This window comes from Colossoma macropomum, unplaced genomic scaffold, assembly GCF_904425465.1.
Source record: "Colossoma macropomum unplaced genomic scaffold, Colossoma_macropomum, whole genome shotgun sequence".
NCBI classification, from domain to species: Eukaryota; Metazoa; Chordata; class Actinopteri; order Characiformes; family Serrasalmidae; genus Colossoma; species Colossoma macropomum.
The window spans coordinates 21,934,472-22,000,977 of NW_023494785.1; the positions used below are offsets into that span (position 1 = coordinate 21,934,472).

General features: G+C 39.3%; 2 protein-coding genes across 6 annotated transcripts; both read left to right on the forward strand.

Annotated features, from left to right (window-relative positions):
* Positions 1-11,410: 11,410 nt before the first annotated feature.
* phactr4b (phosphatase and actin regulator 4b) lies at positions 11,411-51,681 on the forward strand. 5 transcript variants are annotated; one of them, XM_036587118.1, is made up of 16 exons: positions 11,411-11,546; positions 21,569-21,675; positions 23,234-23,278; positions 36,341-36,511; positions 37,317-37,397; positions 38,103-38,549; positions 40,954-41,364; positions 43,657-43,782; positions 45,274-45,790; positions 46,576-46,910; positions 48,371-48,551; positions 48,684-48,739; positions 49,359-49,420; positions 49,763-49,900; positions 50,005-50,081; positions 50,175-51,681. In XM_036587118.1, exons 3-16 carry the CDS (start codon positions 23,266-23,268, stop codon positions 50,188-50,190), a joined length of 2,631 nt encoding a protein of 876 aa, XP_036443011.1. In that variant the 5' UTR covers positions 11,411-11,546; positions 21,569-21,675; positions 23,234-23,265; the 3' UTR covers positions 50,191-51,681. The 5 variants fall into 5 exon arrangements, with proteins under 5 accessions (XP_036443011.1, XP_036442987.1, XP_036442996.1 ...); XM_036587094.1 differs by lacking the exons at positions 11,411-11,546; positions 21,569-21,675; positions 23,234-23,278 and adding an exon at positions 27,222-27,522; XM_036587103.1 differs by lacking the exons at positions 11,411-11,546; positions 21,569-21,675; positions 23,234-23,278 and adding an exon at positions 27,222-27,522 and having other exon boundaries at positions 38,106-38,549.
* Positions 51,682-52,926: 1,245 nt separating this feature from the next.
* On the forward strand, positions 52,927-59,607 carry rcc1 (regulator of chromosome condensation 1). The gene is made up of 10 exons (XM_036587138.1): positions 52,927-53,069; positions 55,645-55,734; positions 55,940-56,127; positions 56,601-56,780; positions 57,019-57,115; positions 57,205-57,327; positions 57,458-57,604; positions 57,905-58,024; positions 58,148-58,300; positions 58,819-59,607. Exons 2-10 carry the CDS (start codon positions 55,659-55,661, stop codon positions 58,992-58,994), a joined length of 1,260 nt encoding a protein of 419 aa, XP_036443031.1. The 5' UTR covers positions 52,927-53,069; positions 55,645-55,658; the 3' UTR covers positions 58,995-59,607.
* Positions 59,608-66,506: the final 6,899 nt, after the last annotated feature.

Here is a 66,506-nt window from a genome sequence, read left to right on the forward strand (position 1 = left end):
ACTTTATTGAGATAGCCCACGGAATGAAGCTCTAGTTAGTGAAACCAGAGTAAAATCAATGAGGAGAATGATTCCAGAGACAAAAAAAAAATCTTGATGAATCATATAAATCCAATTCCAAAAAAGTTAGGATAATATGTGAAAAGCAAATGAAAACAGAATACAGTGATTTGAGTAGATATTCTGTGAGGGTTATCGCTGCATTGGCTCAGGAATACTTTGATAATCCATTGTCAATGAACATTGTTCATCACTGTTCATCCACAATTGCAAGTTCTCTGGGCATGAGCTGGGCATGATGCTTGAGTATAAAGGGAAATTTCCAGGAGAGGCCTAGTCTTTTATGAGCAAGAATGGTTTGTGGTCTGATGAGTCAACGTTTCATATAGGAAATAAAGGGCATTGTGTTCTGTGGGCCAGTGATGTAAAGGAACATCCAGATTGTTACCAGTTCAAAAGCCTCCATGCTTATTTCAACATGATGAGCCAAGCCATATTCTGTATATCTTACAGCAGCATGGCTGGGTAATCAGAGAATGCGGGTGCAAGACTAGTCTGCCTGTCTCCTATGGAAAATGTTTGCCGCATTATAATGTGCAAAATAAGCCAATGAAGGCCCTGTACAGTTGTGCAGCTGAATACTTGTCTAACTAAAAAATGGCAAAAAAATGCTTTCAAAACTGCATCAATTGGTGTCTTCAGTCCCCAAATGATTATTAAGTGCTGTTAAAAGAAAGGTGATGTAACTGCTTTCTGTTTTTACTGCCATTTCACATACTGTCCCAACATTTTTGGAATTGGGTGTGTAGTTGAAGAATTGCAGATATCAATTGCATCTTGGGGTCAGAACATCTCCAGATCCATAAATTGACTTTTGTGCCAACAAGCTGTTGGCAAGGTGTGCCATAAGAAAGACCAGAGCATAAGCACAAGCCTTTAGAATTTATTAAATGTCATTGGACTACATTTGACTTTTACTCATATTCATTGACCATTTTATCAGTTACAATTACCACACAGGTGTCCTCTATATGTTTATAATTACTGACAGTACTCCATCTGCTAATCTGCCCCCTTTATCCCATCCATTCTTAGAAAGGGAGCACCACAGGACCACTGCTAACAAGATATTTTGTGGGTGGAGGACCATTTTCAGCACAGCATTAACACTGACATTAACACTGGTAGTATGAGTGGATCACATGCATCAGTGTTGCTTTCATTTTTACACACCTCAATGTCACTGCTAGGGTAAGAGTGGTCCACCAACCAAAAATATTCACAAAACAGTGATCTTGTAGAATGAAATCTTCATTAGATCTTCTCTAATGAAAGGATAGAGGATGACTGGCACAAATTTTGCATGGAACAAAATGAGCAGTGCAACACATGCTAACATGCCATGATCATGTCACTGTCACTGCTGTGCTGACACTGATCCACCACCCAAATAATACCTGCCAGTGGTGTGGTCCCTACCCATTGGTAGATAGAGTACTGAGGGGCTGATAAAGTGTGCAGCAAGAGGTGGGCAAGAGTCAGTAATTGTAAATCTGTACAATGCACGGGTCTAGGTAGTAGGCATACCAGATAAAATGGTCAATGTGTATGAATATAAAATGGAGCGTTTCAGATATTTTTTTCCACCCCTTGATGTGTTCTCTCTCTAATCATTAAGCATGATGACTTAGTGCTGTTAACTTGTAGGAGTAGGAAGCTAAATTCATTACTAAAGTGTTACATTCAGAGGGGAGAATAACTGTCACAATTTCGTCCAACGGCAATGGCAATACAATTATATAGTTTTCTTATCACATGGAGGATTAAAAGCATTTAATAATCAATAGTCAAATGTATATCTAGCATTTCTTCTTCATATTTATTGAAAGTGGCGAAGATTCTGGTGCAATTGTGTATTCATCTATGATTCTGACCACATTTAACTGGGAATTAAATAATTCATAAAAATTTTAAATTTGATTTATTAGGATCAAACCCTGTAACTCATTATACAAAAATATTTGTAGTCAATTTAAATGTAAATTGATCAAATCATTGTCTTTCTCACCTATTATATCACATCCATATGTAATTTACTGCTACAGTGCTGCTACAATGGTTGTAAAGGTGCTGGATGCAGCTGAGTCCCCTCCACTACTTTATGTGCTACCCTTTGTGTGCACCCTGTGACTTGCATTCAAGCATAGAATGGCTGTCCTTGACAATGCAGCGGAAGCAGTACTGCATGTTATTCATTTACAAGGCTTTATTACAAACCTTTCTCCTTTCTTTTGTCAGTTATGAAGTCATGAAGACTTTAAAAAAAATGTTCAAATGAGATTAAAAAGCTTCTCAAAAATGCCTTGAATCACAGCGATTCAATGCAGCAGAGTAATGATGTGTTTTTGGGTGTTTTATATAAATTACATATCATCAAAACCTCATATCTCCAACAAAGTAACATAAACGTACATAGAAAAAAATAATGTAAATTAATGTAACAAGTTTTATCAATACAACTTACAATAATAATCTCTTTTAAAATAATTCAGTCCAGCTTTATAAAGCACGGTTGAATTGCAAAATATACATTACAGTTTGTAATTAAATTGCAGTCTGTGAGATGCTGATGGACTGTCCTTAAGCTTATTTTGGCTAAAGGAATAACAGCATGATTGGCAATGAAATTGTGTATGCATGTTTATTTTAACAAATTGGAGAATTTTATAAAATATTTTTCTCAGATTAGCTCAAATTGCTGTGGGTATTATTGGTGTCTGTGTCTCTGAGCAGGTGTGTAAGTGTGGATGTCCATGGAGAGTGTGTGGGTGGTTGTGCATGTGTGTTTGTCAGATGGTGTTTTTCAGCCTGGAATACAGATATATTTTCCTGCTAACATGGTCAAGTAGCAGATGCAGTGCATGCGATGTTTGTTTGCTACATGATGACAAACTGTTTATGCTAAAAGTGATGCATTAAATTTACTTGATTTAAAAATATGTGTCATTTCCACATGAATAAAATATATTTTATATATACACTTTTGACAGCAATTGTTTTGACTGGATAAATATTTTATTCATCCAGAAATAATGCAAGCATTTGATTTAAATGAATATAAAGGCCCCATATTCAGCATTTTTCCCCTGAGGTCCACTTCTAATGTTTGTGTGGTTTTATGAGCCGAAAACAGTAGTAACTGTTTTTACACCATGATTCTCCAACCTCTCTTTTAGGGTTAAACATGCTGTTTTTGTTACTGCGCCTTTAAGAATGATATATGTAAATGAGCCCTTTTAATCGGCTGATCTGTTTTGTGCCTCATTCAAATATCAGGCTGAAACACTCCTTATAACGTCATTGTTAAAGGACAAAGTAAAACTGCTGTAAGCTGAATAGGCAGAACTGTGTAGATGCATTGGTTTTTGTGACATCATAAAAACAATTCATTTAAAATGGGCTATTTTTGCAGTTTAATTTCCATGCATGGATTATGGACTGGAGAGGGAGCAGTATATTCTGAAACTTTAACAGTACTTACATACTTTGTCAAAATCTTTTATTTAGAAAAAATGAGAAAGATTCAGTTTAACATGATATGGGCCCTTCAATGCATTATCTTTCGATGTAGTGTTGTTCACATGTGCTATTACAAAAATAATATTTAATCCTAGTGCTTTTGTTTGTAAATGCAATTAACTTGATGATTTCAATTAAATTCTTGCAAAAACTTTTGCTTCAGAGTCAGCGCAAAAGATGTTCTTGTTTCTGCTGTTACACGCTGTAAAAAATGGCTCGTCAGATCAACCTAAAATACTTTATGTGGTAATAAGTAAATTAACTGTTATTCAATCTAAATAAATACTTTAAACAAACGGTTATTTGAATCAATGTAATTTTTGAGTTGAATAAAACTGGTACAGTTGCTTGTTACTACATGTATTTTTAGGCCATATGACAAGCCATTTTTACAGTGTAGGTTGAAGTAAAGTAGTTTTTTAGGTTAAACTGTTGAATCATTTTTTACAGTGCAGGAACTCATAAAATCACCATTCTCAGTATCATTACAAGCTCCAAGTTGGGAAAATTTCTTAGTTTTTAATTTCTTCATTGCTGTGGCTTATAGCATATACAAAATTGAAGTTTTGCATTAGAGCAGAGGTTGTGCAGCAGGTTCTGTGGGATGACACGCTACACCCTCCAGCAGCTGTCCACTAAACACTGATATTCCAGCACATTCTGTGTGCTGCACAATCCTTCACTGCCTATTACTGAGCTATTATTAGAGCTGTGCTGTGGAGGAGGTTGCCCAGGAAGTATTCGCTTACATGGCACTGTACACACTGGCAATCTCATACAACATTATGAAATCAGAAATAGAAAATTATATAGGTCTCTGCGTTGAGTACCTGCATAAACCACTGTATACACTGTATTTGTTTATAGCAACAACATATTCAAGTTCTCAGCCTAAGCAGGGCATAGTGTCTAACACATTTTCTAATGTATTTTTACACTCACACACACCCTGTTCACCTCCTCTGCCCTGAATAATACAGGCAACACTTCCCTAAGTTTATTTAAAAACTAAAATAAATAGTTTCAAGAGACTAAAGTGCAGCGTCTTTTAGCAGCATGCTGCCAATGCAACCTGAATGACTTTATAACACTCTAAATATACTTTACAATATCTAAAGCAATTATATTTCCAAATTGGACATCACATTCTAGATCACAATGCAAGGTCTCTGAGTTGTAAAAATAAAAACAAAACATAAAATGTCATCTGTATCCATGACTGACACATGTAAATGAATCTTTTGTAATCAAATTATCAAATAATGCTTTCACCAGGTGACAGCAGCAATAGTGTCTGCTTTTAAGAAATTCACAGTTTGTCCTGACTGGAGGAACTGACTGGAGATTCATCACTGAAAATAAGTTGTCATTACATCAGTCATGCAAAGGTTAACAGATATAGTATACACATTCTGTGAAGATGAAACAACTACTGTGGATTCAACTACTGTGAAACTAATAATTAAGTTGCATAGATATATGAGTGATAAATGAAAGTGTGGGTTCACATACATCCGTTTTTGGTTTAATAAGTTAAGCACTGTTATGAACAATTAAAAGGCCCATATCATCACTGAAAAAACCTGAAAAAGTAAGTAACGTCGCTACTTTAAAATTGGTAGTTCCCCAACTCAAACAGATTCGCTAAACCTGGCAATTAACACATGAGTTTAATCAGGTGTGCCTGAGCAAGAAAATCACCAAAGTGTGCTGGACATCACAGCCCTCTAGGACTGGAGTTGGGCAACCCTGAGTTGACAGAATGTAACACACATCATAACTGTTCTGTTAACTTACCATATGATGGTCAATGAGCTTGAAATTTTAAAACAGGAAGTTTACTTACCTTTATAAGTTAAACTAATTATTGTTTTTAGAGAGATGTCCTCACTTTCTTTAAATAAAAGAGATTTATGCAGATTTTATTATTGTTACATTATCAAATCTGTGTATTCAGCAGCTTGCCCACCTGTTTACACTGAAGTAGGAGTGTTTTGGACTGCTTTTTTAACAATACAGGGCAACCAATTAGAACAGAGGTCATTTACATATATTAGATTTAAAGGCACAGAAATAAAAACAGCTTGTTGAATTCTATGTTTGTAGGATATGGGCCCATGAGAGGACATGGCCTAAAGCATCATACCTCAGTAATACAAAAGCCTTGGGGTCTCTATAGCATAGCATTACATCCTCTCAACCAGATCTTTAGAGCTGCTCATCATGCCAACTAATTGCAATCTTTTCTTCCAGAGGTGTTACAGCTTGCTTCTGACACAAATAAAACAGCCTTTTATGCTTGTTAAGGGTGGAGAGGACCACCCTTTTTTTAGGTTTGTCATTCTTGTGACATGTCCCTCTTCAGGTCACTTATCAGGTACTCATCATGACTGCACCAGCTGCACAGGGCCTGGTGAACCTCCAACAACTTCTTGTATAATTTCTCTCTGTTGCAGTTGGAGCACATGTCTCAATTTAAGTACCAACCAGCAATTGCTGAAATAGAACTAAACTAAGAATGAGATTGTAAACAGAGAGCATAGTAATCACATATACAGTTTAGTTTTCTTTCAGTACCAACTAAAAGCAGAGATGGCAAAAGCACATAAGTCTCTTACTTAAGTAAAAATACTAGTAATCCAGTACATACTCAAGTAAAACATGAAGTATGACTTAGATTTTCGCTCAAGTGGAAGTAAAAAAATACATGCTTATTCATGTACTTAGATAAATAAATAAAACTATTTATTAATTAAATAAAAGTATTTTTTTAATCATCTTTAATTAAATTTTTTAAACAGGGATTTAGAGGTACACATCATCAAACTAAGTGTAATGGTTACACTAGAAATGCATGCATCATCCACTAAAATTCACACATCTAGAGCACCCAAACACATTTATTTGTTTGATTTCCTTTACAAGAATTACAGATGGAAATTGTTGGAATCTCTACAAAAACAAAAATCCTAGTTTTTACTTCAGCAGTCAATACTGAACACCAGATCAAAGAAATCCTTTAAGTAAGGTCAGGACTGGAGTGGGACTTGTCTCCAGACCTGGAGTTACACACACACACACATGTCCTGCAATATCATGACATCCGGCTATAGGCTGTTCCTAATAGCAGTGCAGTCATCGCCCTGTATGTTCCAATACTTGACACAAAACAATAGCAACCAATCAGAAAGGTGGATTCATACAAACAACCACCACTGTGGCACCTTCACTATAAAGCAAGCATTTTCTTTTTTTTCAGTTTCCCACTCAGGTCACACTCCAGGACTTAGCCATTAGGCACTTCCTGTTTGAGTGGATTATTGATGACCTAGTCGTTTTCTTCCCATTTCTTTTGTGGGACTTAGTTTTGAGGCAATAGTTCAATTGTTCATTTCAGACAGTTTAACATGAATGTATTCTCTAAATACAACATTAAAAAGGCTGTTTTTGTTGAGCTTTTCCAGTCAGCACAGGAGGAATCAGCAGAAATGATTTTTATTCAACCCCAAAGCACACAATAGGGTTATACAGTAACTTCAGAACAATGGCCTCACCCAAAGCTCCTCTCCTCTAGTTAATAACTTACCATATATACATGCACTTCCATGACTTTCATTTTACATATCAACCACAGCAACTATCTGTCTAAAAACACCCATACACATTATTATGTTACTCCCATTTCTTATACTGAACAACTGCAATGCTGGATTGGCACTGGGAGCCCAGATTGGAACTGCTGTTCATCAATGTCCATTTCAACTACTCATGTTTGGGGAAAAAGAATGTGCTCTGCATGTGACACTGCAGAAATACTGCACAGTTGTGAGGGTACTGCAAACAGTCAGCTTCATGTGATTATAGTTCATATTTTTTGTAAAAATAACAGCAGATAAACAGCTAACTATAAACTACAACTAAATTTAGTATGTCGGTTATACTTTGGATGACCATCTAACAGCACCCTTTTGAATGTATATAATTACATGTAATTTTCATAATTTTATTGGCAATTAAATTTGGATTTTCCATTCTTTTGTTAAAAGGTTGGTAGTTTCATGTGACCAAAAGACTAAATTTAATATAAGTACAAACCTCAATTCCAATAAAAGTTGGGAGAGTATTTTAAAGGCAAGGAAAAATAGAAAGCATTGATTTGTAAATCCATTTTGACTGCTATTTAAACAAAAACAGTACAATGACAAGATATTTAAGGTTTTATCTTATAAACTTCATTGTTTTTTGTAAATCGATGCTTATTGTAAAATTGATGTCTGCAACACATTAAAAAAAGCTACAGGGCAATTTAGGACTACTATTATTGTGAAATTTTCAAAAAACATTGTAAACAGGTGATGCAATCATGCTTGGCTATAAAAAGCGCTTCCACGAAAGGCTTAAAATAAGGACTGGGTCGAGGCTCGCACTTTCCCCAAAAAAAAATCAACAGTGTGAGAACAATATTGCTCAATGAGTGATTACAAAGATTTTATGTATTTCACCCTCTATAGTGCATAATATCAGCAAAAGGAATCTGGAGGAATATCTGTCTGTATATAAATGCAAGACTGAAAACCACAACTGAATGCCCATAACCCTTGATCCCTTGACCCCTCAGACAACACTGCATTAAAAACTGGCATGCTTCTACGATGGATGAAATCACATGGGCTCAGAAATACTTTTACAAACCATTGTCAAAATTTTCACTAGAGCATCAGTCATTGTTGCATCCACAAATGCAAGTTAAGACTGTACAATGCTGAGTGGAAGCCATATGTCAAGAAACACCATCGACTTTGCTGGGCCCAAGCTCATCTGAAATAGACTGATGCGCAGTGAAAACATGTACTGTGGTCTGATGAGTCAGTCTTTCCGATTATTTATGGAAATAATGAATATTGTGTTCTCCAGGCTGAAGAAGAAAAGGACCATCCAGACTGTTATCCATGTAAAGCTCAAAAGCTGGTATGGGGGTATATTAGTACCCATGGCGTGGGTAACTTGCACATCTGTGAAGTCACCATTATTACTTAAAGGTACACATAAACGTGTCACAATCATTACATGATTACCTGTTTATTTGCGCTGACCCCAGTTATTTAAGTTGAAAGCTGACAGAATCATTTAAACATTCATGCAATATTGCAAGATCTACAACAAATGCCTATAGTTTGCTCTTGTAGATTTGGCATAATTTGAATAAACAATGGTCAGTTCATGTCATAACAAAATGAAATAAAAACACAAGCATTCTCCAGCCAACTGATTTATTGATGTTTTTTAATATGGCCCTTTTAGTGGTTGTGTTTGATACACCTGCTTTAGACTTATCAGATGTTCTGTGACATTTTTTTGTATCATACTAAATTTGGAGGTTGGACATAATTTATTTGTTGATTTATCAGAATAATGTATTAATACAGGTGTAATTTTCTCTGTTTTTTTACAACTTTTGTATTTACATTTTATTATGCACAGATATGTGATACTGGTGCTTAACAAATGAAATACATCAGCTGTCAGATCTGTCAGCTTTTATAAATTGTGTTCCCTCAGATTTTTTTTAATGTATTGCTCATTTATCTATCATATGATTTTCTAAGTTCATTTTAATCAAAGTGTAGAAGAAACTGTTTTGTTCTCCCCTGATATTCCACTGGATGGCAGTGTTGCATTCAAATACAGTGCCTACATTTTATATATGCCCACTTCTGAGCAAAGCTATCATGGCTGTTAGGATACATCTTAAAAGTTCCCTAAAAGAGAATGATATTCTTAGATGCCTATTTTTAGGATACAGTACTGTGCAAAGCCACTTAGTACATTTATTTTGCCAATAACTGAGTCGGTGCTTGTAACAACATGTTATGTCATTAGAATAAAAACAAATAAATATAGTAAAAAGTAACAAGAATTTCATGTTTTCAAAAAGGTAGACAATATCTTGTGAGTTAGTTTAAAGAACAAAGCCCAGTTCCAGATTTCTCCTGGATGCCATGAGCAGTGTCCAAAACCGCATACTACCGTACTACACATGGTCAACGAATGAATGGACTTCTAATGGTGGTGTACTAGATTTTTTACAGAATATTTAGCATGTTAGTATGCGGTTTTGGAAACAGCCATGGATTTTCTAAAAATCCATCAGCAGCACACCTGATTTAATTTAATGAAGTACTGATTAACTAAAACAGGTGTTAAATGATGACTACAAATTGTACCGGGCTGCCATGAGGAGAAGTTTATTAAATGGTTAAACAAACACATGAACAGAAAATCACTTCTTACTGCATTTCTGTTATTTATATGTATTCTAATATTAGTGTTTTATATAGGTAAATGCTTACTGCCCAGCGTTTTTTTCCTCAGGTGCCTAAAACGTTTGCACAGTACTGTAGTTAATTAGCAGTTCAGATTCTATTATTTATATTTTCCATTTAAAAAACAGTGTATACTATGAAGCTAATTAATTGTGAATTGCAAAATGGCTCCAATGCACCTGAAGCATTTCTGTATTGTCATAATAATAATGATAATGATAATAATAATAATAATAATAATAATAATAATAATATTCACACAAAGAACACAGAACATGAACACAAGAACATCTGATACATTAACATGTATTCATGCATTACACAACAGAACATCTACAGTTGTGCTTATTTACATGTTGCATCTTTTTGTGATATCATAGAAATCAGTAGTACAGTAATTCAAAAGGAATTGTATGACCAGTTTCTAATGTAGACAAGTATGAATTCCATGTGCACAAAAAAAGTTTTTCTTGAGTTCTTGCTGTTCTTGTCTACTTTTTTCACGTGAAGCTTAAGCTTCCACAAATGCCAGACAGCCCAAAAGAAGAACAGATAATTCCTAATTTGATTTCTAGAAAGATTCCCAAAGTATCACATTCTAAAAGAGAACTGTGAAGATTAGCTCTTATTTTCTGTTTTACCTGCCTTAGACCCGATTCAGCGAGCCCATTGGTAAGTAAGGTTACAGTGTACACTCCTATTTCTTATTTCAGAAAATATCAGATGAAGTGTTACACTTTTTTTTTAAAAGATTCACATATGAAATAACATAATAGCACAGAGGTTTTAATAGATGTAGAGAAAATCAGTGTTGACTGTTCAAATGTGTCACTAGTATATAAGTAAGTGATATCAAAATCACATTACAACATCATTTTAATATCAAATCACAATGAGAATATCAAAAATCACAGGGTAGATCTGGGCACAAATGACCAAAGAACAGCACGATGTCCCCATAATTGGGATCTGAGATCCAGTGGGCTACAGGCAGATAAACAGAGTCTAATTAATCAGATAAACATGACCCGAACCCTGCACTGATATTGTTATTGAATACATAAAATATTAAATCAGCGTGTGTTAGCTTTAAATCTGCTCATATACAATAGTTTAAAAGCTTTAACCATCACTGCTGTGCAGAATTAAAACTCAGTTATGAGCTCTTCACAACTTTGCTGAAACTCGCTGCAGTGGTGCAACCTAATGTACTTATAGCAACCTGTGTTTCGCTCAAATGGTTATAGTTTTCGTTAAAGACGTATCATTATATGCTTTTTATCTATTTTCCGAGGTAAATAAAGTGAACGCTGCCCTCCTGTTTGTGTAAAGCCCAAAACAGCTTTTTAACACTGCGCGGGGGTTCGCTTCCTTCGCAGATACTTATGGGTATTGTAGTTAACTGCGTCGACTCAGCCAATGTGATCGACGCGTCTTCTTTCACTCTTTGGACTACAACTACCAGGCTGCATGTCGCGTGGTTTCCGGCGCCGTTGTGAAAAAAAGAGAGAAGTTTGAGCAGTGGGTGTTGAGTGAGAGAGGAGGAGAGGCGGCCGTGTCTGCGGAGACTGTAAACTAGTGAGATAAAGAGGAGAGCAGCGCTGAACGCAGACAGAGAGAAAGAGAGAGAGAGCGCAGAGGAAGGTAAGAAACGCAGCAAAATAACCACAAAAGAGACCGAGCAGTTCGTCGATACGGGAGAAAACGAGAGGAGAAAGAAAAGTCTGGGCAGAGAAAGAATGGGAATGATCCTCTGCATCCCGCTTCTCTTACAATGAAACTTGTAGAGCGTGATTTAGGAGAAAAAAATGCTTAGAAAGGCGGTTTGCAGTCCGAGCAAAAGTGAAAAAGTGGACCAGTCGAGATTTCTCACCGCGATGGGGAGAAAATCCGCAGCACGGTTTGTTCTTGTGTTTGCACTGGTAACGTTAGTTCTCTGGCAGCAAACTTACAAAGGCTCTGCGCTCTGAATGAATGACACAATATGGAGCAGCAGCGATGCTTCTCCGCTTCTCTGCGTGCATCAAACAACAGCAGCGCTGTTTTGAGCCGTCGTGCAGTCCATCCCTCCATCCCTCTCTCCATCCATCCCTCTCTCTGTCCATCCATGCAGTCATTCCTAGACCGACAACCACCGCGGCTTTAAATTCGCTCCTTTCTCTCCGAGTGCGGTGGTGCTGTAGAACAGACACAGGAGGAGGAGGGATGACTGAAGGGATCGCCGGCAGCGATCACAGAGCATCACTGGCCAAGCAACATTTCAGGGCTTAAACCCGGTATAATCATGAAATGCACAAGTGCAGGTGTGTATGCTGAGTGTGTAGTCGCGTGAACACAGCCGGGTTTTACACTGCCTCGGTGTGACTGAAATCCTCTCCTCTGGCTACTCTCGTTGCTGAGCACGCTTCAGAGGTGTACATTACTGGGGGTCTTCCGTGTAGCTCCCTTTGCATCTTCAAAGATGGCAGTTTCTGTTAAATACAGAATAGATCGATAGTCAGTGTAGCCGGTGAAACGCCGGGCGAATGAGCCTGATGGATCCGTCCTGTCACTGAGTTAATGTTAGGAAGCGTCTCTGTCTCCTGAGTGTGTGAACGGACCGGGTGGATCGTCGTTTTCGTCGGCGGATCCGTGTGAGCGCCTCGTCAGCTGTCTTGTTCACTCTGAATGTGTGAGCTTCGCCTCAGTACTACACCGTCCAACGCCTGTCAGGAGCGCCGCACGTGCGAGATGGCAAGATTTGAAATGCACTGCCTGTTTCAAGGTAGGATGAAGGGCAGTGTTTAATTCTGACAGAAACTTGAACGCTCAGACATTGTTACCAAATATGACATTATTTCCTCTCAGGCATTGACGTTGACTGTCTCGTTCTGTGTACATTTTGGACTATTTCACAATTAAGCGTTTTCATTAAAGAAACAGTTCACTGAAATCCCTCTTACATCAAATGTAGTGTAGCTGTGAGGCTAATATAATGAAAGTCCATGTCACCAAAAAGAATTTGGGTGCTATAGACTTCCATTACCTGTTAGCTACATTAGCTTCATAGCTCCAATGCAAAACCAAAACAACAAACATATCTTTGCCTAATATATATGCTATATTGGGCCTAAGGAAAAAAAATTAGTGTGAAATAGATTTTTTGGTGACCAGTTCCTTTAAGAATGGACTCAGTCAGTTCACAAATAGATATCAGTTAACTTACATGATCACTCTTTTTGTTTTCTGTTAACAGTGTTTCTTCTAAATAGTGTGTTTTATGTGATCTGGTGATTATTTAGTGTGATGTGTTCAGATAGAGTATGAAGTTCACTGTAATCTTGTGAAACTGAATTGAGCTTTTTCAGACCGATAGACTTGTATCTTTTGTCTGTGGAAACTACCTATATTAGTGTGGTTTGTACTCAGAACTCACAGTAATCTGACACCTTTTTTAAGGACAGTGTCAGCTCTGATCAAATAACACGACTGTCAGCAAATTACTAACAGATAAATGGTCAGTCAGTTGATTCCAACTACATCAGTACCATGTTAGTTAAAAATAGGATACCTTATATGCATACAGTGGTTGAATCCACCTATCTCAAACAACATGCTAGCTAGTTAAGTTTTACTTCTAAGGTTAAAGGTTCATCAGTTAGAAAACATAAAGAATCACCAGATGCAAGAAGGAATGTAATCTGTCCAAACTGTTGAGCAGGGCCCAGTTACTTATCAGGATATAGGTGGTAAAAAATAAACTGTACAAATTCTACAGCCAAATGATGTCAAATAAAGTGCAATCTCCAGAAGATCTTGACTGAGCCCCTTTCCTTGACTCGATAGTAGGCATCAGGGTAGAAGTGGGCCACAGGCAGGGAGAAGGCATGCAGTTCTGCCAAAGACTGTAAATGGTGGTATAAAAATGATGACCCTGGCACACTTTGAGTAATTTAGATGTGGGCCGGTGTGTATGCAGATTGAAGATGGTGTAGTATTGCTGTCAGTTGCCCGTACACTGTGGCTGTTTGAAATTTGGGTTATTCATTTATAGCCACTTTAGCTGTTTTATGGTAACCAAGTCTGACTGAATTTGTTGGTGACCATCTCAAGCACCTCACAGTGCACTCAGACAGCTGTCAGGCTGTGCTTTTTTCTAAACCATTTACTGGAAACAGTTCTACATGACCAGCCCTGTTAATGCAATTCCACTTTAGAGGAAACAATGGGTAGTGGATGTTGAAGATGTGTCATCCTGACTTGTTTCACTGTGACTTCTAGATGGTTTCCATGTCTGCTATGTCATGCAGTGTTGTTCTCTGCTGTACTGATGATAGCAGTGCATGGTGTTTTCCAGCTGGTCTGTGGTGTTAGACCCTCTTTTAGGCCTGAGTGCCTCTAGTTTTGAAGAGTCAGCTACAGGGTATTGTAGGTGAAATGACTGGAGGACTGAAGTTTAGAGAGGACAGAGGAGAGCAGCGTTTTGGGCTCCTTGTAAAATGGGCCATGGGTCCCTGTGGTGAGCATAGCTTTTCTGGGACAGGCGTGGCTATGACGTACAAACGGGCCGGAATGGGAACGAACACTGCCTTCCGCTCATTCTAGAGGGGGCCAGGGATGTGGAGGTGATCTGTGATCAGATCTGCGTGGAGGAGGCAGGCTGCAGGTTTCACTTCACAGCCCCCACACAGACGCACATCCAACCGGATAGAAGTTCTTCCCATAGATATAAGCCTGCATCTGGAGCAGCTTCTGTAAGTATAAGCGCATTGGGTCAGCTTTCTGAACGGTACTCCGCTCCACATATCTTCTCCCCCGTATTTGGCAGCAGAATGCGAAACTGTAGCTCACTGTTGGCCTTGAATGTGAATAGATACCAATTTTTCTCAACATTATTTCTGTTTTTTTCTGCCTAAATCTAAACTTGTGACCAAGGTGCTACATCACAAGGTGGGATGCTATTTAAAGATCACACAAGTGAGCCACATTCTCTCATTTCCATTGTGCATTCATATGACTACGTTTGATGGAAGATACAACTACTGGTTGCAAAAGTGTCATTTGTTGAAAAAGTACTGTAATCTTGTCATCTTTTCCTCTTCTCAATCTCCTTTTTTGTTAGTCGTGTTGGGAGAAAGAAGCCTTTTGGTGCTGCAGGCTGATGTGGGACACTAAGCCCACTTTTATGTGTGTTAAGCTATTCTTAGGCATTAAAGATGAAGGCCCAGTTTTTTTTTTTTTTTGCCCAAGACAGTGTCATAGACTTTTAAAAGTAGAGAGATGTTACTTGATACTGTACAACTTTTTTTCTCGTAATATTGAATAGATGGGCTGCTTCTCTCCACTTATACATTGTGTTTCAGATTTGTTCTTATGACTTTTTTTTGTGTCATTACTTTGTTACAATAACTAATGGCCTGCTGTTGTTTTCCATTATTTTGTATTAGGGGAGAAAGTTGTCTGGAAATTATCAAGGTCATGCAATGACGCATTGATTCTGACTGATACCCAAAGCGAGTAAAACAGTGTTTCAGATCTTTTCCAGCACTATATTCCAGCACTGTGAGAACATACTGCTTTGTTCTCTTTCTGATACATAAGTTCCCTATTTAATTTACAGTATGTCTGATCTTTGTTCCCTGATAGTGTTCTTTTTAACATTTTAACTGGTCACATTTTAACTGGTGCATGGTGGTTTGTGAGGAGTTAATGCTCAAGCAGGAACTAGGCCAGTTACATCCCATTTTCACACTTCCCATCCTGAGGGAGGCTGTTGCGGTGGTGTGTGTGTGTGTGTGTGTGTGTGTGTATATCTGTGTGAGGGTGAATATGACCATGTGTGAGGTAACGGACACTCACCAGTGTGTTGAAGTGGCATGCATGATAACTTTCTAATCCTAAGAAAATAATAATATTAGCATCTTCCTATGGTTATCTCATCTTGGCTCAGATAGTAAACTAGGGATAAAAATGGTTAACCATTTAACCATAACTAACAAACGATTATCTGACCAATGCTGTTGACTAAAAATACTTTCAATAAATAACAGTTCCTATTTGTATAAGCAGGTTTATTATTCAAGTTTTTGAATTGTACACAAGGGCACAATAGGCACTTTGTTCAAGTAGATAGGCTTACTAAAAATGAAGAGCAAAACTGAAAATAGCGCAGTTTGCGACTGGGTTTCGAGGGGATGAAAGCACGACAACAACAATGTACTGCATCAAAAGCAATCATCCACAAGCGATAAGAGAGACAGATATTTCATCTATGATCTCTAAGAGATAGTGTAATGCCCGACGGTATGAGCAATTCGCACATATGTGCAAAATTATTGAGGACATTTATAGATGACTACTATGATAGATAGATCGAGAACTGCTGGGGCACACTGAGTCAAAGCTAGCCTCAGTCATGGCATTTTTGTTTGTTTTAACAAGTATGATAATGAGTGGTCAATATAACTTTAGACATTTATAATATAGAACTTTCAGTCGCCCATCATGGTATATTCCAACTATTTTGTCAACTTTTTACTTTTTTAGTCACATAATTAAGAACATATAATAGTTTCTCTTGCTTTGAACAAAACTGGCTTTTACATAGGGTTTAATACCCGGCCCCACCTATCAGCACTGCGTTCCACAGTCTATACAAGGAAAACATTTTAATATCTTGCTGTGTTAACACAGAATTCAGCTCGTAAGTGTGTACGTATCAAGTATATTACAACAGCTTTGAATGTGGCAAAGCTAATCAGATTTCAGAACTGGAGCAATCCGTTTCATAATTGATATTTTGGTGGGTCACATCCTTGCTGTTAGGTTTGCTGGTTAATGATTTAATTAGCAATTAATGATTGCTGCTTGTTGGCCAAAAGAATTGGCCAACATATTCAAGACACTGCAAATATGTTGCATGTCTCATGTGTGCATATCACACACAGGCAATCCCACACGCTTTGTTGTAGTAGGGGAAGTGGTCTACATACTCTTTTATATTCCACTGTATGACTCATCACAGTCGATAGGCTCTGGTTGCTGGAATGTGAGAACAGCAAGCGGATTTACAGTAAGTGCGACACTGACATCTGTTCTCTTTCAGGACCCTTCCCCTGCACCATCTCCGATCCATTTACTCAGCATTTATGTCAGCTGCCACCTTCATTTCACTTAGCCTCCCTTAGACTGAAGTCATTGCCCTAGCATCAGCCCATCACTGGAGCATGAACTCACTAGTCTGGAACAGACTCAGTCCAGTCATTATTCTGCCTCTTAACAGCTGTCAGCAATGTCTTGTTTAAAAACAATCAATTTTTGTTGCTGGACGAAGTACTTGGCAGTTCATTCAAGGTGTAGTGCCTCACAGGAAAAGGACAGAAAACTTACAGCTTTCAGTAAGTCACAGTATAAATATGTCTGACATGCTTTACTTGAACAAAGACGAAGGCTCTTTCTTGTAGGAATAGTGCTGCCAACATAAATGGATAGCATACATTGTGTCTCACCTCAGAACTGACATGCTTTAGTAAGTCAGAGAGCTTGTACTTAAGCGGAGCCGTTGCTTGAGATTAACACCCTGTAGAATGGTTCATTGTGCTGTTGCAGCAGTCTACCTTCTTGTTTACAGAAAGGCTCTCATTGGGCAGCATGGGGTGCACACGTTCTTACTTTTCGTAGAGTACGTCCACATCTGAAACAGAATAATGCAGCATTCTCCAAAGATCGGTTTTATGAATAGCTGCAGAACCTGAAACATTAAATACACATAACTACATGTACTGTGACTTTGAGAGAAACTCTGGCATCATCAGATTAGATTAGAAGCTTATGGCCTTCAAACATAATATACATTTCACTCAGAAATGAGATATACCCACTGTAGCACCTTGTCACAAAGATTTAAAAGTCTGTCAAAAGGTTTGCACACAGAGTGTGATTTGAGTCTTGAGTCTTTAGTAAAGAATTTTAATTTAGTCTTGTTGTAGCTGTAGACGTTGCATTGTACAAAAATTAACACCCACCAAAAATCTGTCAGATTCAAAGAAGGCTTCAAATAACGAGCTTTTCATTATAGAAGAAACATCATGCTGAAAGACAGAACATGTAGTAAATGTTTAAAGGAAAAACGAAAAACAACTTGAAAGTGTTGGTTAGTTTGTAGTTTGTAAATCCAGTTGAAATTTTAGGAAGTTTTTAAGGATGTTTCTAATGTAACTTGCTAAAACTTCAGCCAGATTATCTGACAGACCCTGCATTTACTGCACATAGCGCTTCGTTCTGTCCTCTCAGTTTTGTTCCTGTTTTTTCTTAGGCTGAAAATTCAGTTGAGTCATGAGTCAGTCAGCATGCGACTCGAGAGTGACTTGAGTCCGAGTCACTGACTTGAGTCCCCATCTCTGTTTGTAGGCATGGTAGGACCTGGTCAGATTACCATGCTTTGCTTTTTAACTCAATAAGTCAGTAATGTATGGGGCTTGAGGGCTTCTGATACTGCTGTTTATGAAGCAGAAGAGCTTCAGCTCATTGGTAATACCCCCATCCATGTAGAGCCCTCCATCACCTTTCTTCATCATCACAGCACATCTCCTGACAGGCTGGCCGCTTCAATGTTAAAATGACAAGGAACACAGTTGTTAAATTCAGTCAAGCACCTCGAAACAAGTGTTGCTTTTGCAGTAGTTATTTTGAAATTATGACTCTGCATCAGTGCCAAAACGAAACACGAATGAATGTGACTAAACGAGTAAGTGATCTAGAAGTAGATAGTTTACTTGCATTGGGTCAAAAGTGTAAAGTTTTTGTCTGCCCTTCATCACAGCCCTTGTTTCCTGTCCTTATTTTCTTGGCATTTGAAGTGGTCAACTCACATTTACACTTTTGGGCAGAATTCTTGATTCCTGAGGAAGTGCTCTACAGTTTTAGGATTATTTTGGTCTCTGAAACCTCAAAAATGTGGAGCTGCTGAGGCTGACTGTCACGGCTCAAGAAAATCAACCTCAGCTTTAACCCTAGCATTAACTCTCTGCTTGTGAAGACGTGCCTTCATGCTTAACACAAGCTGAAGTTAATGGAGATCCAGTGCAGCAGTCATGCTTGTTTTAAGGTTAATAAAAGGTAATACTGTTGAAATAAACCCCTGTGCACAGGGTGTTTTAGCTCTACAGTAGCCATGTTCCTGGCATGCTGCAGCATTAGTAGCCCTCTTTTTCCCTCCTGCGGTACAGTATGAAGATATCTCTCCCTTTCTCTCCATCTCTTTCTCACACGCATAGAAGCCCACTCTTTCTAAAATGTCTGGGCCAGATATATGTACAAGCTCAGGTGCAGTGCAAAATGTGCCTTGACACGGCTGCAAAATGTGCTCATAATGCATCTGAAAGTAAGATTGGTTTTACTAACAATGCATTTACACTGCTCTAGCACATCAGTGCGGCACATGTCCCATTCATTTTCAGTGGGGAGTGACAGTTCTGCCACACGCGTCTGTGTGGCGCACGATGGGTCAGAATTAGAGGATGCGGTGTGTCAAGAAGTTGAGTGGAGCTGAACTTTATGCAAATAAATCCAGACAATGCAATGTGTTTACCCAGTCATGAGGCAGCTGGTGCTTCCTTGATTCGTGTCTGCAGCTCAGCGTATGAAACATTGGCCTCTTTTCCACTGCAGGGCTGAAAGCTTCTAAGCATGGAGGGTAGCCGTTCCAGAGGTATTTCCATACAGACAGTGTTAGAAATGTAATGCTTAAAAACCAGGCTCAGAGGTATTTTTTGGTACAGGCTCAGTTTCAGTAACTTGTGCTCAAATAACACCAGTAGAAGATAAAGAATCTGAGAGCATGTCGAGAGACCGGTGTTGGAGTGATAGTCGGAATCAAATGTGTTTTGTAGTGTGTGTAAGGACTTTGGTAGTAGGTTGTTAGCAGCTAGCCACTCTTTTGTTGTAGTTTTCTTCATTATTTCCTGGTTATGATTTAGCAGCAGATAGAAAGAGAAACTGTAATCTGTCTCACAAGTCCACACCAGAATGGGACGGCACAGTACCTTTTTTTAAAAAAAACGGTACATAAGCTTTCTTTACAGGTTAAGTATGTTTTTTCCTTTTCCTATAAAGCCGTGATTTTGATTATACGAGGTTTTGTGTTTTTCAATGCGCATAGTCCAAAAACTGCATTTAGGCTTGTGTGCCAGTTTTGTGCATGGCACGCAGACAGAATGTATCCAGTTTGTGCCTGAATCTGGTGCTAAAAGCTTAGATTGAGTCCTTTTGTGTTGTGCCTGTCCCTTTTCATTCGTGTGACAATGTGGTACTCCACTCAGTCAACTGTAAGACACACATACAGAACCTATATTCTTCTGCCTGACCTTCATTGTCCCTGAAAAAGTCCTCAGTTTCAGCAGATCTGCTCGAGTTAGCAACGCTAAAAATAAGCTGCAAAACGTTTTCCAATGCTGTCTTTTTTACAGAAGCCACTCCGCTGGAACCGGCTTGTGAGTCAACTTTGTAGTGCAATAATGAGATGAAACAGTCTTAAACTGCACTTATGTTCTGGTTGCTGGTTGTGTTTTGTTGAAATGCTAAAATGTGTTAAAATTAGAAACCCAGTCTGTTGAATTTGTTTGATTTGCATCTTACACGAATCATGCACAGAGAGTAAGCTATGTACAGCCGGTGTTCTGCCAGCATCCTGCTCTCTTTCTTATCTGCTGCTGTGATCAGACCTGAGAGAGAAACTGGGCTGAAAAAAGGCGCTGCTGCCTGTCTAACTCTAATCGATCGCTCTGACTCAGGAGATATTCATTAGCATTTCTTGCTCTACGTATTGCTGTCTTTCCCTTTTCTGCCTTCCTCTCTGTACTCTCATACGCTACCTGCCTCTTTCAACCCCCTCCTCCTCTCTGCCTTGTACATCTGCACATCCCTCCTCCTGTCACTGTGCAGGTCCAGCCTAACGTGCCGTTTTAGCACCTTGCCTCTCTGCTGCTATAATTACTTGAGGATTGTTTTCTCTTTCTTATATAATCTTTAAAAACAATTAAGGTTCTTAAATGGTTCTTGGCTTGGTAATGTGGTTCCAATCACATCCTTTAATTGTTATAGAATTTTTTACATTATGTGAAGGTTCTTTAGACATTAAAGAGAATCTTCAAACTTGCACATCTCACCCAAAAGTGGCCAAAAAAAAAGACCCTTTGGCACTTCTCAAAAAATTTCTAATCATGTCTGCTGTTGTCTTTGCTTTTCCCTAGGTGACATTTACTTTGAAGTAGGCTTTAACTTCACCTGCTAGCTCACATTAAGATGTCCCTAAGTTTAAGCATATTTTAGAAAATGGCTGCCATTTAAGATTAATGGTGTGAAAAATGTGTTTAAAGCAATACTGAAACTACCAAATTGTTTTCCTTTGTTTTTATAAAGCTATGACTAAGTAAAATAACTAGGCTAATTCAGATGTTGTACGGAGCCACAGGCTGAAGCATTAGAGGGCAGCTTCTTTATGGGTGCACTTGAGCATGTCTTGCTTTATTGATGACTCCCATTAGCCTGCGATCACCCTGTCTCAGTGAGCTAGTTTAAGTGTTTAAATGGTCTTCTGTCCCTGTTGATTTAACTCTCTCTCTCTCTCTCTCTCTCTCTCTCTCTCTCTCTCTCTCTCTCTCTCTCTCTGCCCCCCCCCTTTCACACAGGGTGTCAGTAGACATGAGCTCATGAGCCTTATCTCCTGGTCTGAGACCTGTTAACCGGACACACCGAGGACGACCACCCCCTTACAAGGCCAATGACCTTCTACGTTGTGCGTTTCCAGTGTTGACTGTCAATAAGTATTTTGGGTGACGTGAGGGTTCAGCTTCTCAGGGACAAAAGTTTGTCATACTACTGCTGCTGTACTGTTATATCACTGTCCTATTAAATCTCATAACTCTATTTTCAAGGTGTCGAAAGGGCCTTAAAAAAGTCTGACATTATCTGAAATTACATTCATGAAAGGCTTTATTTGTCTTTTAAATTTGAATAAATGTTTTTACTGTGGGTCTTTGGGGTACAGATAGGTTAGTACCTCCAAAGTTAGTATCTTTAGAGAATACTTTAGAATATTTAGTATATTGTATGTTGTCACTGCAAATTTCATCATAGTTTACATGTGAAATGGCATTAGAAATGTCTTAAAATCTATTAAGCTTAACTTGGATGCCTGTAAACAGCCTTATATTGTTTACACAATTTAAAAATGTTAGCTGCTTTTTACATTGTATGAATAGTTCATGAAAAATGAATGAATATGGGCCAAATTGGAATAAAACCTTTTTATATTGCACTACATTAAAGTTACAGTTTTTCACTTATCCTAAAAAGTTGCCAATGAGATGTGAGATTTTGTTTTGACTGTGATTCTTTGCTACCTGAAATGTTGAGCATTGTGTTTTAAAGAGTGTGAAGCTAGAAAGCTAGGTTTGAGGTAATATTTGGGGGATGTTTCCTAAATTCATCCCTCATCAGCCTTCAAACATATGCTGGCCCCGTTCCCATGGAGGGGCAGATTTGAAAGTTTTTAGTCCAACCACAAACTGGGCCCAACGATTTTGTCTAGACCTGACCCCCATCAACAGTTGAAACTGATCCCAACAGGCACATAATCACCTAAAGTGCTGAATACAATCTTGTAGGATGGTGTTAACAGTTAATTACTGTGTAGTGACAATAACAGCCATCATTAGATTATGGATAAATGAAATAAAATAAATGAATTAAATATGATACCATCTAAATCAGGCTGTCCTATATAAGCTGTCCAAAATTAAGTGTAAGTTTCACTTTAACAAATGTACTCATCTACAAAAACTTTATTATTCTTATTTATTATTATTCTTTTAAAACTGAATAAAATCTTGTAATGTGCTGTTTTATTTCCTGCTCATCTATTTTGTCATGAGAGTGTGCCTCGTGGACTGCAGTGCTATATTGACCAGTGGGTAACTCCAGCAAGTCAGATTAAAATCTGTTAGTAAGAAGAAAACTAAAGTGAAAAAAAAATCAGTGTAAAATCTGTTAAGTGGGTGGTGGGCTGTGGCAACCTGAGCATAAAGTTTGAACCTAATCCCAAGCCTGAGATATATTTGGAAAATAATGCCCGAATCTGATGTGAGCAGTCGGGTCCCAGCAGGTTGTGTTAAATATTTTAAACTCTACGCTCAGGGTGAACCAGCCAGAAGCCAAAACAGCCATATTATCATTTGATCAGTTTTATAACTGTAGGAAAATGTGAACTCCCAAAACATTGTGTCAGAACTACTTTTGTCATTTGTCAAGCTGATGAAGCTATGTTAACTTGAGTTTTTTATTTTTATTTACAGGAACTACTCAGTGGTTCGTGTCAGATTCTGTAATGGAAAATCGTGGTAAGTGATTATTTTACAAAGCACACACTGGTTTGTATTCCTGCTTTGTCGGCGAGAGGAGTGAATGGCTAAAGAGAGCTTGTTAAATGTTTATCATTCTGAATAGACCTTGGTTGTACTTCCAGCATATTGATATATGTGTGTGTGTGTGTGTGTGTGTGTGTGGAACTAGACCTATTATTAAACTGAGTTTACATCGGTGCGCATGTTATTTGATATTGCATCTTCATTCAATTTATTATCAAGTAGCATTAACAAACATTATAACAAGCAGTATCACTTCTCATGCTTTGTTTGGCACAGTCAAAAGGTTATTTTTCTTTGTTTCTGCCATGGAGGACTTTATTGGGACAGTTTTGTATCATGTTTTAGCGTCATGGAAATGGTGATGTGGGGCTTCTATATTACAGACTCTCCTTTTAAGCTCATATCTCAAAAAACAAATGCACTGAGCTTGTAGGCACCCCCAAGATGCATCATGACGTCAGACCATTGTGTGTCTCCTCCTTCATGTAGCATAGCTCGTTTTCCAGGTCACAGCAGCGACAGGTTCTGGGCTTGGGCAGAACCATCCAGCAGGCTCGGCTCTGTGTTTGGACCAGCGCCCCAGTGTAGACGCTGTAACTGGGACACAGAGAAATAGGGCCGCAGCTCACTCATGAGTCGCTTTATTTCCACTAGAACACATGCATTGGAGTTTTGTGCTGGAACAGTGGGGTGCTTTACCAGAGTAGGTTCTGAACTCATTTGAGGGTAGAGTTTTGGATTCAGTTAATGTTTTTAATATTTATTTATTTATTTATTTTCTCTTTTGCTGTCTCTCTCTCTCGCCTCAGTGCAGCATTATTGTTGCATGGTTTGGGGATTTCATAGTGGCACTAAGAAAGAAAGGATTGTTTGTGTTTGACTCTCTTTTGTTACATCTAAACCTCAAACATTTACCCTTTTTTCTCTTAAGAACGGCCCTGTTAATCCCTTACAGTATGTAGTGGTTGTGCTTTAAGGCTTGACTTAATTTTATTCTCAACCGTAGAATTAAATATGAATACATAGCCACACAAGCTGCTTAGTAGTTAATTTTGTTTGTACAGTAAGCTGATGTAGTTGTATTTGTATACTGTATGATCATTTTAAAGTACTAAAAGATACCCTTTCCTTTAAAAATGAAAAAAGCTTTAGAAACAGTAGTAAAGCAGTAGTAAAATGCATGTTAATTAATATGACTTGTGACAGTGACAGTAAAACATTTCTCAGTGAGGAGAACCAACAACTGCTATGAAAAGCACATTTTACTGAAAATCTAGGAATTAGTGTACTTGTACAGCCTTTTATGTTACTTGAGTTGATAACCACAGTCATCTACAATGAAAGAACCAGCACTTTCTCTTGGATATATAGGACTAGGTCTGTTCATGCCTACTGGTAATGCCTCAGGAATTTGTAGTAACATGAAACATGAATCAGTTGTGCCACTGAAGTATCTTAACTTCTCTCAAATGCCACACTAAACGTGCATCAGGCACTCTTTCTTCTCTTGTTTGGCAGGCTTACTGATTCATCCTCTCTCCCTTTGTGTACCCCTCCTAGTTCTTTTGGCTCTGTTCTCCCTCCTGCGCACCGTTGCTGCAGTGGTCTGTCTGAAGGCCTGTTCCATTTCTGATCTCTGTGTCTGTCTAGCCTCTGATCTTAAGCTGAAGGCTTTTACAAAATGAGGCCAATTGAGTTTCAATTCAACAAATGCACAGGATGAATTGAATTTATAGAATGTTCAGGGAATTATACAGGGCAACTTTTGACTGCTAAACGCTAACGTGTGTGTTTTGGCTTCTCCTCCACTTCTCCTAGTCTGTCTCTTACTGAGGCCTGTGAAATACTGTGGGATAGCTCCCACTGCTTGTAATTAATCAGTCAATTAAGTGCTTAGAACAAATCACTGAATCACTGAAGTGGAGGCTTTTAGAGGGAATGAGACGTATTTTGCTTGTAAGCCAGCCCCCTTTCAACAATGTTAGTGTGTCATGTGCTCATGTTATAAAGCCACACATGTTCATACCCATTTTCCTCTAATGGACTCTGCAGGATAACCTATGGGGCAGAAGACTGGTTGTATCTTTTAGAAGAGATTTTTATGAGTTAAAGGGAACACTAAATGTGGACCAGATAAAACAGAACTATGAACATTTTTGTGGTCAGGGATTGGAATGTCATCTGTAAGAGCAAGACACAAAGAATATTTCAGTGCAGATTTTGAAAAGGAATTTTTTTGTAGGTTAGGATGATGTACTGTTATCATGATAAATTACATCGTGATAAGCTTTCCGACCATATTGTGAGTGTCATCAGTAATAAAAGAGCACTAACATCAGCATTTTTCATTAAAAAGAGATTTAGCCAGGACTCCTGAGTGGCATAGCTGTCTAAGGTTTTGCCCTGTTGTTGAGAGGATGAGGGGTTTGAGAGGGCATAATTGGTCCTATTATATTAGATGTAGTGATGTATGTGAAATGTTGAATAAAAAATGTGCTGCTTGTTTTTAGCTTGTATGTTTATAAATTATAATTTTTCCATGAGGGCAGTGCTTATGAACTATTTTTTAAATCAGAAGCAGAAACTGCTCCGTTTGAGTACAGCTAACAATCGCATTGGTTAGAAGTGCGGTTATCGAATGTCACGCAAATGATGACAGTAGGGGCATGTAGCTGTCCGTTCGAAGCTTTTGCCGCATCTGTTCTGGTATAAAGCAAACTTGCTTTGGCCTAATTAGTCAGTGATCAGAGTACAGAGCAGACTATCTTAGTAAACAACAGCATGGATCATAACTAATTTAACTATGACATACAGTATACATAATAATTATATGTATGAATTTGTTCATTCTGAAGGTTATAGCTAAATGGATTACATCTAAATATTGAGTGATGTCATTGCTTTATTGTGTTCTATTCCGCATTAAAGCTGGGACATATGACAGTATTATTTGTTATTGTGATAAATTACGTCAAATATGTCACACTATGCTTTTCTGAGCATATTGTGAATATTTTCAGTACCTAAACACTTCCCAACATCACTTAGTCCTGTTTAATTGGATTTATGGCAGCACAGTGTGTGTGGATTCATAGTTTTTGATAGTATTTTTTTTTAAATATGGCACTACTTGTTCTGTTCCAACTTATTAGTAAATAGACATTGTGTAGCGTGAAAATTTCTTGAAGTATCCCACCTCTAGCCTGCATGCATGATGACTGATGGAATGGTACTTTTTGACAACTTTATGTCTTATTTCACGTGAAAAAATATTTGGTGGGTTATGAAACAAACACTACCCTTCATGGGTCCTGGCATTAGCAAAGTGTGGGAATCCCAGGGCTAGATGATAGGTGGGCAAGGTAAAACATTTTTCCCCACCCACTGGTAAAGGGTGGTTCAACCAAAAATCAGAGGAAGTGGATGGCAGCCAAACATCATTACATTTCAGGAAAGCAAGAATTTTGTCTTTAAAATCATATATTATGAATCGTGTTCAATGTGATCACTGTGAGCTGATGAGGTAAAAATATGTGTTTATCAGGTTGACTAATGAAACAACATTTAAATAAAAGAACCTTTATGCTGCAGCTGGGACCTGAGGCATACAAAAAAACCTCAGTTGTTTTTTCTAGCAGTCTCGGTATGAATCACTCCTCGTATTGTTCACCATATCGTTCTAATTAAGTGTCTCTTGGTCTTCCACCCGGGTAGCCCCTTAATCTCTTTCCTTGGCCTTCTGTTTCACTCTCTCTTTCTCTCACACATGCTCGAACGTTGCACTTTGACCCTGACTCTCTGGAATGATAGGCATCCATCTGTAGTTGCGCTACATGCTTATTTATAAAGTCAGGGAGTGAGAGAGAAAGGGTGGGAGGGAGGGTCAGCGTAAAGGAAAGGGGTGGGGAGTAGCGGAGGGAGGAGTGGAAGGCGCCAGGAGAGAAGAAGGGAGGTAATGTTGGCGAGAGAGTCACTGAGAGAGGGTGAGAGCCGTAAAGATCAGCGGGCAGAGAGAGAGGGAGCGTGAGAAGACGAAGGAAGCTGGCAGTAAAGAGGCCCTTTAACTGGAGATCCAGGGCAAGCCAGAGTGGAGCAGGTGGGCCCTGTTGTTGTCCAGTAAGGAGGGCAGTACAGCATACCTAGGCCCTTTAGGGCCACGAGCATGGGACAGAGCCTCTCTCTGGAGACTGCATCTCAGGACTCCAGCACACACACCGGTGAGTCACATGCGCTTAGTCGCTGAGGTAACAAAACCTTGTAACTTTTAAAGGAGAAAGAGGAAACATCTTTAATGTATGCTAATGTAACAAGATTTTTGCTGCTGTTGTAGGAATATCTTGTATATAGGAAACACTAACTTCAGTTGTGTTCCGTTGTGTGTTTCTTTCAGTGAAAGAAAACGTCTTTAACACCTGTAACTGTAAGAATTACACTTGAAAGATGTGCTTTTCAGTTTTTCTATTACTGTGTTAGTTGTGACATGTCCTACAATGTGAAGAACAGCTGTCAAAAAAAAAAAATCAATATAAACAAGGGGAGGAAAGTGAGGTTTTCATACGAACTCAATGATGTACACCATCTGAGGTTATAAGTAGCTGGAACTGCTGCAGGAGTCCATTGTTTTCTGTGAGGAGTAAAATAGAATCAGAACATGGCCTGTGTGAAATCTCTACTACAGAGACTCTCATTCTGTCTGCATGAAAGCAATCAGATGACAGTTCTAAATCTGGATGCATCAAGCTAAATGGAGACTCTACATGTAAAAACAGACTATTAAAACATACACAAGTGCTGAGGAGGACTGTCTCTTCGTAGTACTTCTGCACTATGCTGTTGGACTGGCTCCAGTCCTGTCCCTTTAAGCAGTGGTTTTCTTTCTTATGAGCTCTTATCTCTGAAGCTTTCAACCTCTAAAAGTCTGACCTTCATGGTGTTTCTAGAATCACCAGATGTTACTACTTTTCTTGCTTCAGCACTGAAAACACTTATTTTGGCTCTGAGGAGTATTCATGTCCAAGAATTGTTTGGTGCTGGAGTTCCTGCTATTGTGATTCTCCAGTCATTTCCAAACAATCTGGGTTTTCTTGCGTTCACTTACATTTTCTTGATTACATGTCAAGGAAACTGATTTGCAATGGTTAAAGCATCCTTTAGTGTTTGTGTTTGTTTGCAGAGACACAGATTTAAATGTTGACTTCATCTTCTTGCTGTTTTTCCTTTTTTCATGCAGAATGATGACTGAACTAATTAGAGAAGATCATTTCTTTGCTGTGCAATTTGTGTTGCTATCACAGCTATTTTTATAACTCTGTAAAGTGGAAAGATTCTTCAAATCATTTCCAGTAACCACAGTAACAGTGTTTATATAAACAAGTATGTTTTGGATTCAGATTGATGTTCAGATTTTCACTGAGATGTTGCATGTGAGGCCTAACAGTCTTGCTTCAATTGTTTTATGTTTGCCATTAAGGCAGTGAATGATGCATACATATGACCTAACCCCATGTGTATTCCACACTGAGTTTCTTTTTGAACTGATCAGAGGCTTGTCTCACAAAGCAGGATTTCTTGCTTAGCCAGCTAACTTTTAAAACGTTGTTCAATCCAACCTCGAATTTTCACAGCTGCTATCTAGCTACCCCTTTGTAACATTTGCAGCAATTGTGAAAAATGCTGCTTTTTAGCGGAGGAACAAAAAAAAAACATTCTACATAAATATGAACACTATAAAGCATTTTAAAGCAATTAAACCTGGATTGATAGAGAATGTTTTTGGAGTAGACTTCAAATGTGTTTTGCTAGTGTTGAAATTTGCTTCTTACCATTACATCACATCCTCTCCTCCCTGATAGATTGGGATCCTTCTCCTTTACCAACTAAAACATAGTTTATTTATGGAGAAAAGCCTCAAACCCGAATCACAATGATCACTGAAGTGTTTTTCCTCAGTCTGGAGGGAGAAAGAGACGTCATCAGTGGCAGAGACAAAGCACAGCTGAGGGTCTCTTTCTGCGAGCAGGACTCTATTAGGCCCCTAATGCTCCTCAGCCAACTGACCAGCCAAACAGTACGGCTAGGTTTCGTCTCACAATACAGGACTCTTTGTTTCTTCAGCAGCCTCTCCTCAGGCTTTGCCCTCACTATCGCTGGATTCACTTACGGCTACTTTTCTGTAACACAAAATGTCATGTTTCTGGATGCTTTACGAAACACTTATCAGTGCCTACAACAATGCATTACAGTGGAGCTAAGCTATGAAGATGACCGCTTATGTAGCCTTGGCCTTAAGTTATTGTTTTTCTCGGGGTAACTTTGCTGAGTTGTAGAATAGACTAATGGTTTAAGTAGCAGCGCTACTGGACATGTGATGATGTTTAACATCACACTTGCACACTAGCAGTGTGTTCTGAGTGGGCCTGGCAGTGTGGCTGGTTAGGGGAGGGGTTGTTGAGTGCAATCACGAGAGGGAAGAGGAGAGGGAGGGTGGTGTTCCTCATGAGTTCTCCCACCGGAGCCACGCTTACATAACCATACAAGCTGCTCCAGGCTTCATGCCTGCCTCTAAACCAATGATACAGCTATCTTCTCTCTCCTCCCTTAAACAAACAGCATTCGCACCTGATTCTTCTGCCCTGGGGCTGTATGTGCACACAGCCCCCGCGCTGTTTTCGTTTTGATTTACATATTAGGGCTACACAATACAGACCAAATACCATATTGCAATTATATTGCAGCATATGGCACTTGTGATATGCCTTCCAATTTACCAAAAGCACAACCTTTTTAGGTTAACCTTTGATGTGACAAGTTAATGACTGGCCTGTGTTATTTTTGATTGAGGTCGTTGATTAGGGGCACTGGGGCTTTGCCCTACTTGTAACCGTACAGAAAAATAAGACAGATAATGTTATTTGGAAAAATATAAATGTTTTCCTATGAATAACATAATTTGGGTTAATATGTATATGTAAATGTGTAATAATAATAATAAAAATACATGTGTAAATATGTAACAAAAAAAAAAAATTGCTGGCCACCGGTCACAGCACACTGTAAGGGGTCAGATTCCAAACACTTGATCAAATTCAATGCACTTCTTGGATTAGTCAATCGGCAACACAGAAAAATACGGGATGCTGGAGAAGACACCTTTGACCAATTAAGTGGCCGTTATTGTTTTTTGGAGCTCTTTCATTCATGTCATCACGTCCGTTTTCCTATGAGTTTTGGGTGATTCCAAGAGCAAAGTCTGCTCAAACTCTCTGGCACACTTGGACAGACCTACAGCCCTGTGGACTTTCTCAGTGACGTGCACGTTAAGTCTGCATGTCTGCAGATCTGGACAAGACTGGAGATTTAGACTGGGCAATTAAGTTGATCAAAGTAACTACACTTCAGCTATGTTATGAATGATCACAGGCAAAAAGCACCAAGGGCGATGGAAGAGTGGTGCTTAATAGGACAAGGAAGAAGAGTCCAATATGAGCCTTGGCCACTGTATTTGAGTGATGAATAATGATTTGCCCTATCCCCCCTCCCCATAGTGAAGCAACTCTACACTGCTGGTTTTAACCAAAATGATTAATGTTTATCAGATGACATGAATGCTGTGATTCATCTAAATGCCCGATGAACCACACAAGCACACAATAAAATATTCAGTGATTTGGTTAGAAGCTCATTTGCATATTGCAAGCTTATGTGATACCATTATTGAGAATGCTGATATTGAAGCAATATGGACAGTACAGAGGCCTTGCTGCTAGAGCGTTGCTTTATGGTTTGCTGTGCTGGGTTGAGCCTTTGCTATCTTTTTCATAGCTAATTTTATGATGTGTTCCACTGTATCTAGTACACAAGACCCTATGTAGAGAAGAGAAGAGGAGGAGGCTTTCAGTAAGCTGTGTGGTGGCCTGCACAGAGTTCATGGATAATTGTGGCCAGCTCTGTCTCTATGTGGAAGACAGAGGAATTCTGTTTTGCATGTGTGAAAGCTGGCTGGGAATGGTTTTCTGGCTTGTTTGGATGTTATTGGGTATGGCTCTATTTAAAGCTTGATTGCTGTTGAAATGGGCCCTAAAACTTTAAACTAACTGTTTTTTAAGGCTAATATAGAGAAGCTGGTGATGTGTCACAACTTACAGCCTACCGTCCTCCACTGAGAGTGTGTGGTTCTGTCATTATAGCAGTATTGGAGCTTTTGTTTTAAGTTGCACCGATATGGGAATTGTGGACCGATGCTGATGATAGCTCTTTGGTGATCTGAGATTTTTGTTTCTTTCTGCTGATATGTAAACATGTATAAAATTTATAAATTGGTACTAAACCTGGTACTAAATCTGGATTAGCATTGCAGAGAAATATAACATTTATTTGTATAGGGTTATCAATGAAATAAAGTGAATGAACTACAGAGATTTTTAGGACAGTACCCCAGGTTCACCTAAACATTCTTCACTTATGTAGTACAGCAAATACAGCTTCAAATATTCAAATATTGCTTTGAAATAGCTTTAAACAGCAATCAGATGCTGACGTTTTATTTTTAAGGCCTTATTTGCTGTTACAGATATGATGCTGATATTTCGGTGCTATAATGGCAAATATACGTATGACATGCACTTACTGCAGTGCACTGAATCAGGATAACTTGTTAAATGACTGTGTTATTTTTACACATCTGTTCTAATATGTTTTCCACTTCACACTCATGTGCTTAGTGGGTGGGAGTCCTCTCTGTCAACCCCCTCCCTCCCCCCACCTCGCTCAGGATCAGGGTGGAGTACAGTTTCCTCCCTCTGTTTCCCAGGCCTCACCCCCTCCTCTCCTGCTGCTGTGCCTGATCCAGTCAGTTTCTCTGCCATTCGCACAGCCCTAGCCCTAGTACAGGATGTGAAGTCTGCTCACGCCTCGCTCAAACGAACATTTTCATCAACACAGTGTGCCGTCTGCAGCTGTCTCTTCCAGATCTGCTTTCTCCTGTTCTGTCAGCCCAGAGCTGTGAGCAATGCTGGGTCTATTAAGGTCCAGCATCCGCAAACGATGAGCTCAGCAAGCTCAAACTCCGCTGGCTGGCTGGTTAAAGTCTTCAGGACTGCACTGTTTGGCTTTTCTTTCTCCAGAGGCCAGAGGACTGGGACTCATGTACTGTCGCATTCTCTATTCTTGTTGATGGATGGCTGCTCGGTGGCTAGTTTGTCTCAGCTCTATCCTCGGCTCAGATTTGGATGGCTGCCTGTGTGAAGCTGGTGTACCGTTTGTGTCCTGTGCGTGTGATGGGCTTGTCGGAACTGTGGCTTTAGTGACAAGACTTTCTGTTCTAAGTTTCTTATGAATGTGTGCCTTGAGTAGGGCTGTCTCAGTTGCTCGATTAACTTATTTGCTCAATTTGGGAAAAGAAAATCCATGATATAGCATTCAACTTCTCAGTGACTTGGCAATGAATAATTTGCATGATGATAATGCCTGTTTTTAGATTCTTCTGCTGGTCTGTCTTATAGTAAGAAATAGAGCTTGAAAGACTTTTCACATAATATTTATATGATATATGTGCATTTACTTTTGCTGGGTAGTGCTTTTATAAAGTTCCTTTACAAAAGCTTCCTAATCTATTTTTTTCCAGTAAAGTATTTTGATTTTTTTTGAAAGGCTGTATTGTTCAGTCTGTTTTTTTATTGTTTGATCCTACTCGATTACCAGCAAAATCAGTAGTGACAGCCCTAATCTTGGGCATGAGATCATTTCTATTCCTCACAAAGACAAGAATGAAAATGGTGATAAAATGATAAAAAATGATACCTGCAATGCCGGAATGTTTTTTTGGAACTAGAAGATTATAGTTGGTCTTGCCTCAAGGATCCAGCTGTCTTTTTGGAAATTTTCTCACACCTCTGCAGTTTCCTCCAGGCTCTCCCGTTCAGGGGGCGTACAGTAGGGAGGTGGGGGCCAAGTTGAGGACACCTCAGCTCCCCATGGCCTGCTGCCTCCACACCCGTCGCCATGGCAGCTGGAGACCAGGTAGCACTACTCTCCCACTCACTGTATTGTAGCCTCTGTCAGGGTGGGGGCTGCCTTGCTGATTCAGACTGCTGTTAAACCAGGCACTGTGCGTCTGAGCTCATACTTGGCTTGTCTGTAATATTTCTTTTTTTTTGGATCTCCAGAAACAGGAAGTGCAGGAGGGGGGCAATTCTAATTTCCAGCTGTAGGTCTTGTTACAGGAAGTAGAGAGGGCAGCAGGTCTAATATCAGTCATTAGGAGTGAATGTATGGCCCTGAGGGGTTTGCTGAAAAGAACAGTAACAGGAAATCTACCCACAGATATCATGGTTACTTGATTTATAGAATAAAAAAATTATTAAATAAGTCACCTTCTTGATGAATTAACATTAATCAATTAATTGATTAAACACATTAAGCAATGTCAAGAAGGCAGATTGTACTGTTACAGTTTTAGGTAGATTGTGATAAATGGCATTATCATGTTAAAGGTCCCAAAGCGTACATTTTTATTGTACTTTTGTACCCATTTTAAGGGTGGGTGATATGATGATATCGTTGTCATGATAAATTGTTGCAATACACTTTTCTGAGCATATCGTGGATAGCGACAGTACTCAAAGAGAACTGGCTAACTACGCTTCATTACAAAGTGAGCAAAATTGGATTTAGTGAAATGTAGTATGTATAGGTGTAGGTTTAGGTTTATTATTATTATTGTTGTTGCTGTTGTTATATTTTATTATATGTAGTACTACAGGTTCTATTTTATGTCAATCTTATTGAATCTCAGGGAAAAAAAATATTGTGATGTATATTGTGTATTGTTAAAATATACTGAAGTGCTATAATGTTATAATGTTATCACCATATTGCCCAGTCCTAGCTTATTTATATGCGAGTTTCTGTGCCAAAAACAGTCAAAATTCATTTTCAATCAGAATTCAATAGACTGTTTGCATGTTTAAGGCTGATATATGTTAAGTGAAAAAGCAAAGTGAATGAGCGGAGCTAAAGTGTTGTAGGCTAAGTGGTTGGTTTTTGTGACATCACAAAAACAGTGGATTCAAAACAGGCTGTTTTTGCAGCTTAGTTTCCATATGGACAGTATGGACTGAAAAGTGAACGTTACGTTTAGAAACTTTGTTTAGACAAACAATGTTTAGATGCTACATCAAACTCATTTATTTATAGAAAAAAGGAAGATGTATTATTTATGGGCCTTTTAGTGTAAGAAGAAATCACAACATCATGTTGCTCTCCTCTCTAATACCACTACAGTTGTGTCTGGTGGGACCAGATCAGGTATTGGCCTGCTTAGAGAGAGTGTGTTGTCTGTTGTGGGTCAGGAGAGCAGCTGGCTGCTGGGCTGGAATTTGCCTGGCATGTTATGGGAACTTCTTTGCAGAGAAGCAGCACTGTCGCCAGGACATCCTGTGTTTGCTGCGCTGGATGTTAAGCTACTGCCAGTGCTAATGCTAAATGAAAAATATTTTGTTTCATTGGGAAGAGCTGAATCAGCTGAATCAAACTACAGTGTTATCAGAGGCAAGATTAACAATGCATTGTCTGATGTAAAGATGCCAGACTGCTGAATAGAGTTTGAAATGTAGATTTGTGTCAATTGTATAAGTCTATCTCAGTCACAAGGGTGCTTACATAGCTGTGAAGCTAATACTTGGCCTAGGAGTGCCTTAACACAGTGATTCATGGTGTAATAAATGCCTTTTTTTGCATGCATGAGTGAAGCATTCTTCATGAGGTCAGGCAAAAACTGCTTTATCTTTTTTGCCATGGGTGCATTGAACATACATGTACTTATGTTTATTATAATAATTCTTACTTATATTCATTACTACTATGGATAATTATTAAATATAAATTTTATATTCCGTTGGCTAAACATCAATACTGTTCTGTAGCTGTTCCGTGGTTGCTGTTAATCCTTTTAGGTGCCCAGTGAATTATGTCTTGAAATGGCTTTACTTACTTTTTAACTTATTTCGCTTGTAGCTCATTGAAATAAGAGAAGGAATTACTTAACTTTCCATCAATAGCACATTTGTCTAACAATACCGTGTCTATAAGAACCTATGAACACATGTTACAATGCATTCATACTAGTGTTTAAACCAAAAGTCCAGCCCTGACAACACCTGTGGTGAGAAATGAAGTATTGGAAATACCATAGCGTTAATAAATTTACTTGTCTCACTTTGCTTTACATTTCTATTACATTTATAACCATGTTTATAATGCCTTATAAATGCATTATAACATGTTATGAATGTGTTTATAGGTGCTCATAGACATGGTATTCATAGAAATATTTTCAAAAGTTATATTAAAGTCTTGTTTTGTGGAAAGAACTGGGTCAAAAAAGAATGCAAATGCTATTCATTAGATAACTATATAATTAATAATGTAATGTAATTTAAGTAATCAAGGTGATGTCTGGTCCAGGTATGTGTTTAAAAAACACAATATATTGAACATATCCCATGTTGGCCGATTGGTACCTCAGAACACCAGCTAATGAGTGGTTGTGAACCCATTGGCAGTCTTGTCTTCAGAGGAATGCGAGCTGCTCATGAAGTGTGGCAGCCACTGGCTGAGGGATGACTGAGGCTCTGTGCAGGGGTCTGTTTGCCTTCAGCTTCATCTGCCAGGAAACACAGTGCTGAAGAGTTTAAAGCAGCAGTCATTCTGATGAACCTTAGGTACTCTGTAAAACGCAGTGAAGCTGCACATCACATGTTGTTTGTATGTGTTGTATGTGTGTACGGAAGATCACATTCACATCAGTGAGTACAGCTGCTCATTAGCCATTTATGTGCCTGAAGACGTATGTCTTGTTGTGTATGACTGAGATGTACAATCTTCCATGATGTCACAACGTTTTACATAATTAGTTTAAATACATGCTTACAACTCAAGTTAGAGCCATTGATCTACAACACTCCGTTCCACTTAACCAAAAACCCTGCCTGTTTTTGTCATCCAGGCCTTAACTCTGCTCCCCCGCTTTCCTTCCAGATGATGAAGGCGACCACCAGCACAATACCACAGGGAGTGAGGGCGGCAATACGGGGGAAGGCACCCCTCCGCCCAAGCGCAAGGGCAAGTTCTCTACCCTGGGCAAGATTTTCAAACCCTGGAAATGGAGGAAGAAGAAAAGCAGTGAGAAGTTTAAGGAAACTTCAGAAGGTGTTTATTTTTTTTGCCTTATGAGTCCTTACAGTCTAATTGTTCAAGTTATTGTGTTCCTGCGCTTGCTCTTCCTTAAAGTTATGAAAGCTGAGATTATATATATATTTTTATATATATATAGATAGATAGATAGATAGATAGATGTGTGTGTGTGTGTGTGTGTGTAATATATATATTAGAAGATTTATAATAAGCCGTATTTGTAAGCCGTAAGCTGTTTTTCTGTACTTTCGTTTTGTAATACATGTCCATGCCCAGCCTAAAAAACAATAATGGGCCTCAGTAACAGTTGGCCGTAAGCTAACTTAACACAGCGTTTATCATTTTAACAAGAAGTAATTTTGGACTATTAAAGAGTGATTTGTTAAACTTGTAATAAGAAGTACCAAACCATGTCAGGAGCACACTTTCACCAGTTTAAGCACGCTTCTCTGAGACATTACCTCATCACCTATTGTAAGTGTCTCCTCAGGATGTAGGTTGGGGTTAAGATCAATATTTGCTGCACCTTTCTCTGCAAATACTGAAAACACCCTTAGATGGTGTGCATGTGGCATATATACACACATTCCCTAGCAGTTGGCCTTGTTGGGGTGCAGTTGGTGTTGGTACGCAGTGCCGTGTTTTTACCAAACATATGTAGCCCAGCGTAACCTAAATGTTCTACTATTTTGCAGTACTTCTTTTCCCAAACAATACTTTAAACTATTATCTGTGATTCACAAACTTTTCCTCACAACCATAATCTCAGTAGTAGTTCGAAGTTTATAGTTGACGCTTATGTGCTAAATTTTCCCCACAGTTCTGGAAAGAAAGATGTCGATGAGAAGGCCAAGGCAGGAGCTGATAGAGCAGGGAGTGCTAAAAGAGCTTCCTGAGAACGGTAGGAAAGCCTGTGCGCTGTCTGTTTTGTATATGTATTTGTTCTGTATGCTTTGTGCATGCTAAATGATTCATGTAGATGAATAAAATGTATATGTATATGTGATGTCCCTTGATCTGAGTTACGTCCTATACATCCATTCACCTGCTGTCCAGCTATTTCCTCTAGACTCATAACAATCGGTAACAATAGGTCATAACAATCACAGCTCTCCCTATACACTCACGAGCCTGGAGGGTATGAGATAAATTCAGCAGATTTTGAGACGGATGAAGAAAGGAAATTCAATTTGGTGCTTTTTTGACAATTTAACTTCATATTTTGAGAGGAAAATGACATGCCGTTTTTCTTGAGTTGTGAAAAGTGGAGCAAATTGTACCCTGCAGCAAAAAGCTTTGAAAGTCATGCACTGTGTGCTGTGGAGGCCCATTTTTCTGAGAGGTGTTCTGAAACATGCAAACCTGCTCTTGTTCACTGCCCCTGGCTGATTTGTAGCTTCAAAAGCCTTCTCCACTTTTCTCTAACCTGATTTAAAAAGATCAATCTTGATATCTATCTAAACTCTTTTGGGGCCCTCAGAGATGTATGTATAGTGATGATACTCCTAGATGCAATTGTTAATTAATGCTTGGATGTTCTTTGCAAAGTTCCTCATCATTACCTTTTATATGTGTGTGTCTGAGTATTCTTTGTTTGTTGTGACAGAAGTAGATGAAGCTCATGGCCCTAAGCTGCCCTATGTGAAAAATGGCCACACTCTGCCTGTAGGAGGCAGCAGCGGAAGCGGGAGTCGAGGGCTTGAGCCCGTTCGGTCCCCGGCCGAGTCAGACCTCAGAGTAAACCAGGCCTGGCTGCCCCAGCCTGAGGAGCGCAGGGGTCGTGTCCCCTCCGACGGCGAGCGTCGTGGAGTGCTGGGCATTCGACCCACCAGCCACGATGAGTGTAGGAGAGGTGGCCGGTCTGGCGGGGAGGAGTGGAAAACCAACCTGGCCTGGCAGATGGACGAGAACCGCCGTGGAGGCAGAGCAGACGAGAAAAGACCTGGCCTGATCAAAGCCCCGTCTGAGGACGGCCGAAGGACACGCCCCGAGCCAGAGTGGAAGCCTACCCTTCCCCGCCACTCTTCAGCTGAGGAGGGCAGAGGAAGACGAGGTGAGTCGGCTGAAAATTTTATAGAACGTCATTTAATTAATTTATTACATCTGAAATCAGCTAATAAACTCTCAAACTGCTGTTTTGTATCTAACAGTATGAGGTGAAATCTAATGCAACTGATGATTTCTTTCTGCTAAAGCATTAGCATAATTTTGTTTATCTGCCTCTGGCATCTTGTATGTGGTAAACTTTAGAATAGGGAAAGAACTGATCTCTACAGCCTTTGGCCCTCCAGGGCTTGACACCCCTCGTTTTGATCTTCGGCTCCTGCTCACCTGCTGTTGCACACGTTTCCTCCAGTGCTTCCTCCTCCTCTCCTGGCCTTGCTGGAGAGGAGGGCGGCTGTGCTCCCTTGGGTCCTGCTCCAGCTAAGATTCTTATTTAGGAACAGGGGAGGGACAGCTCAGCTTTATTCTCTTTTCCTCCTAATTAACACGCTGCTGTCGATTCAACTTAAACCTCTTTAGAACAAGCACCTTCCTTTTAGCCACAAACCTCCATTGGGCATAAATTTGCTGCTCCACCAGGACTAATTGTCCATTATAAGTTTAAATAGTTGTGTCAGTACTTCAATATTGACCTTAGCTATTAACCAAAGAAAATAGTGATAGTTAAATAGGGATAGTTAAAGAGTTTAAATTTTGTTTCATTTCATTTTCTCTCTTCCCTGTGGCTGGCTCTCTTCTTTACTTTTCTGACCCACTCCCTTCTGCTGCCTGTGCCTTGGTGTGATAAAGCGGCTGTAAATAACCCTGAGCTTAAAACATCAGCTTTGAAGAATGGAGAGAGACTAACGGGGGAGGGGGCGAGGGATAGAGACAGAGGGAGGTAATTATGGCAGCCTGTTTATCTCCCATGGCGGCTGATGAGCTGATTAAGAAAAGCACACAGACAAGCGGCATGGGAATGATAACACAACTCAGCAACACAGCTCAAACATCCTCGCAGGATAGATGAGAAGAACTTAGATTTCTGTGTTTGATGCTGACGACTGTGACTTTGATTTAATCATTTAGGAAATTCTTTATTGGCTAGCACGTCACTGAAATTCAACATGAATAACTTCCAGGGTAATCACTAACAACTACGCGTGTAAAAATGCATCAGTGTATCGTGATACATTGATCTGGAGGTGACAAATCCTCTGTATCAAACTTATTGAACTTATATTTTTATATAATTAATTCTCAGGCTGTTTTTGAACATAGAAGCACAAAAATCTGGTGTCTTGATGTCTTGGTCCCCTTGTGTCTGTTTATTATGTATATACGTCTACTGAAAGAATCAATGCTTAAGTCATATTTGTCTATTCAGTGTTTAAAAAAAATTTAAATCACATCAAACCATAGTGAAATTTCCAAAATAATCATAATAATTGCTAAATAAATTGAGTTATTGTGAGGTCAAAGATTTAGCAGTGCTATCAGATATTAGTGGATGGTATGTCCAAAACTATATAAAGACAGAAAGATTAAAATTTGTTAATTTTTTGGTTTATATTACGTGTGTGTGTGTGTGTGTGTGTGTGTGTGTGTGTGTGTGTGTGTGTGTGTATGGCATACACACACACATGCAGTGGAGCCCAAAAGTCAAACACCAAATGGAAATACACACCACGTGAAAATAAATATCAGCAAGTTTTATAGTGTTGAGAAATGTAAAACATTTTTTTTTTCAAATTTTCTCAAATTGTCCTGCTGATAGTATCATTTGTAATGAAAAACCTTTTTATTCCATTAGAAAGCAAAATAAAAGCATTTTCACCAGCGATCTCTGACTGAACATACTTTTATTGTGAAAAATAATAGAAACAGAGCTGATCAAACTGTAGATAAATGTGAGTATTGTCTTCTAACCCTAAACCTAACAAGATAAAAGTCATATACATGTAAGCACACAGCAGCTTCTCTTGGCCAGACAAAATGGTGCCAAATGTTGTTTGATGTCCAGATGTTACAAGTTGTTTGTCTTATACGTGTGTCCTATACACTTTTGCTTACATCTGCGACTGCCAAACACAGAGTTTGGTGAATATTATAAGTCATTCTTACTATTAGTAGCAGCTGAGAAGCAGTTTAATGCAACGTCCAGGTCCAGAGACTGCGGCATCACCTGATGCAGCTGAAGGAGAGTGGCGGCGATGCAGGCAGTGTGAGAGGAAACAGATACGTGGCTGAAGGTGTTTGTATGTTTCCTTGCCATCAGACTGGACGACAGACTGTAACTGAGTACACAGTGGCAAAACAGGATAACCTTAACATGTTTTGCACTGTTTTTAAGTTGTACCAAAGCTTATTTGTGGCATAACAGTGTAAAAGACTTTTTACTGGTATATCGCTCTCAATTACTGTCATACTTAAGCCATAAGATTCTGTCATGGTGTTTCTTTGTGTTGTCACAGAATCAGACGGCGGTCACTATGTTCCGGACTCAGAGGCTTTAAGGGACACTCTGCGAGAACCGTTGCCTCCCAAGCAGTCCATTATGCCGCCCAAATGGCTGATGAGCTCCACCCCAGAGCCTGGCATGGAGGGCTCCCCCCGCACGCCCGTTCACAGCCCCGCCATCTCTTTCTCTTCCTCTTCCGCTTCCTCCAGCTCACCCCCATCCTCAGCAACCAGTGCAGCTGGCAAGCCTCTACGGACTGCTTCGTCTGCTGGGGCTAACACGCAGGCCTCCAGCGGAGCGCACTTCACCCCCTCCTCTGTACATTCATCCTCCTCTGTGGGCACGGCCCCAACCCAGCCGGTCAAGCAGCCCCCACTGCCCCCACCCAAGCCAGTGAACCGCACCACCAACCCTGCAATGCTGGGTGAGTGCTTGCTGCCTTTCTGGAGTGACCCTCAAAAGGCTTAGAGCAGATTTTGTGCGTACTGCATTATGGCTGGTTGTTAGGTAGATCCTTCAAAGGAAATGTTCTCAATAGAAGCCACAGACCTCAGTAGACACTATACATATCCCCATCCTGGCGTTCCAGGCTTTTCAAGTGTGATAGGGCATCTTTAATGAGATGAGTCTCAAGCACATCTCTTCCCTGGCATCCCTCTGTTCTAGTGCAGCATTTTCTCTAATGACTCTGGGCTTGGCAGGAAGCTTTCTACTGCAGTGCTGCAGTGTTTTTGTTGTTGTTTGGTGTTTTCTTCCACTATGGGGGTGCTGAACATTTTTGGGCCACAAGTTCAGTTTGTAATCTAAGTTGTGGGACATGTATGTCAAAATACTTAGAGTTCCATGTGCAAATTGTATGTTATGTCAAGTTTGTTTGTGATGGAACTGCCTAAATGATCATATCATAATTTAGGCAGGCCTCCATTTTTGGGGCACTTGCTTGATTCTCATATTTGTCATATTCAGAGCTTAGACTCGGCTTAAAATGTTTGTGTTGAGGCATATATTCATACAATTAATGATCAACATGATATATGTCGAAATATGTACGGTACACAGTTACGAAGTGTACTCACGTGCTTGTCATCCATGTCTTTGAAAGGTTTGTGAACATATATTCTAAAAGATAAAACATGCATCAATATGTGTGCAGAAAGGCTGCATAAATGGCCAAGGTTAAGGAAGTTTCGTGTCTGAGCAAGAGTTGCTGTGATTGTTAATGCTCTTTGATCCAAAAATGCAGTGAAAAAGCTGTTTTCATTCACGCTATAATCGTTTTTAGATTTGACACTTGCTACAAATTATCCCCAGGAAAGAAAAGCCATGTTTGACCCAGTTAGAGTCCTTACATAATGCAGTCAACTCTTTTTCCTTTTTTCCTGAGGAGCACAATAACTGGATAATTAACCTCTTCCAGGTGTCCTGGTATGAAAGGATGGAATGAATTGCTCCAGACAACCATACTCTTAACCACGTCCAGAAGGGTGGACTATTATATACTTTGAAAGCAGCACACTCCCTGTTCCCAGTAATCATTTAAAGTTTATAGTATGGATTCAGTGTCCGTTCACTGAGCTCTTAGTATGCAGCTTTTCAGTTCCATGAGGGCTGCACAAGTCTGATTAAAAATTGACTAAAGAGATTGTGCCATCTGCTACCAAACCAAATGCAACTTGCTGAGTGAGGACAAGTTGGTACAAAATAATGATACACAATACATTCCTGTCAAGGAATGAAATTATGCATTGTTTTGGTATTTTCTGGAAACATACAAAACTGCCCTGAACTCATCAAGTTTTTCTCCTTTATACCAAGCATAGTCAATTGGTCAAGATTATTGGTGTTCCAGCTTTGATCTTATATTTTTGCACTGGAGCAACAAAGCTGATACAATGAAAAATCATTCAAACTGATTTTTCATTACAGTGGATAGATTTCTATTGCTTTTTATCTACATTTGCCTCATAGCTCTAGTACAAAACTCAAGAATCAAACTTTAGACACCAAACACGTCTTGGCTGATCGACAACATTCGGGGTAGGGAGAAAAATTTGTAAATTTGACCTCTCTGTGAACTATTCACTATATATGTTTTTCAAATAATACTTTAATTAAAACTTTTGGGAATAATATATTGTTGTGCAATTCATGACAATCAGAGTTAGAGATTTTACCATTGATGCATGCTTTATTGTGTCTTGCATAGGAGCTGTTCCAGATGATTGTAAGCTTTGCTGAATGTAGAGAGAACATGTCTCCATACTGCCTCCTGCAGGTCACTTTTTGAAGTATCTGAACAGGAGAGCTGTATAAGCACGTTGGACTAGTATAGAGATTTGGACTGCTGGATAACAATGGTCCTGTGTTTTCCGCTGAGCTTGAGAGGATTTCGAATTTGCTTTTCAAAGGAGATTTTACAAGTGACAAGCTCTTGAGTAGTAATAACACTTATATAAACTAGTATTTGCTTGGCTCCTTCATTGCTGTAAACCTAATTACAGTACAGTGAGCCACCTTCTTAAATTAAGCGCTTTGTTTAGTCAAAAGTAACTTAATTCTTCATCACATTTTACCACTTACGCTCATCATCAGCTACAGTCTTTACACAAGGCCCTTTTCAGAATTCTATTAAGGTCTATGTTGGTCATATGCAAGTGGGTTAGTACCCAGTGGCTGGTGTTTTGACCCCTTCGGGATGGTTTCTTACCCTTGCCAGCCTCCACCCTGCACGGGGGCGACCCCTTTCCCCTCTACTGGTCCTGTTGGAAGCGCGAGGGCGACTATGATGTGTACCTGTCCCTGCCTGTGTACCTGTGCCGGCGGGCAGGAGGCGTGCGCGCAGGTAACACCAAGGCCACGCCTGTCACCACGGCAACGCCACCTCGTCTGTCATGTCGTCCGTCTGCTCAGTGTGTGCTGGCATCATCTTCCTCACCTTGGCCACCGCATGCTCTTAGCCTGGCTGAGATGCTGGACTACCATGCAGTGGCTACAGTGCCCCATTTTTCTTTTCGGTCTATTTTTCTTCTCCTCTCTCTCTGTTCCTCTGTCACTCCCTGTTTTGCGCTCTCTCTCTTTTTTCCGCGCTCCTGCTAAGCTGCATGTCTATGGCACTAAATTAGCAGTAAGCGCCACAGTGTTAACAGTATGTATTAAATGGCATGCAGCATTGTGAGAAGGCCTGTCGCCCTATCGGACTTGCCAGCACAGCAGGAGTGCTTCATTTGCTCTGGAGCAGAAGCAGTAAAACAGCAACTGTGACAGCTAATCCACACACATCTGCTTCAATAAGATTAGAGCAAACAGCAAAGAAGTCTAATCTAATGCATTGCATGCTGAAAGGCCATAGGTCACTCAGATTAGGCTGCATAGGATCTAAAACCTCTGTTTTAAATCTGATTTCAGATCTGTTTATTTCAATGCAGTGCTCTGCTTGACTGCGATTACTGACACTAAGTTCAGCTGTGCAGATGTTTGAAAGAGACGCATGCTGTTACTGTATTAAGGCTAGAATCTCTGGCTGTGGCTTTTTGTGTTAGACAACTGTACTGAGTTTATCAGTACATGGAGCATGTTTAGCGTTGTGTCTATGGCAGTTGAATGTGAAGTTTGTCCAACTACATGGACATGTACAGTATGTGAAAGTTACAGGATTGAGTTTCTTTTCCTGTTTTTAAGCATTTCTACTCATGTTGTATTATACGCAATGTTAGTTTTTAAAATGTGTATCATTTAAAAAAATTGCCTTAGCCAATCTATTTGGGGTTCAATGTTAGGAGGCTTTTAAAAAATGAAACTCATGGTTTTAAGATTCAGACAAGGTAAAGTGGCAACCTTGACGTGTAATACTGTAGCATAGTTGCTTAGGATGGGATGGGTAGCAGGTTTTATTGAGATAAAATCAGTATGATTACATTGGGTGTAAAAAAAACACAGTCACAGGTGTTTTAAATAAAAAGTCAGTATTTTGGAGTTAATAGCCTACTGCTATAGCCTCCTCCAAAGCACTTGCCAGGAGAACACACAACAGTAGCAGTCTTAGAGATAATTTCGTATTTCTTTAAACCATGTTATTTTTTGTTTTAAAAACTTTAAAAAGGTAAATAAAAAGTTGATCCACAATATTCAGTACATCTAGTGAGAGATTCTAATGTGTATTATTGTTGACGGTCACGGATATCACGGATCACGGATATCACAAAAGAAAATTTCTATGCCACCCCATCCCTGTTCATAACCTTAACATGTAGAAATGAGTGTTTAAAAAAAAAAAAAAAAAAACAGCTGTAAATCTTTGCTTGATAGTGGCTCATTACCCTCCCTCCTTCTCCAGCTGAATTTGCCCAGATGACAGGAGGCACTAACCTAGTGCCAGCCAAGCCTTCTCCACCCATGCCTCCGAAGAGAACCACACCGGTCACCAAACGCAACACTGAGGACTCCAACTTGCCCATCTCCTCTCTGCCCTCCATGTTGTCACCTGAGGACAGAGCCAACATCCCAGGGGGCTTCCCACTGCCCCCACCTCCCCCGTCCCCACCTCTGCCAACACACATTCCACCCTCCCCTCCCCGAGGCCACACCCACCACCTTCTGCATCAACACTCCTACCCCCATCCTTTGCCCCAACCGCTACCTGTCCATTTTGACCCCCCAAGCCCACTGGAGGAACCACCTGCCCGTCAAGCCCCAGTGCCCCTACACATCATGATCCAACGGGCACTGACCAGCCCTGGACCGGCGCTCCCTCACCCGGACGGCTCCCAGCGTGCCCACTCGCTGCTGTTTGAGACGCCTCCAGAATACCAGGGAGCCCGCCCGCTGCCCGTCACCATTCAGCCGCTTAAAGTGTGAGTGTCCAGCACCACTGTCTTGTGCTATAGCCAACACAGTTGTAGAAACAAGCCTGCAGAACATTCAGGTGACATTGGGTTCATGTGCTAAAAATAAATAAATAAATGTTACATTTTTCCCTAATGCTGAACCAGGTAGATTTTTGTGTGCAGCATTTGGTTCGCAGTTTTATTATTTAGATATCATTTGGCTAATCAAGCAATCACACCTTTGCTTTCTGCCATTTCCTCTCACTTCCTTGCTTTCCTCTTGTGTGATAAAACAAAATAGAAGCTATTCTGCCCCTTACCGTGTCCTGTAGTGTATTGCGGTCTGTTGAAATGACCATGTGCATCATATGAGCATTATAGAGCACCATAGATTAGTTGTGTTTTAGTTACTTTTGTCCATAAAGGACACAACAACTATTTTACTTTGTTGACTCACCATTTCAGCCCCAGGCAAAACAGTGTTTCAGTCCCAGTATTTCCCTGCGACTTTAATCAGTATGTTATCTAACTTTGCATTTATTGTTGTGGCTTTTACCAGGAACACTTTAACATCCATCTCAATAACATGTAATTATTGATTGCATAATTGTTGACTTACATTGGAATCAAATGTGACTGTTTGCAATACACTGACTGTCTTAGCCTTGCCAATGTAAATGAATGCCTAGCCAATTCACTAGTCGACAAAACCACATATTGAGATTGAATTTAGCCAGTTATTTAATTTGGTGTGATTTCACAGATGAACTCTTGTGTCCCATTGACTAACTTGTCTGTTTTTCTCTTCTCAGAGGTGAAGATGACTACTCAGATGAGGAAGAAGAAGAAGAGGAGGAGGAAGAGGAGGAGGAGGAAGAAGAAGAAGAAGAGGAGGAGGAGGAAGAGGACGAAGACGAGCCTTCTCCTGAACACTTGCCTCTCCCTCAGACTCAGCCAGAGCTGGAGCCACGCAGCCGCAGGTGTCTGGTGGGAGAACTGAGTGTCAGCATGATCCCGGAGGGACCCGACAGCAGTGAGGGAGAGGAGGGAGAGGAAGACCAGCACGCTGAAGAGAGCGACTCGGACGGGCCCGTGCTCTACAAGGAGGATGAATCGGATGAAGATGAAGAGGATGACAGTCCTCCAAGTATGTGAACAGCAGGGATCTAAACCTCTGACCTCACAAAGATTTTCTATGATTGAGAGTCTTTAACAGCTATCACAAAATATTTAATTATTTCTTTAAGTTCAAAGTGGCTGTATTTGTATTGTAGTTGTAGACATTGTGTTCCCTGGTTCCTGTCACTACCATTTGAAAGAAATCAGTGTTTTTTCCTAAGTGAAATTATCTACAATGAACTATTTCACATCAACGATAGAAATTTTTAAAAATCTATGGAATTTCCCCTTAAGGTGAGCCTTCTGTGGATGCTGATTGCAGTCCCTGAATACCCTGAACCATGATTTCATGGATTGAAATTATAACATAACTTTTTTAGTTTAGCTTATGAATAGTAGATCACTTTCTAAAAGGACAGGTTTTCTGCTTGTACATATCAATAGCTTGCTAGTACAGCTTTAGCAGTGTTGCTGCTTAGCAACAGGAAGACACGCAACCAGAAGCAGTGTTCAGTAAGAGGGTATGAACCCCCTTAAGGGATTCAGACTAGTGGTCAGCTGATGATGGGGTGAAAGCTTACAGTTCCTAACATTGCTAAACTGATTACTACCTTTATATCAGTACATTGCAACTTAATGATGCATTTCACACCGCTAGTGAATAGTGCTTGCTCCAGTTCCGCCTCTTGCCAGATAGATCTCTGAGCCATGTGGCGCAGTAGGACTCCAGGGGTGATTAAGAGTTAATGTGAGTTCACTGAGCACAGGAGGCAGTCTTTGCTGATCAAATGATTTGTTTGCACATCACTGATTTGGGGTGTGTGTATGTTATATTTGTGTCCCTAAATAAGAATATTTTGATTCATTAGCAATGCAGCGTTATAGCATTTGCCATGTGTATGTATGCATACACACCGATGAGCCAAAACATTATGACCACCTGCTTAATATGCTGACCCACCAAGGCATGAACTCTGCAAGACCTAAAGGTGCCCGGTGGTATCCGGCGGCAAGATGTTAGCAGCGGATCCTTTGTAAATTGTCTTGTAAGTTGTGAAATGGAGCCACCATGGACTGGACTTGTTCCATCTCATCCCACAGATGCTTGTACCATCACTTCCCCGAGTAAACGCCACACATGCACCTGACTGTCTATGTGATATATATATAAAAAAACAGGAATTATTGAGCTATGAGAATCGACTGATGTAATATGAATCAGACCTTGTCATGCACCGTTGTTAAGAGATATTTAGCTTCGTACTTCATCTGTTAGTGGTCAGAATGGCTCATAGTGTGTGTACATATTTATGTGTGTGTGTGTTTTATTTTGTTTATATATACATATACACACGTGTGTGTGTGTGTGTGTATGTCCTGCTTTTGACTCTGCTTCTCTCTCTCTCTCTCTCTCTCTCTCTCTCTCTCTGTGTGTGTGTGTGTGTGTGTGTGTGTGTGTGTGTGTGTGTGTGTGTGTGTTTTGTGCAGGTGCTTTGGCCAGCAGGGTGAAGAGGAAGGACACTTTGGCTCTGAAGCTGAGCAGTCGGCCCTCGGCCCCAGACAGGCAGGCTCCTGAGAGGCAGGCCAGAGTGGAGCACACAGGCCTTTCCTGGCAGAGCAAGGAGCAGTGGGAGGCCATCCGCACACAGATTGGCACAGCACTCACACGGTACACACACACATATGCTCAGTATGCTCATTCATTACTAATTCACACCTTAATGTATATTGAAAGAGAGTGATTTGGCAAAATGTCTTCCTAATTTGAAACATAGTAAGTATAACTTCTGCTTGTCTGTAGACGACTGAGCCAGAGGCCCACTGCTGAGGAGCTGGAACAGAGGAACATTTTACAGCGTAAGCATTTTCCTTATCATCGTTTTGCCAGTCTAATGCTCTGTGCTCTATGCAACCAAGCTTAAATGTCTCCCTTTAATCACATATCAGGGCTGTACTTAAACTTCCTGAGCAGGTAGCAGCAGTGCTGGAAAAGTTGTGAGTTTTGAAGCACAAATAAAAATGTTGTAGCATGATGGAAAAAAATCAATAATACTTCTGAAGGAAAATATTCCCAATAAGTGGGACAGTATATCTTAACAGTGATAAAACAGAAGCAGTGTGTAAAAGGAATTTTAATAATAATTGCTAATTTTTTGTGAAATGTGCAGGTAATTCAAAATAATTTTTTCCTGCAGGGGGTTGCTATTAGCACTCAGGTAGGTTTTGTGTGCATCACTGAGAGAGGAAACCCACACCAGCAATATTCATTCTAAAAAGGATCTAAGTTAAAGATAGAAAAGGCAGTAGAGTAAAATTTTAGACTATGGCTCGCTTCAAATGTTTTGGCCCAAAACGAAACAACTTTTGAATACTTTGTATGTTGGGTAACCCTCTGTTTACAGACATCTAAATTTGTACTATAGCATTTAAAATGGTAGTTGTTGTGCCCTGCAAATCATTTTTCATTTTTCTCCAGCCAAGAATGAAGCAGATCGTCAGGCGGAGGTTCGGGAAATCAAACGCAGGCTCACCAGAAAGGTAAAACTCAAGATGTCTGCTTTGTTTTAATATGACACTGTACATTAATGATGTGTTTATAATTGCAGTTCTTATAAAACTCATGCAGTATTCACCTGAATCTTTTCAAGTTTATGATCTTCTAGGTTTAGCCAGTCATTTAGAGATTCAGAGCATTTCTGTCTTCTGTTAAAACCCAGGCAAAGTTCCAAAGCTAAATCATGTTCACTTAACTCTGAACAGCGTCATTTTCCCACTTTATTAAAAGCAAAGTAGATACTTGTAAACCATGGGATTGTGTGATTTATCCAGTTCTACAATAAGTAACTTGTGTTTTAAGGTAACATTTTGTCCCCTTTTCAGTTAAGTCAGAGGCCCACAGTTGCTGAGCTACAGGCCAGAAAAATCCTGCGCTTCCACGAGTATGTGGAGGTCACACTCGCTCAAGACTACGACCGCCGTGCTGACAAGCCATGGACCAAACTCACACCTGCCGATAAGGTAAAGTTTCAGCTTTCTTGCTGCTTCAGCTGGTTTACAAATCCAACTGTTTGACCTATCAACACTTCTGTGTTTTGCTTCCTAACCGTATGGTTTCTACCTAGGCTGCGATCCGAAAGGAGCTCAATGAATTCAAGAGCTCTGAGATGGAAGTTCATGAAGAGAGTAGGATTTATACGAGGTAAACAATGCACACCATAATACAAATGTTGCTTACTTAGTTAAAATCTATGGTTCTAAAAAAGGTGCTTCTATGTGTTGCTGTCTTTTTTAGATTCCATCGTCCTTAACATCCTTCCTTGTCTAGAAAGTGAAGCACTTCAGCGCTGACACAGGGAGAGAGACTGAGAGAGGAGCCTCAAGGTGTTCAATCTCCCTGACAGAGACTGCCTTTCAGTGAATGTACTGTACAGATACCTGGAACAAATAGAGAACTTTTCCTCAGTCGTCTGCCCTTCTGTAAATATGCTGGGGGTGAGGGCTGAGCACTGTAGGACAAATGCAGTATTCCTCCCTGAAACTAAAGGGAGACTGACATGTGCCAAGTCAAAGAGCTGATGAAGGACCCCGTGAGGGGCGTGCAGAGTGTGCGCCATCAGGAGACATCATGCAAGGGACCCTTCCACTGACGTCACTCTGCCCTCTCTGCCCTCAGAGGGGAAAAGACAGTCTATAGAGTGGCCTTTTTCTGCTTATACTTGGTATTACACACTCTATTTCCTTTTAGGGAAATGTAATAACCTTAACAAATAATAGTGATAAGAATGATGGTGAATAATAAATACAGTAATAATAAATGTTCATAACTGAGGGTGGCCGAGAAGAGGGTGCACAGGTGGACTCTGCATGGACAAACACGAGGATATTTGTGTATTTGTGTATGTCTGTATAGATTGCTGTAATTTTCTCTTAGACCGATTCATTGGAAAGTTATAATTAGAAACTGTAATGCACAAGGTTTTATGATGTAATGTTGAAGTTGAATTTATGTGAAGTGGCCACCTTTTCATGCCTCTCTTACTGAGACTTGAGACTAGCCCTTCTTTTGGAGCTCACTGTTACAAAAGGGGAAGGGGAAACCGATGGTCTTTCTCTTTCTCTAGTTTTTTTTGTCCGCACACAAGAATTTTAGACTTAACATTTCACATCATGGGTTTTAGTCTACACATTACCGCAATGTATGATGTTTTAAGCCCTTTTAATACATGGGGTTCAACCATTTCAATCAAATACTAATCATGTTTCTGACAGATACAACTGCATACACGTCTGAATAAGAATAACTTATTAAAATTTAGACTTTTTTTTTTTTTAGAAAGTCATTGTTACGGGCAAGTATTGTCACAGCACTATGAATAAAATTGTTTTTATAGAGTAATGGCTGACAGGGAAACTGTTTCGGCAGGAACGTTTTGTTTTCTGTTTTTCTTCTTTCTTTTTTTAATGTCTATGGCCAGTAGAATAATAGAAGATGTTCTGCTGTACAGATCTATTCCCTAGATTAAACTGACTGTTGTGTATATCTTGTCTTCCTTTTATTTTGAAACATTTTAAATATATTAAAATTTTAAATAGGTTGCTATTTTTTTAAGCACAAAATGTTAGCATATTATTCCACACTACAAGAATTCATCTTAATATACTTGTTTCATGTTAATGTAGCATTGCAGCTCATCTTATGTTTGTTTTTGATTCTATGTGAACTTTTAGAAGCTGACAATATTTTTTTCTGTTTAGTTGTCACCTATGAATCTAAATTAAAAATGCTTACAAATCGTTTATTCCTCGTATAATGGTACTTTTTCACCGAATATAAGTCATGATCCAGTCCTGTTATGAAAGTCTGAAGGCAAGATTTCTGGATTAAAGGAAAGGTGTTGTATATGTTTTTATTTATTTTTTTTTTTCATTCCAAATTTAGGCTGACTGTGATGCATCGTTTTTATAGTGGTGATAGTAAAGTACATTCTACATTTAATTTTGGTCAGTGAGAACTTTTCGTGATTGTGACGTCTAGAAACCTACAGCAGTAGGCTTTATGCTCTTCAAATGGACAGCACATCATGAACCTCATTAACTTGCTCACATTCAGCAGCTGTTAATGTCCACTAGTGCTTATATTAGTGCATGAAAGTGCTCAGTACCCCCACCCCAAAATTCAAATGACAACTGTATTCTTATTATTCTTCTTCTTCTCATTATTATTCATTAGTAAAGGAAATGTACCCTCATAACTAGACCACTAGTAGTGAGCACAACAGATGTGCTGTATGACCTGTAACTACTCAAACTGCACCATCTACTGATTAACTCATTCATGCCCAACAGCTCCATTTAGTACAATGAAAAATGGTAAATAACTTGTTCTGACTGGTCTGAAGTGGTAAGATTTGGTATATTTCCAACAGTGCACATTTGTATCCACGATCGAATTTGGATTGTTAAAAATCAGTAGTCCCATATGACCAGAGTTGATTTACGTGATAAAAATAACTGGTTAATCGATTTAAAAGAAGGAAAAAAGTTATATATATATATATATATATATATATATATATATATATATATATATATGTGTGTGTGTGTGTGTGTGTGTGTGTGTGTGTGTGTGTGTGTGTGTGTGTGTGCTTTGTGCTCTCAAACAAGCAAATGTTGTGATGTAGTTTTAGAGACATTCACTTCAGATGTCTGGTTGCCATCACCACCGCAGTGCACAGTTCTGACTCTCTCTGAATGACGCTGTTTACACCTGAGCGACTGAACTGTAAATTTTGTTTAGAAATCGACTGAATTCCCTTTTTAAGTGTTTATGACATTTTATCGTCAGCGCGCTCACACATGACCCGTCATAAGCAGTTAAAAGTGGACTGTTTGCAGATGCAGCGTCCCGTCTAGCAAAATTTCTCAGAAAAACAAGTTTGTGTATTTCAGAGTGGACCGCTGCTCTGGAGAAATGCCCGTGCCTCGCGCTCCGAACCAGCAGGAGGCGCTGTGTGAGTCTGACCGGCTTGCATGTGTCAGCGAAATAAATGAAGGGGGAAGGCGCTGAACTCGTGTTCACACTCAAGAGGAGCAGAGCTGAAACCTGGGCAGAGCGGAGAGGTGTGTGTGTGTATGTGTGTTTTCATCACGGCGCCATAAACATCACTTTTGAGAGTTTAATTATAAGGTAAGTGACTCGGCAGGCCGTGTGACTCGTTTAGCAGAGCGGTCCGTCGCAGATTACTTTTTCATGTTGCTTCGACTTCGGGTTTGGAAATCATGCCGGCTAAGTTCGCTAATGCTAACGCTAACGCTGGCGACTTTTACTCCAGTCGAGCCATGCAGCTGTGAAGCTTTTACTGAAATGCAGTGACTTCAACAGGAGCTCCTGTTCCAGCAGTGTCTCCTGCTGTGTTCTGTGCGGCACACATGCATGTAAAGCGGTTAGTCCCGCTCTCCCTCCGCTGAGAGTCGGTTAGCAGAACATGCCCCGCCGCGGTGCCCTGATGAGGTCGCCTGTTTGAAACTCTGACGTTAGTAAATGGCTTCAGTTTGAAGTGGAAACCAGCTGCTAGTGTCGCCGTGTGCCTCACGAGAAACCCAAGAACAGCCCTGTGTTTATTTGCTTCTGTTCAAATGTCCATTTGCGTTAAACAGCGGTGCCTGTCAGTCATATTTGCAGGAAGCCGGTGCCAAACTATCACGTTCTGTCCGTGAGCAGCAGCTGTAACTTCACTCCATCAATGGCTCATTGAACTCGAGCGCTGCTGCCGGCCTGCCACTCCAGTTTGTTTGTTCTTTTTCGTGAATACAACGAATAAGCGAGAGCTGGAGGATATAACGAATGTCATATCATGATATGTTTTTTGTCTGATATTTTTAGAACCGACAAACTAAGCCCACATTTTAAAAACACCGCCAGAGATGTTTTAAGTCCTGAATGTGTCTACGATGTGCTCAGAAAAGCGTATTGAAATGTAATTTATCACGACGTCGATAAAATCGTCATATTGTCTAGATTTAGAACAAGTCAACAGAGCTCTGGTTACAGTACGGATCTGTAATAAAAAAAAATAACACATACAGCCAGTGCGTAAAACAAGTATCCCAGTGATTAAAAAAGGAAAAATATGAATGAAGAAAATATGAATGAAAATAAAATAAGCAGAGAAGTGCTTAAACGTGATTTAGCATGACGTAGAGAATAAATAAAAGGACATGATGCTAATTTCCTTCATTTATTTAACATGGATTGTTAAATCATTTCATCAGTCTAGTGTTTTAACTTCATGTGACTTTGATAGACCGCTAGTAGGAGTTGTGGTGCCACTTTTGAGCTTTCAGTGCAGTCTTTTGAAGGGGAATTCCACCAATTTTTCAAAATTTTGCATAATTCAATCGTGAGATGTAAACAAAGCCACACTCAGAGTTGGTTAAGAAGTTCTCCAAAACAAGACATCTGAAGCTCCCTCTAAAGCTACTTCACAAAGAAATGTGTTAATGTCCTTGAGCACTGAGACCGTGTTTTATGGTAGTTTTTATAAGGTTTTAGCCTAAATTGTATTTTTTAAAATGAATTCATGGTGGAGAGATACATATAGGGTGTTGTAAGCAAAATAACCCCACCCCCCCGATTTACTACTATTTTACCATTATCAACATTATGCATAAGCACTCAAGGCACGTATACACTCTCAGGGTTTTTGGATAGCAAGCAAAATGTCAAAATTTGGGGAGTCTAGTAGTTGCAGTGTACACTTTGCAACTCCTAGTTCCTGTCACAACTATTGTAAATAAATCTGAGACAGTAAGTTTCTCTGTCAAACCATTGAGATTGTTTGCTTGATTGTTTGCATCTCAGTGATTGAATTACACAGAAAATTTTGTGAACTTCCCCTTTAAGTCTTAGTGTAAGCATCTGATGAAATTTCAGTGTCACTTGCATATAAAGGAAGTGAGTGTTTGTGAGAAATAAAGACTGTAGCTTCTGAAATTGGGTACTTGTACTTTAAATGGTTTGGAATAAAAAAAAAAAGGTCCAAAATCTTCACCAAATAGTAAATGAGAAGTGTGTGGACATATACAGCACTTACATAGTGCGCTGTTTGGTGTAAAAGTCTTATTTCATGATCTATGTGGGGATAAAGGAGCCACTTTAAATTCAGCCTATTTTCCTGGATTGAGAGGCAGATTGTAACTGTGCACTCTCTGTTTGCCAAGTTACTAGTTTTATTTCAGCACTAGCTGGAGACATTACTAATTAGCACCCAAATGCTGTTTAAGACAAATTGTGTTACTGCTTGAAAGGATAATATATAAAAAGGGTAAACTAACATAAACTAGACAAGGTTTCTGTTTATAATTCCATGAGTGTTGCAGAGGAAGTAGTGGTGGTATATGTATGGTATGTGTGGTGGGATTGTGGGCCTCATGAAATTAGGTGCGGCCTGGTAAGTAGGAGTCGGCGATATGGCAAAAATATGTTTGTGTGTTTTGAAGTATGTTACAATGCTTCAAGAAATTTTCATGATATATTTTCATGTTATATATTTTTCTGACATCTGAAATGTCAATACTGTCAAACTTAGAATACAGATCATTTTTGTTTAGCGTTTCACATATGGTGCTAAACCGAATCCACGTTAACAGGCCTAATTATAGTCTCTTTGCAGTGAAACATGCAGTTAGTGTTCTAGGAGTACTGACAATATCCAATATTGAAATCTCTGTAGTATGTTGCTAATTTTGAAGTTTTCTTATAGGACTTTGAGCTGCCATGCCTGCAAAAAGAGCTACAAAGAGGCTAAAAGAGAGTACTACAGAGGACTCAGCAACCTTGAAAAAAGTGAAAGGTACTCTTTAAGCTTTGAATAGATGATGCTGGTTTCATTTAACAAATACACTTAGTTGATCACAGGTTCTATTAACTATTTCCAAATGGTATATCTTAATGAAATGAAAATGGTGCATATTATGGACCAAATAGCATCAAGACTCAAGGAGGTGGCATTTGTTAAATCTTTCATCTTTCTGGTTTGTTTTTGTGTGTGTCTGTAGTGTCCCACAAGAGTCATGGGCAGGAGAAGGGACTGGTCCTTGTGCTTGGACAGGGTGATGTAGGTCAGCTGGGCCTGGGAGAGAATGTATTAGAGAGGAAGAAACCAGCCCTGGTGTCCCTTCCAGAGAACATTGTGCAGGCGGTGGCAGGGGGCATGCACACAGTTTGTCTCAGCGATACAGGAAACGTAAGTACTTAGATGTATACAGTCAAATAAAAAAAAAGTTTAGATGCCCCTGGTCAAATTGCATGTTTTGTTGATTTAAGTGAAAATAAGTTAGCACATCCTCTACAGAGAACACACTTCTGCACATTTTACTGCATAACTTCTGTTCATCCACTGAATTTAACATATCAGGGAAAAAATAAAGTCCAAAATGTGGCCTCTGCAAATGTTATGGCACATTTCAGATTTTGTTTCTGATAAGTTAAATGAATAGAGAGATTCATTTGAAAAAAAAATGCTTTAAGATTGTTACCTGTAGAGGATGTTAACTTATTCTCAACAAAATCAACAAAACATGCTGTTTAACCAGGAGTGTTAAAGTTTCTAGATGTATTTAGCAAATTTGACAAGCTCTTATGTCCTGATACAGTGCTTTTACTTCAATATGCTGTGGTTTTATGGACTGTTGTGAATGTTTCTTCTCCCTGATGCAGATCTACACATTCGGCTGTAACGATGAGGGCGCTCTGGGTAGGGATACATCAGAGGAAGGCTCGGAGATGGTTGCAGGGAAAGTGGAGCTAGCTGAGAAGGTGGTGCAGGTCTCTGCGGGGGACAGCCACACTGCCGCTCTCACAGAAGAGGGAGCGGTCTTCATCTGGGGCTCTTTTAGGGTGAGCCAGTAGTTGTTTTCACTAAGAAATTTTGTTCAGTTTTCAGTTGCTGGTCATATCCTATGCTTTTGTAGCTCAGAAGGTCACAAGTTTGCTAAGTATAAGGACTATATGCTGTTTAGGTTTCACAAATTTTAATTGTATTTACTCCATTCAGTTGTAGTCACCAATTATATTTGAATATTCTTTGTATGAATAAAAAATAATTTGTTGCAAATATTTTCTCCTCTATTTGCAGGATAACAATGGTGTCATTGGTCTGCTTGAACCTATGAAAAAATCTGTCTTACCTGCGAAAGTCCCTCTAGATAAACCTGTGGTTAAAATAGCTTCAGGTGAGGATTTGGCTTGTTTTGTCATATTGGAAACATTTTATCATGATTCTTTTCTCTAACTAACGGAACACTTATGACTCTAATAAAAGGCAATGACCACCTGGTGATGCTGACTCAGAATGGAGAAATCTACACCTCTGGCTGTGGAGATCAGGGACAGCTGGGAAGGGTGCCAGAGCGCTTTGCCAACCGTGGGGGCAGGAAGGGATTGAGTATGTGTTGACATTTTTATGATTGTCTAAGGTTTAATGTGTAAAATAGGTGATTGCATAGTTCCTCTTTGAGGTGCTTTGAGTATTTGTAATTTTTTTATTTATTGGTCTTTTCTTTCCTCCCACGTAGTGAGGTTGCTAGAGCCACAGATGGTCATGGTCAAGCCACGAGGGAAAGTCCACTTCACTGATGTCTTCTGTGGGGCATACTTCACTTTCGCTGTCTCTAAAGATGGCCACGTCTATGGCTTTGGCCTTTCTAACTATCACCAGCTGGGTAGGTGGAATCAAAGTATACTTTTAAAGTGCATAAGTAGGGATTTGATGTTATCTAAATAGAGAATTGTTAAATTACTGCAGAATTAAAAGTCCAGTATTTCCCATTGCTTGAACAACCCTTGGAGGTGGTGATGGTGTTGAGTGTGCCCCCCCCCCTTCCCCTTAGTTTTTCATCAGCACAAATCGAAGAGCTGTTAATTCTGGTGTTCAAATAGTGCTTTTATACTGTATCTTTAGCAGTACTTGATCAGCCCTATTCCATTCTTTGCTTATAATGCAGTTGTGTTTTTTGTTTAAGGTACCCAAAGCACAAATACATGTTTTGTACCAGTAAAGCTCACTGCTTTCAAGAATTCCACTACCTCATGGGTAGGTTTCTCCGGAGGCCAACACCACACTGTCTGCTTAGACTCTGAAGGTAACTGCACATTTTGAACTGCAGACTTTTAGAAGTAATAGATGGTCGGCAGTCTTGGGCTCTTGGATGGATTATTGAATTGAAACAGTATCTTGATAATTAAAGTGCGTTCTTTTCTTCCAGGGCACGTATACAGTCTCGGTCGGGCCGAGTATGGACGTCTGGGCCTAGGAGAAGGTGCTGAGGAAAAGAGTGAGCCTACGCCAGTCACAGGGATCATTGGGGCCTGTGTGGTGGCTTGCGGCGCGTCTGTGAGCTATGCCGTCACTAAACAAGGTTGGAATACATAAATGATTTTTCTGTTATTTTGATGTTAAAACAATTGTCTATTTGAATGACATGAATCAAATAATGATACCTCAAGTGTATCATGTAAATGAGGCAACTGGCTATTTAGCACAATTATGCTGTGGAATTTTGGTTTGGGTGCTTTTACTTGGCTTACATTACTTACCTCATTAAATTTCAACTGATCTATAAATTATAAGTTTATATAGATTTCATATTTTGAGCAAAAATCTGCCCTTTCCGATCTTGGGCAATATTCCGGTTGTGTGTCCCTAGTTAAAACTTTGCCATTTTTACATTTCTGATATTTCCATTGTGATCAGTGATTATTTTTTTCATTGTTTTGTATTTGAATATACCATGTTTAATGCATTGCTTAATATATTCTGACCTAAGAAAAATTTCTTTGGACTTGAGTGTTTATGTAGAACTAGTAACCTCTGGTCAATTTTTTTTATTGTTAGCCTTTTTTGTATTGAATTTCATTGTCTGTTTTTGTTTGTTAGGCTCTGTGTTTGCTTGGGGCATGGGCACCAACTTGCAGCTGGGTACAGGCGAAGAGGAGGATGTGTGGAGTCCAATGGAGATGTCAGGAAAGCAACTGGAGAACCGGGTAGTTCTCTCGGCCTCCAGTGGAGGGCAGCACACAGTCTTGCTGGTCAAAGACAAGCAGGAGAGTTGATATTAAACCCAAATATTGTGGAGCTAGGCTGAACTACTGTGTCAGTGGTAACTGTAAAACCATAGCTTGAACTGGGATGGGGAATCTGGGGTTGCTAAGACTTCCTGTACTGAACCAAGCCAGCCAATTGGGCGAGATGGTGACGTGATGAGGGAAAGATGGGTGGGTCTCATCTGATTAATCTTTTTTCCACTTTCTGGAGAACTCAGATCTTCACTGGATGTGTTCCAGTAGATAATGATCAAAGAGACTATTTTTTTAAAACTATTTTTTGCTTCTTTTTCTTAATTCTTTTTAATGAGAATCAGTATGTAGGCATTGTGGGGATCGCCAGCTGTGAGTGAACATGTGCATGTGTGTGCTGAGAAATTATTTCATCATTGATCAGGTCTTTTAGAAAGTTCCCTGCAATGCAGTTTTAATAGTTCTTTTTTTGGTGCGAGCAATAAGTCTATGCATCTGCAATGTGTTCATTACATTTTTACAGGAAAAAAATTCATTTGATATTGCTGTAAATTGTATTACGCTGTTTTCCTAAAAATGCAAATACAAATTGTTGATTGCATCCATAATGTGCTGGCCCTATGGGAAGTGTAATAAAACTTTAAGTCTTTCCAGAGTTCTGATTTTTTTTTTAAAATGTATTTTATTTTATTTTTTTTACTATTAACTAGAGAACTGGTATTGTGTTTGCCCTATAGAAATTTTTTAGAGGTTAAAGATTTAATTCATTGTTTAATCTGTTAATCACTGACTTAATCAGTGGTATAAGTCAGCCCATGTTTATCATATAGAGGATTTCTTTTGTGTTTGTTTTAATAGAAAATCTCCTTTCATTGTAGTGAATTAGGTGTTGCTGCCTCAGGGTTGCTTCTCCATTATGTAGAAATGAAATGATCTTGTACAAAAACTTCCAAACCAGATTTTGCCAGTGTTTTTTACTATTACCATAATGATGTCAGTCATTTAATTTTGATTAGGTTAGTGGTTTCTGGTTATGAAGTAAGTGTATTCACTGGGTTGTACTTGGCAAAGCAGATTATGCGATGCCAAAATTTCCTAATCATATAGAAGTTGCCTCGAAATGAGGATAGGATGTCTTTATAAAATTCAGATCAAAGCCTGTCTAATTTTTGAGGTGTGTAGGTGTGTGTGTGTGTGTGTGTGTGAGGGGGGGGGGTCTTCTGTGTTTCCACAGTGACTCATGCAGAGATTGTGTAGGGTATTTGAGTGAAAAGCCCTAGGCTTTTTTTTTCCCTCCTGAAACCTTTGAAATGCTAACAGCCTCTTATGCAAGCACTTAATTGGTCACCATCATTTAGTCCTCTTGTTTTTGTTGATGGTCTCCCCCCCCCAACGAAGTCCTGTTTCTTTTGCTAACAAAGTCATATTTTCATAGAAAAGAACTCTTAACAAACCTTTCTTTGTTTTTATTTTTTTAATACTGGAATTATTATTTAATTCAATCAGTTATCATTAGTAAGTTCAGGTACTGATGGATGATACTAACTCATCCCAAAATTATTAGATGGAGCTCCATCCCTTTTAGGGAATGCAGTTTGACTGAGCACTAGCTTTATACTCTTCAGTGCTTGCCATTGGACATATAGGCTCATGTGCAGCAGCTCCAGGCTCCAGCATCGCAGCTCTATTAGCAGTGCTTTTCTATGGAAATTATGAAAGCTGTGTGAGCAGCTGAACACCTGTGTCTGGAGATGGGTGCATCCTAAAACAGCTGATTTCACTAATTAGGAGGGGTGCCTGGATACTTCTGGACAAAAACTCTTGAGGAAGTGAGACAAGCCTAAAATATAATGGTTCTGGGCTTTTCAGCGTCCAGATTTAAACCATATAGATAATATTTGGTCTTACAATAAACATAAACTAGCTTTACAATGTTTTTCAGCTGTCTGAAGCCATCAGTGCTGAGTGGAAAAAATATTCATTCTTTTTCTATCAAAGCAAAGGAAACAAATATCCCATAGCAAGTTTCTTTCTCTATTTGTTTAATGATTTGTTATGACCAAAAGCTTAATATTTAGCCATTTTGGGCTTGGCCACTTTTTTTGCATAGGACTGTAGTTTACTAAGAATAGAATTAAGAGGCTGGCTGTGTCGCCAGTCATTGATCTTAGTGCCAAAAACAGTGGATTTTCAGATTAGCACCATCACATATGAATGTAGGTATACTCCTATACTCCAACCTTTTTGGATGCTATGCATGGTCAAATTGATTCTAATCTAAAATGGCCTTTAGAAACTTTTTCCACTGAGGCAATTTTTCAGTTTCAGCAGGATTTCGAGTTCACATTCTCATGAACAGACAATGGAAATAGTGGAACACTAGACATAAGAGATATCAGCAAAAAATGAGTTCGACTGCTTCTTGTCTTCATGGCAGCTTTAATCCTCCAATGAATGCCATGATGCAGGAGATTGAAAAAATATTCTAATTCTTTCAGAAGACTTGATTGTGCTGAACAGCTGGTAGCAGGTGAGATAAAGGCTTCTACTGGCATTCTGAGAAGAGAGAGCTGGTTAATGAGTAAATGATGGCTCATCAGACAGTATTTTCTTTCTATGTTCTTATGGTCTTTATTTTGATGTTCGGTGTGGTTTATTTAGCCTTAGCCAGTCAGCTATGTGTTAGAAGTGGCCTCCTTTTCATACATATCAACATGGGACAGCCAGTGAGGCTGTTGGCTGAAGTTTGCGTGAAAGGGATGTTAAATTCTGTGAGCATTTTTAAGATTGCTTCACAATTTCTGTGAGCTCTTTTCTAACTGCTGCATTTCTCACGCAGCTTTTCACTCTGTTAACTGTATCATTTTGTAACTCAAATTTTGTTAAAATAGTTTTAAAAGGTAAACAAGGCTGGTGTTAATCTTACAATAAATAAAAACACTCGCTTGTTGCATCAAGGCAGTCTATTTGATTAATTCCTTATTGTTCTTCTTTAATCTGGTGCTTTATTGTTTTGTATTGTTTCCCCCGTGTCTATTCAGTCTACTTAGACACAAGTGCATTTTCCACTAGCAAACTAATGATGCCCCCTCTTCACTCCCACCCACAGCGTTTTCACTGATGTTGCTCCCTCTGGCATGACTAATATGGGGCTATGTAAGGTGGTGTGCAGGTTTTGATCCTGCTGATGAAAGTACTTACTGTCAGGGCTTCCTCACCATTATAGTGGCTCTCGCTGCTGCTTTTCACCCACTCTCCGTCTCTAAGTGCCTGAAAAAAAGCTCTGCTCTCTGACATCCTCCCTATTATGGAATGGCACTCAAATCCTTGAGGAAAATATAAAAAGAGTATGTCCAGGTGAATATGTGATGTTTGGATACTTACCTTATTATGTGTTTGTTGTTCCACACCCATTAAAAGCACTATTAAGTGCTGCTGGGGATTGTGTCCCAGCTGTGTCGTGTGGCTTTTCATGAATCATTTGGTTGTGTCATTGTATACTTCTTTTCTGTCTGTCTTGCTCTGGAATATGATGGACGATTGAACTAAAGTATCCTTATGAAGTAGAGGGGGAAATGTAGTGTGTTTATTTATTTAATGCTTGTGCTGTGTGGCCAGAGCCTCAGAAACTCTTGGTTATTAGCATGTCTGAGGAGAGTAGCAGTATATAACTATATATAATTAGACACAGTAATTGTTTTATATATATACGGAAGAATTTGAGTTACTGCGGACCAAATATAAATGTTCACATATTAAATGCATTTGTTTTACTTTTGTAAAAAACCCTATTATTTAAGTTTTTATATAAAGCATTAGATATGAAAGATCTGCCAAAGAGGTTGAGTTTCTTGTCAAAGTTTAGGTGGACGAGCCACAATATCTGCACAAAGTGTCAAGAAAACATCAAGAATAATGATGGTATATTTAAAAATGTTGCATCACATAGGAACAGCAGTGGTTGAAAACTGATGCTCTCTGACAGTGAAGGGCAGACAGTTAACAGAATATTTAAAAAAAAAAAAATCTGAAAAAAGCCACCCTCCCTGTCCACCTTCAACCAAAACTGTGCATCTCATGTTGATATTTATGACTGCTATTTAAATCCATGCACTACATGGCCAAAAGTATATGGACACCGGACATCACATGCTTGTTAAGAATCACATTCAAAAGCAATGGGCATTCATTTGCAGTAGGTCTCTCCTTTGGTGCTTAAAGACCCTCCACTTTTCTGGAAAAGTTTTACAGTACATATTGGAATGACTCATAGATGATAGCTTTCATTAAAACTGACCAATTATCTGTGAACTGCTATTTTCTCATTCAAGTGGACTATACATCTGCAGAAAATACTCCTTTGTTTTGCTAGCAACATTAGTAAGAGGCCATGCTGTGCTGGATTTGCCAGTAAATTGCCCATGAGATAAGGAGCTATTACAACAATATGTGACCCATCTGCCATACAATGTCTAAGTCAAGAGTTTGTTAGCCAAATAAAAGCTTTTTGATTTTTTCTCATATTTAGTAGATTGGAATTATTGTGCTGCGAGACTTGACTTGCAGTCACCATTTCACTTCATCCTAAATGTATTTGATGGGGTGCAAAACATTTCCTTACGGACTTTGCTTTGCGCACAGGAACACAGTCGTGCTAAAACAGTAAAAAGGTCTTCTCCAAACTTGTTGCCACAAAGCTGGGGGCACACAGTTCTAGAATATCATTGTATGCTGTAGTTATTAAGCAGAGCGAAGTCTGTCACTGATTTATGTTATTGAATTCAGAACCGTCTGCCAACTGTGTTTGCACACTGTGGAATTAGACCTCCGCATTTAACCCATCCGTGCAGTGAAACACCCACATACATGCACACTAGTGAACACACACTAGGGGGTAGTGAGCACACTTGCCCGGAGTGGTGGGCAGCCCTATTGAGCGCCTGGGGGTTAGGTGTCTTGCTCAAGGGCACTTCAGTCATGGACTGTCAGCCAAGGGGATCAAACCAGCAACATTCCGGTCACAGGGCTGGTTCCCTAACCTCCAGCCCATGACTGCCCCACGACACAACTGTTATTACCTCTTGAACGTATGAATTCAAGATATTTAAACCACAACAAATTTGTGGCAGAAATTTTGAAAATGGAAAAATTTTGTCTTTAAATGCTCCTTTTTTCCCTCTCTCAAATCAAACAACAATATCTGTTGAAAACTGGCCTTAGAAAAACCTCTCTCCTTTTTTAGCATAAGTTAGTTAGTGTTAAATACGTTTAATGTTAATGTCACCTCTTTACCCCATCTCTTATTTTCAGCTTGCACAAAACACATCCCACAACCTGGAGTAAATAAAACGTCTGAATAGAAAAGGGATTATGGTATATAAATGTTTCCATTTTGTGATACCACAATGCAATTTATGATATTTGTAGACATAACAAGATGTTACCTCTTAGTTTAATGTAGTCTTGGCTAAAGCTAAAGGCATTTATTTATCAAAGACACAAGCACATGGATCTATGAACTACATTTGTTCACTTATTTATTCACGTATGTATATGTGTATGCATATGTACCTATTCTGTCAAATGAGAAGATATGTGTTTTTTTGGTTTTTTTTTGGCTCCAAAACTATACTTGGCAGAATTTGATACTACATAGTGGTCTGATCTATGCCTATTCAGAAACCGTCTCCAATTCATGGATTGCTTTTTAGGTTTATTCTCACAATGTCAATACATTTTATCTTTGAGCCAATATACATCCAGTAAAACATCATATAACTTGTTCATATAATAATAATTAGATGCTCCATGTTTTCCATAGCAAATAATAATATACATGGTCATTGTTAGACAAATACACAAAGATGTCAAACAAAGTTTATGTAAATATCAAATCAACATTTTGCTTAGTATATTTAGCTCCAGTTGTCACAGATGCAGAAATAATAAGGCGATATACTGAAGTTCATGTTTGCAAGAGGAAACTTACTGAGCATCATCAGAGTCACACTGCAGAACACGACAGAAGGCAAAATCAGAACATCAAAGTCCTCACAGTTCTTCTTAAAAGTACTCCCAACAACAACATACTCATTTAATTCATCTACTGGCACTAAATACAGCTTAAAATATTTATAAAAAAATAATAAATACAGAGGAACTTTGCCACAAAAAAGCTCCACCAAGTACATGCTGTTATAAAAGAACTTGCAGTCACACATCTCTCTCATTTTAAAGTTCACATTCATTGTTTCACAGTCACAGTATATGAACTGCATGAGCATATTAACTGGTACAGAAAAATAAATGAATAAAATAAAAAAAGGTCTTCATAGAATCCTGAAAAATGCATCAAAATGTGTTATTTATTCTACGCTCACCAAAAATGGAAAATACTGTTAAAACACAAAATGCACGCACCATTTCCCTGCTTCATTGGTGAAAACTCTTCAGAATAATGAAAAATCTTCAGAAACGGCTCCAGTTGTGACATAAATCCAATGCTTCATTAAAATCGACCAAGCATTTGTAAACTGCTAATACATATCTGCAAAGAATGCTTGCTTGTTTTGCCAGCAAAGAACATGAGTAAGAAAGGCCAAACTGCGTTGATTTTGCCCTTGAGACAAGGAGCTATAACAACATTGTGTGATCCATTTGCCACACAATGTGTAAGTAAACAGTTTATTAGCTAAATGAAAGCTTTTATAAAAGATTTTTATGTTGATATTGTTAACTAAATCAGTAAGGTGACGATGACAAACAAAGCTCTTAGCGAAACTGCTAGATTTTAGTGTTTGCAAGATAAGCCAAATTATCTAATCATAATTTGCTGAGATAGTTTTTTGATACGTATCCTCATCTGCCTAAATAACCTCGTCCTTGCATAGGTTATCCTCAGTTTCTGTCTTGAAGGTCCTCCTCACTGTGATATTCTCTGTACTTTTTTAGAGCTCTTTGGAGTGAAGCCATAGAAGAACACCTTTTGTTTCCCCAAGGAACATTTCAATTCTTGGTTCATTTCTGTAAATGAGATGTGTGAATATGAACCAGTTCAAAGTTCAACGAACCTCCACATAACGTACAGGGTCTACCTTTAAGTCTGAGTATGATTCTTGCCAAGAGGCTGCAAAAAGCAAAAAGTGCCATTCATTCTTATAATGAGGTCTAACATTTCATCGCATTTAGGATGACTGTTCAAATTCCTCTTTCAGTGGTATAATCAAAATATCTATAAGTATCTGTACACTTCAGGAATTCCTTTTTATTATACTGAAATAAAGCAATGTGTCACGCTGCTGTTTGGTAGGTGCTCTGTATTTATAAGGAGTTTATAAAGACAAACCCTAAGCAGACCTGCTTTCACTCCTGTTACTTTTCCTAGTCTTTTCTCAAGGCACAGAAAGGCACATACAGCAACACTGCCAGCATGAGCAACTTGCTTCCTTTGGCAATCTAGCACCCTTTAGGAAATGGGTATTCACTGTTAATTTCCTTCAATTGTCATATACTGGCTATTAGAGCTAGCAAACAGGAAATTAAACAGAA

What these genes read in the sequence shown, in the direction of transcription:
- phactr4b (XM_036587094.1), top strand. Translation starts at nt 27,468, where the DNA reads ATGGGACAGAGCCTCTCTCTGGAGACTGCATCTCAGGACTCCAGCACA. An exon ending in CACCAACCCTGCAATGCTGG is followed by an intron (nt 41,365 to 43,656) that starts GTGAGTGCTTGC and finishes TACCCTTGCCAG; the next exon opens with CCTCCACCCTGCACGGGGGC. An exon ending in ACAGAGGAACATTTTACAGC is followed by an intron (nt 48,740 to 49,358) that starts GTAAGCATTTTC and finishes ATTTTTCTCCAG; the next exon opens with CCAAGAATGAAGCAGATCGT.
- rcc1 (XM_036587138.1), top strand. Translation starts at nt 55,659, where the DNA reads ATGCCTGCAAAAAGAGCTACAAAGAGGCTAAAAGAGAGTACTACAGAG. An exon ending in GTCTCAGCGATACAGGAAAC is followed by an intron (nt 56,128 to 56,600) that starts GTAAGTACTTAG and finishes TCCCTGATGCAG; the next exon opens with ATCTACACATTCGGCTGTAA. An exon ending in TCATCTGGGGCTCTTTTAGG is followed by an intron (nt 56,781 to 57,018) that starts GTGAGCCAGTAG and finishes CTCTATTTGCAG; the next exon opens with GATAACAATGGTGTCATTGG.